The following is a 72089-nucleotide window of genomic DNA, read 5'->3' on the forward strand; positions in this document are numbered from 1 at the left end:
AAAAACTTCTTGTAGTAGCTGTATATTTTGGTAAAGCTCTTTAGCCCTGGGTCTTCTTGGAGCTCATAGGCTTTTTTTTTTGTCAATATTTTCCATGTACTAGTTCAAGATATGCCAATAAACAGGAAGATAAGACCTTCACAAAAGAGAACAGGAAGTTCACATTGCAGTGGACACTGTGCTGCCTCCCCTAGAATCTTTCAATCCTGAATTCCTTCCCAGGTTGAGGACTGCAAGATAAGAGCTCTCTATTTGCTGATTCCAACTTCTTCATAGAGCTCAATGAGGTACAGCACCCTTCACACCATTTCTTCTTTGTCAAAGACAATGTGGCATCAAATTCTGTGAAGACTAAGCCAAGAATCTTCTTCAGACTCTTAGTCCTAAATAACATGAACATGTTCCTGGCATTCAGGATCTGTTATTCCTAGGACCCCACACTCCCACCCCTGGGATTTTTTCTATACTCAGTAACATCTTCTATCAGGTCCTGATAGTCTGACATCTGGGTCCTGTCTAGGATCAGCAAGAGATTAGTGGTGGGTTATATTTATCAGTTGGGCAAAAGTTCCCTACCACAGTGAAGTGGTGAAGTCCCCTGAGCTCCAATTCCATGTGCAGCTGCCTCATGGGAAACATTGAGGATGTGGTAAAGGAGCACCCATGCTAAGACTGAGGTTGGAGTTTGGCTGAAAGCCCTTAATGTACTTTTAGCATTCTTTCTAACCTAGAATTTGGTTGAGTCCTCTCTGTGACCAACCTTGCAGGTTTATCAAGGGCAGTCAACCCACAATCAGCTGCTGTCCAACATCCTCAGCAGTTCTTTGGAGCTTTTTAAGATTTCTTCTTTTTGGTATTTTTTGGGATCCTCTGATATCTCCCCCCAAATCTCTAAATTATATAGTGATCCATTTTCTTTTAAAATTCTCCATTGCTACAAACATTAGAAGTACTCAATACAACTGCTTTTACTTTAAATGTCTATGGAAATTCGGGGTATATGGGGTGCTCAGGGAGGGGTAGTATCTCTGGTATGGAGGGCTTGTTGTGCCCTCCTAGGGCAGCTCTCCAGCCTCTGACCCCCCCACCTGACACCCAGCTCTCACTTGTGGCTCCCAGTAGCTGCTAGCATGTGGCAGCGGCCACATCCCAGGCAACGGCTTTGACAGGCCGGACAAACCTTGTGAGGGTAACCATCGGGTCATCATGGACCCCTGTTGAACCAGGGCTTTGCTCACCCAGCATGTGAAGACTGCTTCAGTGGAACAGACGGAAGAAACCAATAAGAAGGTTCAATGGCTGAGAGGGCGACGCAGGAAAGCACTGTGGAGTGCTTAGGGCGTGTTGAAGCACAAAAGACAACACGGCCATCCAATGCAGCTGAGGAAGTCTCCAGACATAACAATTTTTCGTGCCACTGGACCCAGGCTTCCAACGCTGAGAGAGTGGGACTGTCTCTGTGCATCGACTTTTCCACTCCTTCACGCACAGGTATCTGTGCACACTCATCTATCCTAAAACTGTCCTACCCTCTTCAAGACCTGTGGTGATGGGGAAGTGGCGACACAACCAGTGGAGGTGACCACTGGCAGTTGTAAACAGCTGGAGCAATTCCACCAATGCTCCCTCTGGTCAATCATAATGATCTGATGGCAGGACCGAATCACCAACCAGGAAGTCCTCGACAGAGCCAACTCCACCAGCATCGAAGTCCTGGTCCTCCAAACCCAGCTACGATGGTCTGGACACGTCATCTGCATGGGCTCACAGCAAATACCAAGACAGGTATTCTATGGTGAACTGTCAGCTGGACTCAGGAAACAAGGCCGACCAAAGAAAAGATTCAAGGATCAGCTCAAGTCAAACTTGAAGTGGGCTGGCATGACACCAAAGCAACTAGAACTCGCTGCCTCTGACAGAAGCAGCTGGCGAACCCACATTAACCATGCCGCCACCACCTTTGAAGATGAACGACGTTGATGTCTTGCCGCTGCGCGTGTACGCCGACACCAGGCCACAACTGCACCTCCCGTAACAACTGGCGTCCCCCGTGCCACAAACTCTGCACCTCAGCCTTTGGACTCCAAAGCCACATGAGGGTACACCGTAGATGAAACTGCACAAAGACAATAGTCATTCTTGGTCACTGAGAGACTACCACTACACTATGGAAATTCACCTGCTTTTCTTATATCTCTAGAGATGGCTGAAAAATTCTTATGAAGGAATTCTTATGAAGGAAAAAAAGAAAAATCCTCTACAAGTAGATTTTTAAGTCAGGTTTAGTAGTCCCTTTTAGAGCTATCAGTTCATTGCTGCAAGGTCCCATCCATATTTAGAGCAGTGGGATAAGCAAGGATTTGGAAGAGGAGTAACTTCCTCCTCCAAAGTTTCATAAATCAATAAAAGAATCAGCCACCTAGCATTTTCTCTTTCCTATCTGAGGTACAGGTTCTAGCTACAACATAATGACATACTTGGAAGATATTTATTCTAGGGGATTCATACAGTTAATTAAGCCTTTAAAAGAGTATCAGAGTTCATTGGTTGGTATGTAATTGTATGACTAAAAACACTTATTTTACATGGAGGAAAAAAATCTATATCAAAATAGATTGGGAAAATATTAACTACTTCGAAGTATGAATTATATCTGACATGTTATGTTATTTCAGTCAGTTGAAAGTCTGATGTATGAAAGTAGCTTTTGGAAGATTTTAATTCATTTTATTCAGTGTCCAGTGGGAACAGTAATTATTTGCAACACTGAAATGCTTTGCAAAACATGGAAATAATATTAGAATCTCAAGTTATTGCAATAGATTTAAACACTATTTCAATTCAAAATATATTCACTCAAACATATAGGTAGCATCTATGATTTTGTGAATTTGAGGACCTTCCATTGTGAGACCTCCCTTCACCAATGTAGATCACAAATAATCTACAAATTATACTAGGGGCTCTCAAAATGTGTTCTATAGACCTATGGAAGTCCAAAAAACACTTGCAGGGTTTTTGGAGAAATCAAAATTATTTTTATAATGAAACTTCCTATTAAAACACTTCTCCCTTTTCCAACTATGTACCTGTATAAGGTTAGATTTTCCTCATATAAGCATTTATATTCTTCAATCATAACCATGTGTTGCTTAAATGGATATGAAAACACAACTGTGTTCTTTTAAGGTAGGCAATAAAGAGATTTGCAAAAATACATTAAAAAAACAATGTCACTCTTCTGACAATTTTTTTTGGGGAAAATTCAGTTATGCTTTACAAAAATATATATTGTTTATAGAAGTGTGTTAACACATGTATTATGTCTGTTATTGTTATTTTTAAGGAATTAATATTTTAATTCAGTTTAAATTTCTAATATAACCAATATAAAAGATACTTGGAATCATCAATAATTTTTAAGGATATAAAAGTGGTTTTGAGTGATTTTTAAATATGTAAAGGGTCCTGAGACCAAAATGTTTGAAAACTGCTAAACTGGAAAATAAGACTTCAGAAATTCTTGATGAGTATGTCCAGCCAAGTCATGTACTTTTAAAATATGTGAACTTTAATGACAAATTCTTGAGGAGCAGTATTCCTTAATTTTAAGTTAATTTATTAACTGACCACTCAAGACAATGTAAACTAACCATTTGGCTCCCTCCATAATCTGAATGTATGCTATGGAGTTCAAGCAGAGCAAAAGAGACTGGATTTGACTAGGTCAATATGTATCATGTGACATTACCACTCAGTCTGTCCCCTGTATGACTGGTAAATAGCCACTGAGGAAGCCAACTTAGTTACCCAAACTCCTTCTACATTACTTCTTTACAAGAAGAGGCAAGTCCTAACAACAATGAAATGCCCTTTCCTTTCCATCACATGGCTAGGTCACCATAGTCCAAAAGGTGACTAGAGAACACTCCTAATGAGGGTAATCCATGTCTTCCAGCTCTGCCCATTATCTTATTATCCTTTTAAGATCAAACAAAAGAAAGGAGGACCCAACTCAATTTCGTATCCTGGGGGAGAAACTTTTAACTTGATTTTAGAATCAGACTTTTCCTTGAGGGGAGAATAAAAATTACTTCATAATTCAATATTAATCTTTCACAGGGCACAGGTATAAAAAAAATTAGATATGAGAAAATATCTCTATTGTTCACTCTAGTTCTAGGTCTATCACTACTGTTACTTTCTCTTTTATACTAATCATTCATGTATTGAGCAAGTCCTGCCACTATATGTTTGTTTCTTAATTTTCACTGCTACAGTTCAGTTAGATTGTAATCTCATCTAGAAATGTCTATGATTCAGTGAAGTGTTAACTATGTGATTAAAGTCCAAGGACACACTTCATTTATTTGCCATCATTGACAAATGAAGTATTTGTTCCAAATAAGTTAATTCCCAGATAATTACTGAAACTTTTAAAAAAAGTAATCATTTCTAATGGAAATCTTCATAATATTTTCTCCTTTGCTTTCTTTAACAATATATACTGACTCTGACTAGAAATTCTGTTCCTAATGATCCAGAGTCATATTTATGAATATAAACTATTTTATTTGATAATAAAATGATGACCTTAGGTCCTACAGAGGTATACAAAGATCCTGTGTAAATGAACATTTCTGTGCTTCATTTTTTTATAGTTTTCCATTTTCCTTCCTTATTGTTAGATATCTAACTTTTAGGAAATCAGTAATTATACTTCTTAGACTAGCAGTTCTCAACCTGTGGGTCACGAACCCAGCGGGGGTTGAACGACCAAAACACATCAGAAAATACATATTTCCGATGGCTTTAGCCGCTGAGAAATTGTGCTACTTTACAGCAAGATCTCGGAAAGAAAGGGGACCCTGCTGCCCACACATTGTACTAATATTAGTTACCTATCAGTAGCCCTCCCCCTATGAGGGGCCATGGATTTACCCTGTCTTCTGGAGACCAGACTCAAACAGAGACCCAGAGAGAGCACCCAGGCTTTGGCTCCAGAGGGGTTAAGAAGGAGTCCTGCAGCAGATAACTCCTAGAGTGGATAATGGAGCTGAGTAACCCCAACAAAGTGAAGCCTCAGCTCGAGCAGGAGGGAGACGACAGGAAGAAGAAGGCAGCTATCTGCGGACTCCCTCCCCAGGTAGGAGTTACCTCCCACCCCAGTGCTCAGGCTGCCTCCTGCTCGATTAATATTTCTCAACATATAATTAAATATTGATTTTGTGATTAATCACTATGTTTAAATTATGTTTGATTCGTAGCAATGAGAATACATAATGCATATCAGGTATTTACATTCCCAATCATAACCGTAGCAAAATTACAGTTTTGAAGTAGCCACCAAAATAATTTTTTGGTTTGGGGTCACCTCAACATGAGTAACTGTATTGTGGGGTCACGACATTAGAAAGTTTGAGAACCACTGTCTTAGACTTTTGTAGCCATATTAGCCCACAGTAAGGGTCTATGTCAATCTTATAAGAAGTCATATGGCTTAGTAAAAGGGTTTTGGATCAGATTTAAACACACACACATACATATATATTTATATGTATACACCCAGACATAGAGAGATAAAGACTCATAGATATGGATAGCATCATTCTAATTTTGTAGCAAGTACTCTTGCCATATTTTCCTAGAGTCAAACTAGCTACATCACCACCTCAGACTTCTAGTGATACATTAGAAAGGTTAGGATATTGCTTCTTAATTCTATCATGTTAATCCACATTCCAGTATGTTTGCTCTACTGTTAACCTTCAGTAACTAGTTATCCAATTATCCAGTTAAAGAATTATCCAATTCAGTTGTCCAATTATTGAGTTAACCAGTTATTGATTGGCCTTTACAAAGAAATATTTGCTTCCAAGACACAGTAAAAATTGTAGCAAAACCTTGCTCAATACCCTTTTCCTACCTCCTTCCCCTATTATTAAGGGCATGCCTTTACCCTCTTTCCTCTACCACCTTTTTCCCTGGGAAGAAAGAGTTCAAATTTAACATATTTTCTATATAGCATTGGTCTTGCAAAGTTCCCATTCAAATGTGACAGTTTCTGGATGAATCTTTTTCTTGATACCAATAGGCTAGACCCCAAAGACTGCTCTTTGATCCCTAAAACTTCAAAGCTGACTCAGAGGTCTTTCCTCAATCCTTCAAAATCACAAGACTGTTTCCTTGAATCTCCTTCACCTACAATGAAAGAACAAAGACTGAGGCAGAAAATTAAGGTTTGTTGTTCCTGAACCACATATTGTCCTGGTATTGGAAGACTTCTTTCCTAATAGCATCGCCTCTTCCCTCACTAGAACTCTACAAGACAGGAAGGAATCAACCTGGATGTCAGCTATGTCGTTCCAGACAAACTAAAAAGCTTCTTTTTTATCATGTGGTAAGCAGAAAGGTGCCTTGTACAGAATGTGTCTACTCCAAAATCTACATGAAGATTGCATCCGAGCCATTCTGTATATGTACATAAAGACTATACACATTTGTAATTCCCTTGTTATTTATTACTGTTCTTAATACTTAATTTGATCATATTTAGGCTCCTCCTCTAGCCTTCAAAATTTAATTAAAGCATGGGGAGGCAGGACAATAGAATTGATTTTGACTATTGAGTTTTCCACAGCACAGTTCACAGTTCATTTATTCTTTTAAAAAATGTGTGTTAGCAAAGAAAATAAAATAACAAAAAATACTCTTTTCAACATTATAATTCAATAAACCCAACTCCTTGAGATACAAATTAGAAACTGTATGTTCTGAAGTTGACCAAAGCTTTTACTGTACATCATGACTAAAAACACAGTTTCTCTCCTCTGCAAAAGTATAAGAGAAATATGATCCTTTTTCCTAGCTTCAGAAAAATATACCATGGTACCCTTGTAATGTCAGTAAAGACAGAAAAAAATGTTCATTCTCAGCTATGGTTACACATCAATTACTTAATGATATTTTAAATTTCATTATGTAGAAGAGGATCTCTTCCCTTCTTTAGGCCCATGATAGAAGAAAGTTAACAATGCATTCAATGTACATGTGGTAGGACAAAAGTAATTAGCTCTGAAAGAGACATGAACTGGGGATTTTACTAAATGCTCACAGGAAGGAAAAAAAAAGGGTCCATCCTCCCATTTTTTTCCAGCAAAGAAGAAGGAATAACTATAGCTTACTATTTACATTGCACCTTATATTTCCCAAGTATTTTACCTAAGCTATCTCATTTGCAAAGTACAAGAATCAAGTCAGGTATATGTTCTTATTATCCCTTTACAAATGAAAAAAAAATACTATGGCTCAGAGAGTGAGTTACTTAACCAAGGTTACACAGCAAATAAGTGTCTGAAACTGGATTCAATATAGGTCATCTTGATTTGAAGACCAACATATGCTTTATTATGCCCCTAGTTATCAAATTGTGTACTTTCTGATGTTATAATGAACTTGCCAAGGCCCTTGGGAGATACTCTAAATTAGAGGGCAAACAAAGTGATATTCATATCAGTTGGATACTGCATGAACTGCTAGATGTGGTATTTCATAATTTTATCATTAGATCTTACCACAATATTTTCTTTGCTTTCAGTTTTGAGTTATTACAATGTGTTTTTCTTCATTTATAATTTCATTTATGCCAGGATCTTCTCTAACTTTCTTGTTTGCCACATCATAATTTTATGAAACTGGGTTTTTGGTTTATGCTGTGATTTAAAAAAAAAAAAGGACTGCATAAAAAACAATGTGGATGAGTGTGGCAGTGTCTGATTTGAATCAAAGGTTTGAGAAATAGTGCAGTATCTAACAGGTGCCCAGATCCCATTAGTAATTGTGATTATTGAAGAAGAAAGAAAATTTTAATTTTTATTTTAACTAAATGGCACTAAATTGTTAGGACATAAATCTTACTACCTTGCTTGTACTACTTTAATAAAATTTGGCTCAGCCGATGGCATTAAAAAAATAGAAAATCATTTGTTTCATTAAAGGTACTGGGAACTAAGAAAGTTCAGAAACCTTTGCATTAGATTATTGTGCCTCTCTGAAACTATTAACTGCTATAACTTATTCATTGAGAGTGATCGCCACATTTGGTTTGGGGATTTTCTATCCTGATATGGATTTTAATTTAATTTTGACAAACTTTACATCTGGTCAATGTTGTTGGTGGTTAACTAGCAAATCCCTTTTGGGAAAAATTATCATTTTACAATATACCATGTATGACTGAAATAGAAATCAGATTGTTTGGGCATTATGATTGTGATCATTTGAATCCTCTTAAAATGTGAGAGGATTACATTAAGCTGCACAGAGGCTATTCCTCTACATGTTATATTGTTTATAATACTTCAGATCTGGATGATGGTATATCTATGAACTTATAGCAGGTGGGTAGCATATAAATCTGGCATAGACCTGGGAAGAATATTGAACTTGTCTGTTATCAGAAATAAGGATACTTATTTCAAACTTGACATTATTCAAACTTCTCAAAGGAAATCATCCTGTTCAAGCCATCATTAAATTTTGATCAGTTTCTGACATGAAAGCACATTAATCATAATGGCCTTAAATTCTTGTAAGAGATTTTCAGGCTCCTATAAAGGACTCAAAGTATCCCTGATTTACAAAATTGGTTTAGCCTACTAACTTCTCTCAGATAATAACTAATTTTTAGGGTCAGGATATGAATGTCTACTTGATGAAGAGTTTGAATTAATAAAATTAGAAATACTCAAGGTTTGTCTCATGGGAGTAGAGCAATGGATGTCAGTATACAAGTTAGGAAGGCAGTTAGAAAATGGATCAGGCATAGATGTCAGGAGTCTAATCAGAATAGTAATTACCAATGAGACAGTCAGACAGACAGCATACTCAGAATGGGTAATAGAAATAATGCACATTGTTAGAAACTATGACAGATTCTATAGCAAGAAAGGGTTAGGCAAAAGGGTGATCCCTTGTCCAATAATGGCAGTCAAACTAATGAGTGTGAATAATTTGAAAGGTCAAGGCATTAATACAGGGGAGTAGGGGCACATGGAAATGTCAAAGAGACTTGAAAACTGAGACAATTCTTGTTTTGACTCATTGAATTGTGTATATAATTTTTGTATATAGTGTCAGAGCCTATCCTGAAATTCATCCACTGAAAACAAATTATGTCAATGTTATTTTCATAAAGAATCAATTTCACTGTAGTTCAAAGGAGCCTGGACTAAAAACCAGAAGATAGTCACTTCAGTTCTTGACATTGCCAGTCATGTGGAGTGTATTCAATGGAAATTAAAAAAAAAATCCTCTAAACTTCAGTTTCATCATCCTTATAATGAAATATCTTCTCTGTATACCCTGTAAGGTCTTGCCTAACTCTAGAATTCTAAAATTCCATCTCCAGGTGAATCCTAAGCAGATATTTTTAGTTTTTAACCACTCTTTATAGAGGAAACTATTACACATTAGGGAATATATTCAGCTCTCTCATATATTGAAATCAGTGAATACTGCTTCCCTTCTATAAGTTCTTTTGACTATAGTTTAGCACTAATCTTGATGAAGTTTGAGATGAGATAAAGAAAATATGATGTTGTGATAATAAAAGTATGTCCTGCTTTTCTCTTGATGACATATTCTTGTGTATATCTCCTCTTCAACTTTATCTTTCCTCTCTCCCTTTCCCCCTACTTCTCAGAGGATAGGAAAATATTTTCCATCTCTCTTCTTACTACTCCCAGGAGAGGAAAAGAAAGGATTAATTGAATAATACCTGGGATAAAATCATGATACTGTTAAATTTTTATGGTTGGACTGAATATTTAATTAGTGGTTGCCAGGTATTTAATTTCTAAAATATCAAAATGAATTACTAAAATTACTAAAAAACTAAAATAAAATGGAATTTATGATAGTTTATTTTACAATAGAGGGAAGATATTAAGGAAGAGAGAAAAGGGGGGAGAGTGAGAGAGAGAAAGAAAGCTCTGACTTCCTCAGAGCCAGGTAGAAATTCTAAGCCCCAGGTAGGGGAAAGGAGTCTCACACCTCCAGAAAGGCAAGGAAACTAAACCAGCCTTCCACTCACCATGGTGACTGTCTAAAAGGAAAGCAATCTGAGGTCTCCTGCATGAGTTCCTCCAGGGGTCCAGTTAAACAGCCAAGTGTCTCCACTTCAAGTCTGAGTGTCTGTCTTCCAGTCTCTCCTCAAGTTTCTCTCTTCACTCCAATTCCAAGTGACTCTCTTCACTCCAACTCTGAGTGATCTGTCTCCCAGTCCAACTCTTAGTGACTGAATATCTCTCAATTGATAGATCCTTGTGTGTCTCTGTTTCCTCTATTTAAAGACCTTTTTCTCTTGTGTGTAAAAGTTAAAATTTAGGAATATGGGGAGACTGAGGCAGGTAGAAATTAGTTTCTCTCTGCAAGAAGTATTATATTTTTTAGAGGTTTATTAAAGGTTAAAGATTAAAGAATATACAAGTAAGAAACATGTGCCTAGGCCAGAGGCCTAGACAAAATAACCTCACATCACGCAAGAGACACACCTGCTCCAAAACGGAAGTCCAAAAGAGCCCCCAAAAACCTTTGCCACCAGCTTAAATCCTTCCTCAATCTCGGCCCACCTCAGAATTCCCGTGAGATTACAAAGCATTTTGGGGAAGTGGAGCAAAGGCTTGTGGGGATTGTAGTCCTGTATTCGAGTCTATTTTTTACATGTGTCACTTCCCCCCCCAATTTTTACATCTACCAGTCACAGCATATGCTCCTCTCCAGGACTGCCCATTCTTTCACACATGGGTCACAGACTTAAATGGGTGTTCACACCCATAACCACACCTTTTTGTGGTTAGTTTGCACATTTTTGTAGTTAGTTCACACCTTGTGGTTAAAATGAGTAGATCTAATTTAAATACTGAGTTAACACTTTTGGGGATTAAAATGTAAAAATAGACAGGGGATTACAATTTTATCTTCACTATCAAGGAAGAGCTAAGTAACTTCATTATTACAATCAGGAGATAGCCAATTCCAATCTTCACAATACCTAATAGAACTAGAAGAAGCTGAATTATGCAGTCTCTTAAACTCATATTGTTTGCTCAACTAGTCGATCTTTAATGAATGATTGGGAAGTCTACCCTTAGAAGCTAAACAGTATACTCTGTTGCTAGTTCATGTGGAAGAGGCTAAGGAGCTGCTTCTGGAAAGGCAAGATAACCTATGATAATAAATGGTCCCTGTTCTCCAATTCAAATCATATACATGTATTCTTATTGGTTTCAGTCCCTTTACCATATGAAGAAGAGGAACATTTAGATTGGCTGATGAGTTGAAGTTGAAGAGGCTTACAGAATGAATTAAATTCCTCCTTGACTTCATTTGAATAAGGAAGGAAGGACTGCTTTAAATCTCTAGGTGGAGGAAGAGCAACTATAAGGACTATTAAATTCATAGAATAACTATTATTTAGTAGTAGCCCTACCATTAGTTTCAGGTCACCATTTATAATTGTTACAAGTTGCCCTTTAGAGGAACAATGCAGTAGGATAGCAGTATGAAACTGGATCCAAGAAACCTGGGTTTGAATATGAACTCTCACACTAGGAATTTCACTGTTACCAACTATTTGAATATCAGTCTTTTTGTCTATAAAATGAAAATAAAATGTGTGTATCAATTACCTTGGAGTTTCTTTAAAGAAAATGTATTTAAAGTTTCAAAGAATTAATGTTTCCTATTGTATTTTCCACCTTCATGATTCTCTGAAAGAATGTGTGGATTGGTATTATAGTCATAAGTACAGAGATTGGGACTTGTAATTTCATTGTTTTAGGGAATTTCCTGATGACCAAAGTTCCTTTACCAATGAGGATCAATTTTTTTCTTTACGTGGAGCACTAAGATGTTGCATGATTTGCCCAACACCATATAGGCAATATGTGTCAGAGGCAGGACATGAATCCGGATCTTCCTGATATCTCATTGTCCATGACTGACTGAATCCTTGAATGGAAGCAATTTATATGATGTTCTTTAGTCTTTCCTTATTACTATTGAAATGTACTTGACTGTAATTAAACTAATTTTTTTTCTTTATTCTTCACTACATAATTAAAGATAATTAAAGGTACACGTTTTCTTGCCTTATTTATTTTATCTGGAAAAAAAGAGAAAATAAATTTGCAAGGCAATGTCACCTTTGCACTTTTAAACTCATGAGACAAGGGGAAGGGATGAATAGTATAATTCCATAATTAGAAAAAAAAAAAGGTAACCCATTTTACTGCTATTGTCTGAAGGCTTTGGAGGAAATTACCTGCCTTCCTTGATGGTGGTGGAGACATTTGCTACCTTTTGATCATAAACTGTGATACTTTTTAAATCTCTCTCTTTCTCTCTGGTAGGGAGATTTTTAATACTTCTTTGCTCACTCAGCACAAGTATACAGGCAATGGGAAGAGAAATTAGAGATTGCCATATGCAGATCTTTTGGAAAGGACAACATGATTTTGTTCAGTACAGTGGAAACTGTTATTCATCTAGAATCAAAGGATCTAGATTCAAATACTGTTTCGTCCAACTAACAGTATAAGCTAGAATAAACCATCTTAACTCTTTGAAATTAATTTCCTTCTCTTCAAAATGAGATATTTGGGCTAAATGGTCTCTGTGGTACCTTCTGATCCTAAATGTATGATCCAAGCATCCTAAAAGAACAAAACATACATTATATGTGAACTATTCCTGGAATTTCAATTGTATTTATCTACTACTCTTTACAGTTTGTCTACGTGGAATCTAGAAACCCCCAAACTTGTAGACTAGTGAAATTCGATGACCCCCAGTTTAGTTAACTTGAGGGTGAAAGTCTCAAGTTTGACTTTGTCACTTGAGAGTCTCTCCCAGAGTGAAAGTCCAACTTCATTAGTCTCAGACTTACAATAGACATTAGAGTAGTTTAAGTAGAGATGTCTTACCCCATCAGGTGATAAGTATCTCTTTTTGTCTCAATGGTTTCTCCCCTTAGGCCAAAATCCTCAACCCAGGTAGCCCAGCCCTTGGCTGGAACTTTCCCTTTTGGGCCCATTGTAAAGCATCAGCCTCTCACTGTTATTCTTTTCTGAGACTGCTCATTTTCTTTGTTGCTCATTTTCTTTGTTACCATTGTAAAGCTAATCAACTATCCCTCTCATCCTCTGTCTCCATGTTCCCCTAGAAAGGTATTTAAGCTTCCCACTTTAAAGGCTCTGCAGTTTTTATCCAAGTGGTGAGACTCCCAGCAGACCATGACCAGAGCAAGTCAAGAGTTGAGGGGGACTTTGTGAGTGTTTGAGGGGCACAGCTCTGAGTGGAAGGCCTATTAATGTGCACAGCCCTTTCTCCTAATTAAAAAGTGGTTTTTCTGACTATTTTAATAGTTCTGTGTTTTTTTCTAGGTTTTTAAATGAGTCAGTAGTCCTTGGAGTTTTCTAACTGTTCAAGCTACTGTCTTTTTTGTCTATTCTTTGTCTGCCTACGTTGAAACAAAATAAGATCACAGATTTTTAACTGGAAGGAATTGTAAGGGACATAAAATGAATCTCCTCATTTAATAGATGAAAAAAAATGGAATCAATTTAACAAGTGTTACTAAACGCTTTCTTTGTACTGGACACTGATACATGGATACAAAGACAAAATAAAAATCCTCTGTCCCCAAGGAGCCTATGTTATGTAGAAAAGTGCAAACTCTCCAACTATGAAAAAGAAAGTCAGGTACATGAACAAATTAAAGTACTTCTTTGTACTCAGAAAAATAAATAAAATGCAGTTGATGGTTTCACAGGAGAATTATTGAGAACAATATGTTTTGGCAAGCAAATTCCATATGCAAAAGCAGTGTCTCCATGAGTTAAGAATTCTTCTAATTAATTGTTAGAGAATGTTAAGGTCTTTCGTGGTACAAATGGCAAAACAAGCTGACGAAGGGTTATTTTAATTTTGTAAAAAAATCCCTAATTACTGTTTAATGAAATAGGGATCTGTGACTTCCCCTGCCACCTAATAAAATCATTGCTGTGCAAGGAATGAATCGCTGTCTGCACTGACCTTGGAGAGCACACTGAGTTAAAAGATGTCCCAACCATCCCATGTGTTCTAAAAATGATGTTGAAGGGAAAGGAACTTGTCTTATGGTGAAAGTGTAAGTTAGCACTTCTGTTTCCCCATATCAATGCAAGAAAAGATAGCCAATGTCCTGGTCCTGTAAAACATATCTGGCAACTCCACATGGTGTCCTGAGTGCAGTGAAATCTCATCTAGTAAACTCTTTAATTGCCAACATAAAATTCTAAAAGATTGAGAACAATTCATTTGCTTTTCTAATCTACATGTATAATCAATCCACTTTCAAGACACCCACACACAACAATACTCTCTCCCTTCTCTCCCCTCTCCCCATACATATCTGCCTTTCTTTGTAAGGATCTTGGTGCTAAAATGTAAGGAACAATGGGCTTGAATTCTCCTATCTACAGCTCAAAAAAGACCCAGAAGAAAATCTCATTCACTTATTTTTACCACATATAAGGAGCCAATTAATCATAGAAGAGGAAACTGAGGCAATGACACATGACTATTAAGTGGTATAATCTGGGAATTGTGCTAAAGTTCTCTCACTCCAAAATGAGTGTTCTTTTGTTTTGTTCAACTTAATTGCTACTTATTCTTGAAGCTTTTGCCTGGTGGAGAGTAAGCCTTAAATCAGTGCTTCATTTGCATCTCCCTGAAACTCTTAACATTTCTTTTTCCTTATGTAATCTGGAACTTTGGGTAGTATAATTTTCTAGATAGTACTTGGTATATTAGTTGTGTCAGTAGGGATACCATGTTAAGTTGCAATGATTTAATTCTGAATCTTGTTTCTTTATTCACTTTCATCTTGGATTTGTAAAAATGCCTTCCTTAATGCTTTTTTGGAAAGTAACCATGTACTGACTCTGACATCTCTTGAAATTTTAAATTTCTTTAGTTTTATGTATTATTTCCTTTTTCAATATTGTCTGTGATTTACTTTTTTTTATCTTTATTTCAAAACACTTCTCTGTTATATATGCCTTCCTTTCAAGCTGTATGTCTGTGTTGCAAACATTTCTTTATGTCTGGTGTCTTTAAGTATTCTCATCCCTTTGTGTTTCTGTTTGCACAGGCTCCTGGAAGAATTTCTCAGTACTTTGTTGCCCAATGGGTCGATTTCTATCTCTCCTTCTTCTTATCTGCTATTCTGCCCTATACATGATTTCAGGCCATTCTTGTTCTCAGTAAAAACCAACTTTTTCCCTCCCTATATGTTCAGCATCCCAATTTCATTCTCATATAAATCCTTCTGTATTCATGTCTTTCCCTCCTCACACTCTGGTCCACTGGCATTTAGTTCTGGAGAATTTTACAATTATGTCTTCAGAATTACTGACGTGTGACCACAGCACGTGGTGTCGGTAGAGCCAGGGTAGCAAACCTTATGCTCATAGACAGATTTCTGCCACTATGCTATGACTTTTGGGTGGCATGGTATGATCTCGGATATATGATACAGATTCAGAAGGAGTAAAAATTTTGTGGGCCCAAAGTGCTTTACCTGAGGGCCATAGCTACTGGTACAAGACACTCTTTCAGTCTATTCATATGAGATATTTTTACCAGTAATAGTAGAAGGTTAGCATTAATAAATATTATTTCCAAGGCTCCTAAGGAAAAAAAAATGGATCCATCTTGTAGGAAATACATTCAAAGAACAAAAGAGATCAAGAAGAAAATTGAATTATTCAATTTAAAAATTTTCAATGTGAAATATGAATAAACTAAAGTGAAGATGAGGACTTAAAATTTGATGCTTCTTATTATGGGCAACATAAGCATAAATATGGTTTGGAAAAAGTTGGTTTTAGTTTCATTAAAAATATCATTTTAGATACCAAACATATACCTTAGTGGTGCAGTGGATAGAACAATGGGTTTGGAGCAGGAAGAGCAGAGTTCAAATACAGCCTGAGATACTTAGTAGGCAGGTTTGACACTAGGCAAACCACTTCTGTTCACCTCAGTTTCCACATCTGTAAAATGGGGCTAATAATAGTATCAACCTCTTCAATTGTTGTGAGAATCAAGGGAAATAAATAAGTGTAAGTGCTCAGCACAGTGCTAGAACATAGTAAACACTATACTGAAGTTATATATTAACTATTTTTATTCATTGTATCATTTTAAAACTAAATTTAAAGGTGAAGAGGCTCCATATTACAGTGAAAACCACATTTCATTGTATGAAGCACTAATGGTGACCTTACTTTTCCTCAAGTTTGATTATCCTTTTTGGACCAAAAATTTCTACTGAATCCCAAAATTGTGCTTATAAATAAATGTGCAATTATAGCTGTGAATGACAAGTTTCACTGGTCCTCTGGATGACATCCAAAGTCCCACATGCTTCTTGAGGGTTATCCAAACATATTATTAGGTTATGAAGTTCAGCTGGAAACCTTATCAGGCTGGCCTTTCTAACGAGTTTTCCAACAAGGTCTCTAGATTTTCACACTTTCATTATAAAGCAATTATTAGATATTAGAGTAATATGTCTTACAGTTTAAAATTTTTGAGCCTGAAGAAAAGCAAAGAAATGTATCAATAGATGAGAATTAATTCTTTTCAGTGAAGCAATGTCACACCTGCAATTTTGTGTTAAATGAAAACTATTGAAATAAAAATCAAAGTATTAAAGAGTTAGATTTATAATGGAACTTAAGTGCCATGGAGTCTAACCCCTTTACTTTTCACATCAAGAAAACAGGCTGAAAGAGTGACTTACCCAGAGTTACACAGTTAGTAAGTGTTTGAGCTCAGATTTGAATTCATATCTTCCTAAATCTAAGTCCAGTCTACTATCTGACATATTTTAATATAAAATATCTGTATATCACTTACTAAGAAGAAGAATGGCCTTACAATTTTGAATTCAAGTCTTACATTAATTATGTGACTACAGAGTAGATTACTTTTTATCTTAGCCATTCCTAGGCAACTCTACAACAGGTTGGTATGCATTAGTAGAAGGAGCTTCCACAAGGAGAGTTTCATTTGCCAAGTAAATCACAAGTCCAGGCACTGCACCCTAAATCCTCACCAAGAACAAAAATAAATGATACAACATGAACTGTTATGTAACTGAAGTTTTTAAATTTCAATTTTAAAATGATTATTTTTTCCCTTGGAACAGTTTATTTTCTGAACTTCTAAAGTTACCATGCTGACAATGTACAATATAAGCCTTTACAAAATTATGATTATTAACATTATTTCCATTGGCTCTGCCCACATTCCACAGAATCTCATTATTTTAAAAGGGAAATTGAAAATCCTGTAATCCTGTTTGTAATATTCATTGTCAATTGCTTATTTAGTCTCTACCAGAAGATCTCATGTGATAAGGAACCAATTGTATTTGGAGATAACTCATTGTACATTTCATCTAATTCTGAGGAACAATTTCCACATGCAAACCCAAATCTGTTTCTCTTTGCCAGGTCCTCATTCATTTTTTACTTTTGGTCTAGTGAAATAATGGTAATAAGAACACTTACCTAAGATAAAAGCACCTGTTTCTAGTAGAATAACATTGTATCGTTCTCTTTTCTTCATATTTTTAAATTTAAAAATTGAGTTTGAAATTCTCTTTCTTCCTCTTATCCTGCCTGATTGAGAAGGCAAGCAATATAAGAATTATACATGTGAAATCATGCAAAATATATTTCCATTTTAGCCAAAAGCAAAGAAATAAAGCAAACAAGAAAAATAAGGAAAGTGAAATCAATCAACCTATCAATCAATCTATCTATCTATCTATCTATCTATCTACCTATAATTTGCACTCGGAGGTCATCAGTTCTCTCTCTGAAAGTGGGTATAATTTTTCATCATGAGTCCTTTGAAATGTTCATAGATCACTGTACTGATCAGAGTAGTTTATGTCTTTCAAAGGCAATCATCCATCCATAATTTTGTTACTGTGTATGATGTTCTCCCGATTCTGCTCATTTCCCTCTATATCAATTCTATTGGGCTTCCCGTTTTTTTTTCTTTCTTGAAATCACCCTACTTTTTCTTTCTTTTACCACAATAATATTCCATAACAATCATATACCACAACTTATTTAACTTTTCCTCCATTCCTAAATTGATGAGCAACCCTTTCAATTTACCATTCTATGCTACCACAAAAAAGAGTTGCAGTAAATAATTTTAAACATATGGGTCCTTTCCTTTGACGTCTCTCAGGTACAGACTTAGAAGTGAATTTGCTGGGCTAAAGGATATTTTTATTTTAAGATCCTTTGTTTTTAGATCCAAATTGTTCTTTTAATGACTTTTACCTGTTTGAAACTCCTTCTTGAGGTCTTGCTTTTCTACTTCCTCTCCAGCATTTCACATTCTTTTGTCATGTTAGCAGTTTTATTTGTGTGAAGTGGAACCTCAAAATTATCTTAATTTGTATATTTTAATCAGTGAATTAAAGCATTTTTTCATATGAATATAGCATATATAAACAGTATTGATTTCTTCTGAAAACTTCCAGTTTATATTCTTTGGCCATGTATCAATTGGGAGGGGTTTGTAGTTTTATAAATTTGACTGTCACCTGTATATTTGAGAAATCAGGTCTTTTTCAGAGAAACTTGCCATTAAAGTCTTTCCAAGTTTCCCACATTCCTTCTAATTATAGGTACCTTCATTTTATTTGTACAAAAACTTCATTTAATTAAAATTATACATTAAACTTTTTGTGTGTCACTCTCTCTCTCTATTTTTGGTCTTAAACTCTTTCATTATTCATAGCTCTAACAGGTAAAATTTTCCAGACTACCATAATTTCCTTATGACATTACTAAATCATTTATACATTTTTTACCCTATCTTGGTATATGGTATGAGATGTTGTTCTACACCTAGTTTCTTCCAAACTATTTTCTAATTTTCCCACCAATTTTTGTCAAATAGCTAATTTTTGCCCCAAATATTGGATATTTCAATTTATCTTACCTATATCTGTGTTGACAAAGATGTGGCACATGTGCCTTGGCATACTGAAAGTGGCTTCTCCAGGACCCCTCTTCACAGCACCTGAAGACATTTTTCACATTCCTTGCCCCTCTTCCCAGCAGCCCAATGCAAGCACTTACTCAATTTCCTGGGGTAATGAGGGAAGCTTCTAGGCAGCTTAAAGGTGCAGTTTGGGCACGAGAACTCTAAGTTTTGCCAACACTGCTCTATGTTAATATGGTCATTTAAGACTGTGTTTTGTATGCTGAATCAATTCTACTGCTCTATCACTTTTTCCTAACTGCTACCAGACTATTTTGATTATTACCACTTTGTAATATAATTATAAACTATGGTTTATGGTGCTACTGTGCTGCCTTCTCACATTTAAAAAAAAATTAATTCTCTTGATATTATTGATCTTTTGTTCTATCAGATGAATTTTATCACTATTTGTTTTTTTCTTTGTATAGAACTGAATAATAAATTAATTTACTTAGATTTGTAATGTTTATTTTATTGTCTTAGCCTACACATGAGCAACAATAACATTTCTGCATTTACTTAGAATCTTCTTTGTGTGAAAATGTTTGAGGGGGCAGGTGGGTGGCTAAGTAGACTGAGAGTCAGGCCTAGAGACAGAATGGTTCAAATCTGCTTTCAGATGCCTGCGACTTGTCTGACCCTGAGCAAGTCACTTAACCCCCATTGCATAGTCCTTACTGCTCTTCTGTCTTGGAACCAATAAACAGTATTGATTCTTTTTTTTTTTAAACCCTTACCTTCCATCTTGGAGTCAATACTGTGTATTGGCTCTAAGGTAGAAGAGTGGTAAGGGCTAGGTAATGGGGGTTAAATGACTTGCCCAGGGTCACACAGCTGGGAAGTGTCTGAGGCCAGATTTGAACCTAGGACCTCCCGTCTCTAGGCCTGGCTCTCAATCCACTGAGCTACACAGCTGCCCCGTAAAAAGTATTGATTCTAAGAGAGAAGGTATGGGTTAATTTTTTTTTTAAATGCTTGAAAACATTTTAAAAAATATATCTATTTCCTCTATTGAAGGATTATTCTGGTTTTTTGTTTGTTTGTTTGTTTTTGGGAAGACTATTTCGGATTCTAATCCTAGCTCTTTTGTCTTCTGGAGTATCATATTCTAAGCTCTTTATTCCTTTAATATAGAAGCTGCTAAGACTTGTGTGATCCTAACTTACTCCATGATATACAAATGATATCTGACTGCTTGCAATATATTCTCTTTGATATTGGAGATCTAGAACTTCAATATTTTATTTCTAAGAGTTTACTTTTGGGTTCTCTTTCAAAAAATGGTTGGTGGATAAAATTTCTATTTTAGATTCTAGTTCTGACATACCAAGTCAGTTTTCCTTTATAATGTCTTGAAACATGATGTCTATGCTCTTTAAGGTTCTATTTTATTTAGCCCAATAATTCTTAAATTAACTCTCCTTGATCTATTTTAAAAACCATTTGTTTTTCAATGATATATTTCACATTTTCTTCTATTTTTTCATCCTTTTGAGATATATATGTATATATATATATTTAATAAACCCTTACCTTCTGTCTTGGAATCAATACCGTGTATTGATTACAAGGCAGAAGAGTGGTAAGGGCTAGGCAATGGGGGTCAAGTGACTTGCCCAGGGTCACACAGCTAGGAAGTGAATGAGGCCAGGATTGAACCTAGGATCTCCCATTTCTAGGCCTGACTCTCAGTCCACTGAGACACCCAGCTGCTCCCCTTTTGATATTGTTTTGTCATTTCTTGATACCCCATTGAGTCATTAACTTTTATTTGCACAAACATAATTTTTAAAGAATTATTTTCTTCAATGAGATTTTGTACTTTCCCCATTCAGTCAGTACTGCTTTTTTAATAGATTCTTTTCTTCAGTGAATTTTATGCCACTTTTTTCCACTTGATCAGTTTAGCTTTTTAAGAAATTCTTTTTTTCCAGTAAATTTTATGCCTCTTTTACTATTTGTCCACTTCAATGTTAAAAGGGTAAATTTCTTCAGTATTTTTACCTCTTTTACCAAGCTGTTAGTTCTCTTTTTATAATTCTCTTGCAGTAATTTTCTCTCTTTAGTTTTTCTAAGACTTCTTGTTTGACTTGTGTCTAATTTGCATTTTTTTCTTTGAAGCTTTGCTTGTAACTATTTTCATGTTGTCGCCTTCTTTTGAGTTTGTGTCTATGTCACCCTAGGACTATGTTCTTGATCCTATGGCATGCTTGCCAGAGAAGGTTATAACCCTTCCTTCTCTCCACCATATCTGAGGACATTTTTTCACATCAACCAGCTCAATAGGAATGTTTTCTCTCTATCTGGGTTGAGGGAGAAGTTCACATGCACCATGATGGTGTAATGTGGGCACTCAATTTCTAAAAGGTTCACCATCACTGTCCTAGAACATTGATATGATTAGGTTTCTTTTTGTTTCTTTACTAATTTTTCCAGCCTATATCATGTTTTTGAAATTTAGCTTAAATTTGGGGTCTTCTCACTCAGGAGTCTCAACTTCTAGCTCTTTCGTGCTCCTACTATTTTTGAGGCAGATATTGGGGGGGGGGGTTGTATGTTCTCTAAGCTTTTATTGCTTCCAAGTTAGAATAATCCACAAAGAGATATGGTCACAGGATCTGTGATGTGATCTTTTACTAAAAAAAGCCACTGTTGCCCAGCACTAGCCCATCTCTTGACTTTGCAATTCCTACTATGTTCTCCACCTTTTTTTTTTTGTGACCAGTCAAAAGTACTCCTCTCTGCCACAGAACTATGACCCAGAAATATATATATATAGTGAAGTTGCCAAATAATGTCAGATTATTTGCCAGTGCCAGCAAAGGGTCCCTTGTAATCTCTTTCTGGCCATTTGTCCAACCCACTTACAATGTCTGGACTAAGGAAGCTGCTGCTGTTGCTATTACAGCCTCCAAACCTACCTCTGAGGTTGGTTGCTGGTGCTGCCTTATGCTGTCACCTGTCCCCCACCCCATGTTACAGAATTGTTCTGTTTGGTCCTGGCCTGGAGAATGTCTCACCCCAATTTTGTGTTGTCTGAACTGTTCCAGAATTCAATGTGATGCATTTTAAAAAATATTTGGAAAGTAATGTAGGAAAAGTTCATTTGTATTACTTCCTCTACCTCACCATCTTGACCCTTCATGTTCTCTTTTCCTGGCAAACATTCTCAATTCTTTCAATTCATATCTAATTCATGGACTCTATACTCAACACCAAGGTGATCTGGTGCTGGTTATCCTACTCACTGTAAATGTACTTCCTAAAATATAGAACATAAAGTGCAGTATAACACTCAAAGTGTAGCCTAACAAGCATTTGCTTTTTTGGGATATTAAACCTCTATTTGCATTAACTAAAGCTGTATTTTATTTTGTGACTGTTGCTTTCCAATGTGGATTTTTATCTAGTTGATAGTCCACTAAAATTCCTAGGTTTTTCTCACAGAAATGGTTGTCTGATGAAATTTAATCTATCCTATAATTACAAAGGTATTTTTTAACCTAAGCAGAATGAGTTACATAATTCCTCATTAAATCCAATAATTGTCTTGACTCATTCTTTTAGTTATTGTTTTGCACTACTATATTTTTGAATCCATACTTTGTCACCTAAAAGTTTAGTTATACCTCCCAGTTTCCCATGTTCTCAAACTGTGAAATTACCTTTAATTCATTAATGAGAACAATGAGCAACATAGAACTAAGGAGAGATCACTAGTGTATCTTTTTAGACAATATTCTCTGGGTTGTAAGAGATTCAATCCTTCAATTTGTTTGGAATTCACATGAATAAACCTATGGAGGTATTATTGTACAGAATATTATATCAAAAAGAGCTGAGGGTTTTAGTGGAGGGGATGCTTAATACAAGCAATGTGGTATTCAATAGCATATGGATCAGTGAAAGCGTCTGAGGCTAGATATAAACTTGTGTTCCTTAATCTAGCCCCATAGCTTTTCCACCCTACCATCTACTTGTCAAATTAAAATTTAATGTAATGTATATGTTCTGTGTATGTACACAGACACACACACACGTATATATATACTTACATTTTAGATAATATTTTTGTATTTTATAATAGTAGGATGAGTAAAATACTTAATATTTAACAATAATTCATTCATGAGATTTAGCATGATCTTTCCACTTTTTTTGGCAAATAGATCATTTTTTAGAGTTGTGTCTTTTCAAGGAGTCTTCAAAAAAACATATAAACACATATATGCAAAAATCCTTATCCCTGAGCAAAGAGAATATGAAACCCAGAGAGGATAATCATTTGGTGGACAAATAATAGAGTTCCCAATCTCAGACTGTGATATTTAAACTAAAAAAAAAGAAAAATGACTTCCTAAGTGTCCCAACAATGATGATGATAACAGATAAAAACTATTAGGCATCTTCTAGTCTCTAGGAAAGTACCATGTTATATCTGTTCACATGAAAAAAAAAATTGGCTTTTGTCTAGCTATAATTACTAATGTACAAGGAACTTCAGTTGGGAAAACTAGAATAGTCTTTAGAAAATAAAGATTCCAATGGGAAACTTCAGGAAATCATCTTGTTTTCAAATGAAAGACTTTCCTTTTCTCTGATGAAATACTAATTAATGAACTGGGAGTAGAGAGCAGAGAGGAAACAACAATTCACTTGAACTCTGATTCTTTCCTATTGCTATGATTCAGAAGCAAGATTCAGATGTCAGCTTCTAATGGTAGTGCTTTAATGTAAAAGACCTGTAATTACAAAGACCATATCAAGGAATAAGTGATGAAACCTGGAGAAGAAAATACCTAAAGAGATCACTGTATAATGATTTATTATGGCAAGCTTTTACATACTGGCATCTAAAGGCCAAAATGAAAATCTTTTGGAAGGTTTCTGATGGTTTTCACTTAATTTCTCAGTCTTTCAATGAATGTATGGAATATAATGGCTCTTCTGGGGAGGGGGTGATAAGATGAAAATATTGCAAACTTTTAAAGATAATACCATCTTCAATCTCAGCAAATTATACACTTAATTTATAAGATCTGGCTACTTCAGAACATTTCTAAAGTCTATCCTTGACAGTAATTCAGACTGACTTTTTTTCATTTCTGTTTTCCTCTTATTTGATCCTCAATTACACTGTTATGTAGAACTGATAACTAAATAAGTAAATAGCTTAGTTTCTCCAAAATTTTCAAATAAAGATTTTATTCTTATTCCAGGTATTAATGAATTATTTGGTGTTTGGGGTTTCAATGGATTTCTGTAGTTTTTAATTTAATAGGTCTGGGGCCTCAGTATTATAAAAATAATGAAGCATGGCTGAATATAAATGGTAACCTATAGTTGGGCAATGACTCCTTTGTTGTAAACCACGGCCAACAAATTTATATATATTTACCTAGCTCTGCATCTTTCAAATGAAGGAAAGATATACTAGGGCAGTGATGGCAAACCTTCTAGAAACTTTTAGAGACCACGTGCTGTCCCCCACCTCCCCCAGAGATTGGGTCTCCCCAACCTGCTTTAGGGGGTGGGGGCCACGCTCCTAGCTGGCTAGTGCCTAGGGGAAGCCACATCCTGCGACCAAGGGTACTCACTGCTGCATCTAGCCACACTAGTCAAATGAGGGGGCTGCTGCTAGGCTTTGTTCAGCTGACCAGACTATTGGGACTGGTAAGGTGGGGGAAGGCTGGGAGGGAAGGTCACTTCTAAATACAACTTGAGGTACATGTCCTTGTCCAGTCCAGTTCAGTTTCAGCCCCATGAAGCCACTGCTCAGCTCTGTTGCAGAAATGAAACCTGGGGGCCTTTTAGATTGCTTATATTTGCATAACAGTGGTGCACCATGACAACTGCAGTGCTAGGAATGGAACTGCCTATTGACCTTCAACCCAAGTCGGGGTGAGAGTTCAGGTGGAGGAGCACAGTTAGCTTTTGAGGGGTGGGTTACTGGGAAGGAAGGAAGTAGAGATCTTTTAGGCACTGGGGCTGGGCTCTGTGATAGGAGAGGAGACCCCTCCTCCAACCCCCATGAAGCCACTAGTCCCAGACAGAGGAGGAAAAGGGAATGGAATGGTCTGAGCTCTCCACTCAGGGAGGGAGTAAATGCAGAGGAGTGGGGAAGCATGGAGGAGAGAGGGAAGGGAACAGCTCCACTGCAGTCCCTCTGCCTTTCTAGTAACTAACTCTTCTTGGGATGGCACACATACCCACAGAGAGGTCTCCACATGCCATCTTTGGCACACATCCCATATGTTCACCATCATAATACCAGGGTATGAGGGGAATGACTTGAGGGGAATCATTGAGAATCATACCAGGGTATGAGGGGAATCATTGAGAAATGACAATAATATTAAAAATATAGTAACCATAACCTTTTATTTTTTAGGGAAGAAAATGAAGATCAAATCTTTATTTTTTTTAAATGAGATTTGGTTGTCATGCTATTCTATGCTCTTTTCATTATACTTTGAGAAAGTTCATTGAAGGTTTTAATATCACTTATTTGTCTGCTCTCATATAGAACAGATACATCATATCAAATTCCATTTTCCATTTAAAAGGCTGTTAATAAATGAAGATTTTAAAACATTTATTACACATTAAAGCAAGGGATTCCCCCGACCCCATTATATTCTTCTCTCCTTTGAAATAAATGTTAAATATGAAAGGAGTATGAGATGATCTTTTTGCCAACCAAAAAACAAATCACTAATAAACATAAATCATGTTTTCTCCTGAATAGGTATATAACTTTATAACTATGCTTAAGTACCTAATGGGAGAAATAATAAATATAGGACCCTTGACTACTGCCTATAATTTATCAGATTTCAATCAACCTGATATTAACTTAAAATATGAAGGAAGAAATAAATAAAAAAAAAACAGTGACCTCAACAATCACTGTAATATTAATTCACTGTATATTTCTAGGTGAAGTGTCTGTAGTCTGACATTAAGGCTGGAATATGATACACATCTGTCCTAACATCTGCTAAAAAATTCATATGCCAATTTACATTTCTTTTTGACTAAGCAACATAAATGAAAATGTTTATCTCCCTATATTAGGCTATACATATAAACATATACATGTACATATGCATATACACATGATTATTGGGCATGGAATCCTAATTGCAGGAGATTTTCAGTAAAAATGACAACAACAATAAACTTAACTCTCCTCATCAAAAACAAAACAAAACAAAACCCCCCAAAACATGAAAACCAAGAAAGCCAACAAACCATAACAGGTAGAGTTGTGGCTCTCTAAAAAAAAAAAAAAACTTGGAATACTACAATGCAAATGAGTATGGTGTGGCTCTTTGACAACATTTGCACACACAGAAGGCAAGGAAACTGATGGCATAGTGTTACAAAGCATCTGTAAGTTTTCTATTTTAGCTGAAAAGTAGGTGAAATAAAATGAGAATAGACTTCCTGTACCTGTATTCTGATTCACATCAGAACCAGCCAAACAAACATTGGTTGGAAGTTTTATTTAAACGTTGGCCAAGTAATTCTAAGACTTCATTTAAGCCATAAGTAGTTGCACTGGAATCTATTTTTCTTTTTGAAGGTTTGGGATAATTGATACTGGAAGGATAAACTAAATAAAAGTTAAGTTCATTTTCCCTTTCCTCTGTAACATAGACTTAAGGTATCGAAACTGTTAAATTTATTTGTGATTGGACTTTGACTATTTAATAGATGATTGCCAGGGATTTAATTTCTAAATCCCAAAATGAATTACTAAAGTAAATGGAATTTATGGTAGTTTATTTACAATATTTACAATAGAAGGAAGATATTAAGGAATGAGACAGAGAGAAAAAGAAAACTATGGCTTCTTCTGATGTCAGTTAGAATTTCAAAGCCCCAGTGAGGGGAAGAGAAAAGCAGGAGCACTAAGTCAGCCTTTCACTCACCACTGTGACAGTCTAAATGGAAAGAAGTCTGGGTGTCTGTCTTCCGATCGCTCCTCAAGGGTCTGTCTTCCAGTCTCTCCTCTGAGTCAGAGACTCCTCCAACTTGAAACTAGAATTAAATATCCCCTCTTCTGGCCTTTTATCCTCTTTTTAAAGAATCTTTTTCTCTTGTGTCACCTCCCCTAAATTTCACATCTACCAATCACAGCAGATGTTTTTCTCCAGGACTGCCCACTCTAGTTCTCACCTTCTTTGGTTAGATTATATCTTTTTGGGTTACTTAACATCTTTTTTGGTAAGTTCATCTTTTGTTGTTACTTAACACCTTTTTGTGGTTAAAATGGGTAAATGTACTTAAAATACTGAATTATCACCTTTTTGTAGATTAAAATCTAAAAATAGATTGTGGATTACAATTCTAGCTTCACTCTAAAGGAAGAGCTAAATACCTTCATTATTACAATCAGTAGATTACAATTTTATCTTTACAATAAAGGAATAGCTAAGTATCTTCATTGTTACAATCAGGAGACTGCTAAATCCAATCTTCCCAAAAAACATTTTAAGCCTTTTAAATATTAGGAATTATAATTTTGTTTTGTGAGGAATTGAACATGTATCTAATATATTTTAAATAATGAGAAGAGAATCATTTTATATCATTGAATGAAGAAATAATAAAGGCTGATTCATAACAAATGTCACATAGCATTAGCCAAATTTTGTCTCATATATTTCATTTTTATAAATGTTAACTCTTGATTCTCCAGGCTGACAAAAACCAAAAACATTCATTAATAATTAGAATTCGTACATTAGAGAAGCATACAATTTGGGGTTTCAATAAATCTTATAAGTCATCTAGTCCAACCACTATCTATTATGATGTCAGAATCTTTTTTAATACATTCATGAAAAATGTTCACCTAGCATATTTGAAGATTTCCACTGATTGCAATGTCCTTAGGCAGCCTATTTCATAGTTAGATATAATGATTTAGGTCAAATCTTTTACTTGAACCAATAAAAAATGTATAGGCATAATTCAATTCATACAAAAATATTGTTTTTGAAAGGTGAAATCAAATTATTGTTAAATAATTCATATATTGCCTAATGTTATATTTCTTGTCTACCTGAATTTCCATATTGATTTTGTTTCTAATGAGGTACACATATTACTAAATTTATTTAATTGAATTTATTTTCCTACATTTTCCTTTTCCTTAAAATGTTACTATCGATGATCCAAGAAACTGGCATCCAAGTAAGCATCCTGACAAATCTGTAATCTAGGTAAAGATTGACTTCATTGATTTTGTGACATAATGCTTGGCATTTGGAAGAAACTAATCTACATCAGAAGCATGTTCATAGGGTAGTGTATTTTATTGAAAATATGATGCTAAGGTTCTACACAATATATATATTTTTTCTACTAGTTTTCACTGATATTCCATACATCACTTCTGAGATACTGATTGATTATGAGGATAGGTAACATTTTGGAGTGACCTGCTAAATGAGCAAAACAATTTGGAACAGGACTTATATAATTCAATCTTCTGCTTAACTTCTGAGTTGTAAAAAAAAAAAAAGTATTCAGAGAAGACACTATAATCTTAACATTTCACTTGGAAACCTATCCATAATCCATATAAATTACAATGGGAAATTTCTGCATGTATCTAGTCCTGCGCTAAGAGGATACCTTCTAACTCTTTTCAGCTGAATGTTGTTCTCTGATTTTTCAAATAACACAGTCATTTGAACATAGTGAATTATTCAGAAAGAACAAGAGAAAATGCGCCCAATAATATCATTTTGAAATCAATGCTAGGTCTTATCACTGGATCTGACACATAATAAATACTTATTGGTTGATTCGATCAGTCATGTTCCACTTTACTTTGCATTTGTGGCTCTACCTGGTTTCAACTCCATGGAACAGATACCCTAGGAAGTCTCACTGCTCCTTTCACTTTTCAGCTTCCTTTTTGTATGTTGTCTTCCCTTGGGTTATAAACCACTTTGAGAGCAGGGCCCAAGATTATTATTTTTTTAATTTATATCACCAATGCTTAGCATCGTATCTGGTATGATAGGCTCTTAATTAATGCTCATCAAACTGATTTGAATTGAAACTGCACTACTTAGAGTTACATTGAGTTAAAATTCATTAACATTATATTAAATACATTAGTCATAGCAACTTCAACTGAAAGGGACTGTAGAAAGTCCATTAATCATTTTGTCCCTTAATATAGGAGCATAAATACAGAGCTGGAAGGGAACTCAGAGGCCATCCAATCAAATCTCCCCATTATAGAAATGAGGAAACAAAGGTTCCAGGAACTTTAGTGACAGGTTCAAAGTCACACAATTGTAAATATAAGAACTGGGATTGAAGCCTAGAACTTCTATCTCATGATCTGTTGACCTTCCTGCTAACCACTGAGCATTCCTTATATAGTTTCATGGAGCTCAATTATATTGTTTTAAAGAGCTAAGATAAAACTTACACGAAAAGGAGAAAATCTTCACGACTATATTCTTCATATAATGATAAAGACAACTATTAGAAGTTAGTTAATAAAAGTGAATGTCCCTATATAATACTCCCATGAGAGTAATGTTCCACAAGTACGATTTCTAGATATATCGGTTTGTGTGTATGTATATATATATATATATACATTAATATATTTCTAAAATATGTGTATGGGTGTATATGTAAAGACAGATGTGTATCTTTGTGTATCTATACATACCTTGGGGGGGTGTGAATGTCACCAATGTAGTTATTTGTCCTTATTTCTAGAACACACATAAAATATTTCTATATAATGCATCTGGCTTCATAGACTTAGCAAATGAAGATTCTTGCTCCTTACTTAAATCATTCTGTGAAAGCTAATGGCATTCTTATCCAATGTAGCTTAGTTTAAGAACTTCCCCTCCCCTATTAGTTATTTGGCAGGAAATGTATTAGAAGATAGATCTTAATAATCTATTTTTGACATCTTTGGTTTATTAAATATTGCTTGGAAATACCCAAATCATCTTTAGCATCACCCTTGTTATCTAGCTGGAAGATGGATTGATTGTCAATTAGGAGGGTATAGCATTGGTATGCTGTCTCATATGAACCAACTCCAAAAGGAATTTCAATAAAGAAAATTCAGTTTTTCATTAAATTTAATTTTCCATTAGTGGTTTATTATCACAGAGGAAAAAAATAATCCCCAAAAGGCAATTTAAACAACACTGGCAAAAGTTGATATTTCCCTTCTATCTTGAAAACATTGAGTTTACAGTGTTGCTCTTGACTAATTCTTACCACCTCATATGCTTAACATCATGATATATATGTCAGTACTGAGTGCATCATAGAACTAATTTATTTGAAAAGAGAATCAAAACTGGCTAAAATATAATATTTTACGATGTTATACTACTAGTAGTCCATTGCTGGGATAAAGGATGCTTTCATTAAGAGTTAGATGGGCTGGTCATGACTAAAAATAGGTATACCCATAGTTAATATAATATTGCCTTAGGGATTGATATCTATTACTTCATCCCTCTATGTTTCTTTGTGACCTAGGTGAAATTTGCTTCTGCTAATCTAGTATCATTAAATTAGAGTTACCTTGCTCAGTGTATCAAACCAGGCAATCTTTCTTTTGTCCTGATGCCTACATTTAACACTTTAAGATCAGCATTATTAAAAAGGAAATTAAGAGAGGTTAGACAATGACTTAAGTAAGTACTCAAAGATCATATTAATAATATTTTTACAGATTAAAGCAAATATTATCTTACCTTCATATTATATCTGACAAATTATTTTTAGATTGTAAGCATTGATTGAAAATAATTTTCAAAAATTTGCATTTACACACATGTATATTATATTTTTATATATCTGCATATATATGTATATTTGTTTATGTACCTATGTATAAATGTATGAAGGCATGTCTAAATAAATATATATATATATACATATATATATATCCTATATACATACAGGTAATATGTGGGTCAATATACAGTTTGCCTGAGACTTTATTCATTAGTAGAGATTGAGTACTTGGTGCTCCATTTCTGTGGGGTGGTAGAGCTGACAAAAGCTTGAGAGATGAGAGGTCTTAGTCTGTTTTCAAGAAAGAAAACACATAATTTCACTTTTTCTTCTGGGAAAGGTACTTACAGAGATAGAGACTCTTGGAAGAAGTAGGTGCTTAAAGGAGTGACACCTTACACATATTCCTATCCTTAGTTTACTAAACTGAGACTTCAGGTAATTTCCTCTTGGATGAGATGAGATGCAGGCCTTTTCTTTAGAGCAGAGACAGACATCTTACTCCTGGTAGAAGAGTTTATTTACTTTACACATTGTCTTTGTTTTCTCTGATTTCTATTTTCTCTCAGCTTGGCCAATGGGTTTATTTGGTATTTGCTATGTATTTTCTTTGCAAAACTGGCATTTTTTGGGAAGTGAATCAACCTTTGGATCTACAGCTTAGAACACTCCTTCCCCTTGAAAGGATAATGATTTGAAACTTAGCTTGAACCTAAAAATTATTTCCCTAAAGTTACAATATTTAAGAACACAGAAACCATTCTAGCCAGATATCCTACTTCTCTGAGAACAGGATGGTGAAACCTTAGCACTAATCTTCTATTTTGCTTCCTATTAAGATTCAATCTTCCTTGAAGAAGGATAGCTAGAAGAAATTGTAGACATATCCATTCATGCCTCTTAATGAACTATGAAAAGATTCATGTGGACACATAAATCATATGGGTAACACACGAAAGTCACATTTTTTATATATCAATATTCTATATGTAGATATTTACCTCATATAGCTGTATATATAGACATATGTGGACATTGAATATAGATGTAGAACTGAAATAGACATTAGATAGGACCTATTCTAGATATCTTATTTTACAGATGATCAAAATAAGGCCAAGGAAATTAAATTACTTACCCAAGGTTATTACTAGAGTTAGTAAGTAGTAGAGCAGGCTTTCAAGCTCAAGTCATTTAACTCCAAATTCAATGGTCTTTTCTTTCTTTATACATGTATATTCACAACATATGTGGGTATTTATGTTTGTGTGTATGGTGTGTTTATATGTAAAGTAAAATAAAACTTTAAATTTATAGAAAAGGAAACTGAGCCCAAATATGTGATGTGACTTGGTACATTCACAGGATTAATTAATGACAGTACTGGAACTACATCCCAGCCTTTCTGGACTTCAATTCTCATGCTATAAAGTGCTACAACTAATATTACTACTACTATTATTACTTTGAAAATTAATCTGATTTTTACATACTGCATCATACTGTGAAGACTCCTAGGACAGAAGGAAAGAGTGTCACCTCAATTATCATGTTCTTCCTGCAAGCCTCCCCCCACATTATGTCTTTGTGTATTCTGAGTAGCATATCTTACTCAATGAATATGAAGGTGACAATATGCATATGTAAAGGATAAGAATATTATTTTACCTTTCTTTTCCATTTTCTCTCAAAATGATAACAGTGTTTGTTGGAAATGTCAGGCTCAACATTTCAGTTGTATTTTTGCCCTGGTCTATTTGGTATTTGGCCCATTTAGAATCATGACGTTCAGCTAACCTTTAAATATAACATTTACTTTTGGAACTTGTCCTGGCTATGTCTCTCCCCTCAACTTTGGAAGGTTCACTTGTTGCCTGATATGAATAATCTAATTTCCTAATGAGAAGCATTAATTTTCCCAACTTAAATGTATCTTATTGATGTTTTTTGTGTGTATCCTCTTTTTTTACTCACTTATTTTATTATATTAATTTTTTTACATTCCCGAAGAAAGTTAAAATTGACCTATTTTCCTAATTTAGAAATTGCTGAACAAAAAACCTTTATGTTTATAAGAATATGTATGTAGATTATATATTATATATATACATATATATATATATGATATCTAATGTTTTCTTTTTGGAGTTCAAAATCACTGAACATTATAAACATTTTATCCTTTGGAATGGTATGGATATTTCTGCATTATATAAATAATGTATGATTAAAAAAACTAAATCAAATTCTTTATCTATCTCATTGCAAATATTCTCCAGCTTCAGTCTCACTCTTAAATATTTGTTTTAAGAGGCCCATGGTGCAATTATTCATACTGTAATAGGGAGACCAGTAGAAAATATATACTAATAGCAGAATAATAGTAACTGAAAAACTTCAGTAACAGAGGAAATACTGGAGCTATGATTTTAACTTTTAGTGCTAGGTTTTGAAAAATCTCTGCTTTTAAGAATTTGTCATTAGAAGTCAATAGTATTTCTCACTACTTTCAAATTCCTTCCTCTACCTTACAAACATTTTTGTTCTCATGTGTTTTAAACTACTGGATTTGGTGTTATCTATATCTCTTTTTCAAGGATCTTAGCTGAGATCTACATTTTATGTTTTCAATTATGTACAAAATAATGAGGTGTCCCATTGCAAAAATAACTATTAGATTCTTGAAGGATATCCCCTATTCTAATTAGGAAAGAAAAAGCAAGGAATAGAGGAAAACAAATAGAAAGATGAAAAGAAAAGTCCTAAATTTGAATGCCAGTTCTTCTACTTATACTCCAGGTGATTTAGGCGGATCAAATCAACAAACATTTAAGACCTGGCTCTGTGTCATGATGCCATAAGGAGAAGTCACTTCATTTTATGGGGACTCAGGTTTCTGAAAGATAAGGGGATATGATAATTTTTGTAGTATCTATCAACTTTAGGACTTATCATTATTATTAGATTTTAGCCCCTGCTACATTATAATAAGCAATATTGTTGAATTGTTTATTTAAATTTCAATATCATCCCAGTTTTACTTGGTTTGCACCAGAACCCCAAATAAATCATTGTGGAGAAAGTTCAATGAATAGTTAAGTAGGACTTTTTTTTTCCAGTGCTCTAATTTTCATCCTTTAAAATTTATCTTTGATCAGTCACAAAAGGAGCATTATCATGGTTGATTAACTCCACTTTTAATTTGCCTCTTCATGATAGCAATTTGAAATGTTGATTTCTTTCTTCCTAGCTGTGTCTACATTTATGCTTAAATACTCTTTGGCATCTATGGGTTTTTGGCCGCTTTAGACTTTCAACAAGTGACACTTCTATGCCTTGTGAAAGGAAGCACTGCTTATGGGACTCCTTTGGCAGTATTCAGAATTCTTATCCTGATTGTCATAGATAATTATGTCCTTGAACATTTTTTTTAAACTGTGTTTCCATTTTATTTTCCCCCCAAAATATCCCATCATACATTTCTTATAATTCATACAGACCACAATAGGAACAAAAATGTTTGTTGTTGTGTTGAGAAAAAGACTCAGTGGGAATCGATTTTCATTTGACTGTTTGCAAATAATTTTGGATAATTGAAAAAATAGAAAAATATTCATAATTCTAAAATATTTTAAATCTATGAATACAAACTGAATGAATAACATGAATAGATAATTTAATTGTTTGACTCTCAAATAGAATTTTAAATCTTATTTCAATTTATTTCTTTTCAATTGAAATCTTTATAACACTTTGAGTCATTTAAATTCATATTTAGAAATATCTACAAATTTGAAATTGGGGTATTAATATTTTATGACAAATGTCTGTCTTTCCTCAGTCCATTTCAGGCAGGATATATGATTTCATCCTTATGAGGTACATCCTGTGAGGAAACTCCCTCCACCAATGCATATTGACAACTTTAAATCACAGTTTTCGAAAACTGTCTGTAGCTCATTGAAAGATTGGGTGGGTACCTTGCTCATGTTCATACAGCTAGTATTCATGAGAAGGATGATTTGAACCTTGACCTTCAAAGATGCCTTATATCTCCAACTGACTCATGAAAATTATACATGCAATATATGCAATTTTCATATAATCACTTACTATTGTTAATTTTTTTTTGTGGTTGGACTTGAATATATTTAATTGGTGGTCTCCAGGGATTTAATTACTAAATCCCAAAATGAATTACTAAAGTAAAATGTAATTTACTGGTAGTTTATTTACAATAGAGGGAAGATATTAAAGAATGACAGAGAGGAGAAAACTCCGGCTTCCTTTGAGCCAGGTAGAAATTCTAAGGCCCTAATCAGGAAAAGGAGTTTCAAGATGATGGGCCTTTCTTGGAGGCTCACACCTCCACAAAGTCAGGGAAACTAAGTCTCTCCTCCAAGTGACTCTTCTTCACTCCAAGCTCAAGAGACTGATCTTCATTTTTCATCCAATTCTGAGTCAGAGGATCTATATTTCTGGTCTTTGTGGTCCTCTATTTAAAGATCTTTTCCTCTTGTGTTACCTCCCCTCGATTTCATATCTACCAATAACAGCAGATGCTCCTCTCCAAGACTGCCCACTCTTTAGTTCACAGCTTGTTTTTTTTTTGTTATATTATACCTTTTTTGGTTATATTACACCTTTTATAGTTAGTTCACACCTTTAGTAGTTAGTTTGCATCTTTAGTAGTTAGTTAAAATGGATAAATCTACTTTAAATACTGAGTTAACATTTTGGGGGATTAAATCAAAAAATAGACAGGGGATTATAATTTAATCTTCACAATAAATGAAGAGCTAAATACCTTCATTGTTACAATCAGGTAAGAGCTAAATCCAATCTTCACACTATTAAATATGTCACATGCACAGTTAGATTACATTGCCTTTTTCAAATTAAGGAGTATATAGGAATATAGTATTAAGGAAAATATAGTAATTCAAATTTTATTTCATGTTTATTAGACTCATCTGAATAAACAGTTTTGATTTATATATTTTTGTATTGAGAGAGAGAAAATATTTATGTGAATTTTCAAAAAGAAACCTTTTACTTAGTTACTTGTATGCCAAATACCTATAATTCTTTCCCTATCAATTAGGTCAGCACTTTTAGCTGGTGTTAGAGGGAGGGAATTTAGTTCATTATCTAGTTGCCATTTGCACTTGGGAGGTAAATGGTCCATATGGCTTGAATTGGGCCAAATAACCATACGGGTTCTTTATTTCTCATTTCCACTCTCTTTTTGAGTCATTTTGTTGGATGACTTTAACAAGGGCAAATTGCTGATCAGTTGGTTGTACCTTTATCAATATGATTCACTAGAATAAGCCAAAAGACAAAAAAAAAGTGTTAGAAATCAATACAGAATCACAAGCAGAAATTCTAACAGTTCCTTGGAAATAAGTTAGATATATAGTCATACTTTTTTTTTTCATTATAAAATAATAACAATCCTACCTAGGTTAAAAATGTGTGCATTTGTGTGTCTACAGAAGATGTCTGTCTATGGCATAATGTTCTAAGAACTGTCTCATGTAAGAGGATTTAGACTTTTATTTCTTGGTCCCACAATGTAGAATCAGGAACAGTGGTCAAAAGTTGTAAAGGGGAAAAATTTGGTTTAATGCAGGATAAACATCCTTATAATTTATTACATATGACAAACGCACAGTATTAAATGTTTTCTAAGGACTCCTTTACTGCTAAAATTTTGAATTCTGTAATTCAGTTAAGATGAAGGAAACAAGAAAAGATAAAAGAATTATATTTAAGTTTAACAAAAGCATTTTTGAACATGATTCAAAAACTGGCTGAGCAAGAAAAAATGTGGGTCAAGTCAAAAGAGATAGATAATAGATGAGTAAACAGACTAGGACAAGTTTGGCTGAAACTAAGCCATGGAAACTTTCTGGCATTTGACTCTTTTTAGGGACAACAAGTCATTGGTTCAGCTTGCTGACTGGTGGTTTATTCATGGACTTCAATGTAAGTGAAATCAGAGAACAAGATATTGCTGCAGAATTGCAGGTTGTCTCAGACAGTATCAGATACCTATTCATAGTTTCTAAGACCCACTGGCTTCGTTGAACAAAATAAATCAGTAATCAGGGAGATTGTGAGACTTCCTTTCTGCCTTTCTACATGAAACACCATGTTAAAGGCTTAGTTAAGCTCTATTGACATAGTTAACAGAATAACAGAAGGATAACATTTTAAGAATAACTTTTATTCATTTAGACATATTAGCATTTATTTCACCTCCTCTATCAATAATAGTTTAAAACCCAAAAGTCCTTTAACATTTTTACTGTATTTGTCATCATTATTAATGTGTGATAATACACACATTAATACACAATAATCAATGCAAAGGTTTCTTAACTTTCTTAGTTCCCAGTACCTTTAATGAAATCTAGTTGGTGATATCTGTTAGAAAATGGTTTTTAATGTTGTAACAGCTCTCTAGAAGAAGAGGTGGAACCTATTTCCTGAAAGCAGGATGTCACTGACTTCAGGGATTTTGAATTAGATGTAGGACTGTAGTAACCAGAGCAAAGAGAAAAAAACGAAACAAAAGTGAGCAGTTGGGAATTTTCTCCCATTGACTTAAAATCCCCAAACTTAAAAGTTATATTTATTCTTCCTTCTTTTCTTCTCTTCTTCTTTCTCCCCACTTTCTTTCAGTTTCAGTTTTTCTTTCTCCTGTGTTCTTTTCTGCCTTTCTCCCATTTTTCTTCTATATGGACATTTATTTATGTGAATGTTTTACTATTGCAATTATTTTTCATTCATTAAGCTTCATTCATTTAGAAAGAAATATTCATTCTCCATTATCTTAGTAAGTGGTAGTTTTATAAATGAATCTATAACTATCCCAAGTAGAACTTTAAAACTAACATTGGGAACTCTTTTAGATTTCCCCTAGGGGAAAAATGAACTTTTTGAAATCATGGCTCTGTTAAAAGTTTGACCCCATGAAATCTAACCTCTGTCACTTAACACTAGAGGAGGATTTGATTCCTTAAAGAGGACCTCAAGAGGCACAAGAGAATTCTGTTTTTCCTCCAATTTCATTGGGTATGAAATTGTAGATAGCAAGACACTCTCTTACTTTTAAGAAATAACTCCTGTTACACTAACATTTTCTTGATAGTATAACCTAGTGCATAGGAAAATAAAGGATACTTGAAAGGAGTGAGTGGAGTAACTTTTTTAAACATGTTTCTTTAAAAATGTAGTTGAAGAGGAGTGATGAAGCAATGGCAGAATTTGGTGACAGATGGAAAAGGTTTGTTAAATGTCAGTAGGAGATAACTCATAAAAAGTCTAAATCACTAATATTTCACTTCTTTTTGACATGCAAATTATTTAATAGGCATGTGATTCCACAATATACATATTCTTTTTATTTCTGCTATTTCACTGCCTATAGCAGGTAGCATGTCCTGTCCTAAGACTTGAATTCTAAACAGTCATGAGATATTTCATATGAAATTAGAAGGGGATTTAGTGCCCAAAGGCAGGTGAAACATATTGCTATCCCAAATTTGTGTGGCATCTCATCCTATTGATAATATATGAGTTTAAGCTTCAGTTTGTTGCCAATCAGAAGCTTTATGTAACCTTTCCATCAAATAGGAAGAAGATGGGCTAGAAAGAGCTGGCTGTTTTATAGATTGACTTTACTTCTTGTGCCATGGAGAGGTCAAAGAAAAGGCAGCCTCAAGATATGAGCAGATGCCATAAATTACATCAATATTTCCTGCTGGTCACTTGGCCATACCACTCAGCTAAGCCATAAGGCAGGGGTCACAAAAAAGCTTTTTTTCCCCCTTTTCCTCTGTTAATGGAGTATAGCAACATACTGTCTGGTTATTTGATTTTTAAAAATAACCAGTATTTTCAAAACATGGATAGAATATTTTTTTGAAATCACTAATTCATCTACCCTTTTAGGTTCTGACTATAAAATATGTTCTGGACCATCTACATTCCTATGAACTGCTGCCTTTCCTCCCTTCGATATATCGTTTGTAATTGTTTATTTTATAGTTACACATATCAAATCTAAAATTCTTCAGAAGCTTTTTTTTAATCAGAAGTAAAAGTGTTTCCTAACAAGGTGAGTTAAATTGTCACATTCATCTATTTCATTCTATTCTTTCATTGCATATGTATTAAAAAAAACTATTTTATGCATATTTCAAAACATAGTGGTCTCAAATATCAATAAAGTCAAATGTCATCTTTCTAAACATGGATGTCAAGATCCAACTTCAAATATTGTATTAAATATATACCCTAATTTTATTTACTGTGAATGTCAATATAATCTTATTACCCCATTCCATCTTTGGCTTTTAATGAAGTACCTGTGAGTTATGATGTGGAAAAATGTCAGGATCAGAAAATCTTGATCTTTCTGTTCCCCTCAGCCATGACATTTCCATTTTATAAGCTATATCTCACAAGGTCACAAATGTGTGACCCATTTTGCTGTAGTCATTACCCACTATTCACAAAAAGAAGTGTGAAAGGAAGAAGCTAAATCACTTGAAAAGACCTTCTGGACATGGTTTGGTGATCACGGGTTGTTTTGCTTAGTAGGATGTTGTAGAAAATGCTTTACTTTTCTTTGGGTGATGTAGTTTTGGAATGTTATTTGGCCCCACTGTGAGATACTGGTGGCTTCACTTTGCTAGATTTGTCTTTCCCAATTTTATGGGGTTGGGGGGTAATTTAAGAAATCAAACCAAGAAAAACTTTAAGCAACATTACCCTTATGGCACCATGAACAGATGGTAATAGCAGCTGTGGTTTCTAGTTGGAAAAGTGTAGTTCCAAGAAAATGGTATCAAGGCCTGCCATTTTTACCCTCTCTATCCAAATTAAGTCTATTTTGCCAATAAAGAGCAACAACTGAAAAATGCCCCAAATATCTCTGAAATGACTTAAACACATCAACTATTTCGCCTGTAGCTCTGGAGATGGAGCATCTGAAGATTCATAATAGAACTACATCCAGTTCTGACCTTGATCAGATTTTCCATGGAAAACTTCATTAAATGACAAAAACTCTGTATTATCATATACTTATATAGTAACATAGATCCAGAGTTAGAAGAAGCCCTAGCGGTTATCTAACGCCATCCATTGATTTCAAAGGCAAAGTAATAAGGGCATGGTGTATGTAACTGACTTTTCTAAGGTGACAGAGGCAGTAAAAAACAGAGGTTATATTTAAAATTCCAACTTGAAAACTGATTCTTTATCCAACTATATCATGTGAGATTTATCTTATAGACAATAACCATAATCCCTTCCAGTTATCCAACTCATATTGATATAGCAAGGATAAATTGTCATTTATAAAACCCCTTCAGTTCTATAAAGGATACTTGGTGACTTTATGTTGTACTGTTTCCAAGGAACTGTTTAAGACAATCAGTCCTTAGGAAGCTTTTTGTCTTTCCTTTTCATACACATTAAGATTTAGCACCAGTAAAAATTCAGGACCGAACTCCATGGCATTATTTTATAACAGTGGGATAGGACCATGTTCAAGTTTCTGGCTTAGTCATAGATTAAAGAGGAAATATTACTACAAGAGGATCACGTTTGACCTTTGGAGAAGGATCTGTGTTGAGTTGTAAATGTGTTACCTAGTAAAGAAATGCAAACTGTAAGAGACATATACTTACATATACACAATTCTTTGGCAGTGGCACAGCTATGCCTGTGAAGTAGAAATGAAGTCTTTTTAAAAATGAATTGTCTCTTTAGGACTCTAAGTTTTACACTACTTCCATTCATATATGTACTTGATTGGTTTCTGCATCATTATGCCACAGGGAACTCTATAGAACTTAGATCTCTCCAGTTGCATATCTATTCTGTACTTAACAAGACATGTCAGAAACAATCATTCTTAGTGTTTGCTATCAGGCAGTCAGTTCTTAAAAATCTAAGAACTGTTGCCTTTATAAATTCCTTTTATGAGTACTAGTAATTTCCCCCATTGGCTCTTTTTACATTGGATAAGTCTGAGCTGAAATGATATGACAAAATCTAATATTATTAATTTTAAGAGTTTTCAGCTATGTCTGATTACTAGATTAAAAATTTAAATGATGTCATTTTATTCAGCATTTACAAATTTACGGTAATTTCAAATTAAAAACCATCTTAGAATAGTTTAGCTTAGTAAAATTACCAGGTTAAGTAAACCTGCACATGTGTACATGTACACACACATATACATGCATTACACACCTATGCAGAAACATGTACATACTTACATATGCACATGTGTATATGTATTAATTTATTTGACTATATTCATAGAGAGATAAATGGGGACAGAGACAAGCAATAATTTTACCAATTATTTTGATGTAACAATTAAAATGTTTAAATTCCTTTTGAATTTAGCAGAGTAACATTCATAAGTAATTTTAGATTTTTTAAATTTTATCTAATATCTTTTAAATCCATACTCAAATTGGAATGGCTACTGGTCATCTAACATTTGCTTGGTGATCTCCAATGAGGAATTACTGAGGTAACTCATTTTACTTTTGGATAGCTTTAACTTTTAAAGTTTTTGTCTGCAATACTCCAAAATGTTCTTTATTATTACTTTAACCCTTTGCTCTTCCATTTACCTCCTATTTCATCATATCAACAAACATTTTATTCACTGTGTCCTCTGTGTTTCACAGTGTACTAAACAGGGGAATAAAATAAAGGCAATAAAAAGATCCTACACTCAAAGAGCTCACAACATAATGAGGGAATAAAAAGCATGCAAAAAAAAGATATATGAATAAGATTTACACAGGATGAACTGGAGAAAATCTCAGAGGAAAGAGCTTTGTTGTAGAATGTTGGACTTCTGATAAGACTTGAAGCAACTCAGAGAAGCCAGGTGGAGGACATGAGGAAGGAGAGTTGCAGACATGTGACATATCAAGGGAAATTATCTGTGACCAAAATGGAAACAGCTCATTCCTGGTTTTTCATAACAGGTCTTCAAAGTACTTGAAGACAACTATCATGTTGTCTCTGAATTTTCTTTTTTCTAGGAGAAACTGTTATAGCTCTTTCAATCAAAAATGATATGATACAGACTTGAATCTTTCTCCATTCTGGTTGGCTTCTCCTGGAATGGCTCCAGCATATGCATGCCCTTCATCATGTTGCCTAGAACTGAACATAATAGTTCATATGTATATGAATAAAGCAGGAATAAAATCTTATTTCTTTCCTCTTCTAATGTAACTTAACATGACATTATTTTCCACTCTGGAGATCAATTTGGAACCATGCCCAAAAGGTCATAAAACTATACATACCCTTTGATCCAGCAGTATCACTACTAGGTGTGTGTTGGATAGAAATCAAAACCAGGGTTAAAAGACTTAATTACATAAACATATTTATAGCAATTCTTTCTATGGTGGCAAAGAACTGGAAGCAGAAGCAATGTCTATGCCTGAACAAGTTGTGGTATATATTGTATTGGAATGCTATTGTGTCATAGGAAATAATAAAAAAAAAACCTGGGAAGACTTCAATGAAGTGTTACAAAGTGAACTGTATAGAACCTGTAGAACATTGTACACAGTAACAGCAATAATGTAACGATGATCAGTTGTGAATGACTTAACTAGTATCATTAATGAAAGGATTCAGGACAAATCCAAGGAACTCACTGAAAAAGATTATCCCCTGCCAGAGAAGGAAATGACTGAATCTGAGTGCAGCTCAAAGCAAGTCATTCTTCACTTGAATTTCTCAATCAATGCATTGTTCTCCAGTAAGTGATACGTATCTTCTTTCATATGGTGACACACATGATAATGTGTATTGTAGGATGACACATGTGCCACTAATATCATCTTACTTACTGCCTTGTTGGGGGGGGTGGGAGAGCGGGAGAGAACATAGATCAAAAAATGTCAGAAAACAATCATGGAAAATTGTACCAACGTGTAATCTGAAAAAAAAGAAAGATGACTGTTTTAGCTGCCAAATCACATTGTTGATTCACGTTGAGTTTGTGACCCACTAAAATTGGCCATTTTTCTTAATTATGTAGTTGCATGAATATAGAAAATTAATTGGAGAATTGCTTGTATTACTTTTAGTGCCTAGTTTATACACCTGATGACAACTGCTTGTTTAGATTGATGCCTCCCTATTTGGATTTGCTTAGAAGATTTCCCCAATGCAAAGGAGAAAGAAGAGAAGATAAAAAGAAATCAATAATTACTGAAGAGGTCATTATCATTATAAGGGAAAGGAGACTGCATGGGGAAGAGCAGTTGTGCTTGGTTGGGCTAATTATGTTTGGTTGTTTTCTTCTTTATAGCACCTCTTTGAGATGCATATTTGACTTGCTAGCTAAGATATTGAACATGTCTCTTTTTTTGTGCTACTGATTCTATTTGAAAGCATAAAGCAGGAAATCAAACCATTCTGAATTCACTGATCATGGTTTTAGGCCAAATCCCTAAGCTATTTCATCTTTTTATGAAACTTTTGACCCTTCAGAAGAGTCTTCGGAGAAGTTAATAGAGAACAGATGTTCCACAGGCAGCAGCTGCTAAAATTATACAAATGGGATAAATTAGCAAATGAGGGGAACAGAAACCCTCTAAACAAACAACTTGGAGTTTGGGGGTAAAAAAAACCACCCAGATTGAAAGAAAAGTTTTATCCTTAAATGTGTGTATGTAATAAGAGTGCTTTAAAAAAAATGACTGGTTATATAACTATCAAATGGGATCTACCATTCATTAATTTTCTATTTACATAAAAGATTATAGCAAGGTATAATCTCAGTAGAAAATTAACTAAGGTAGTGTGATGTATTGTAAAGCTGCACTGGATGTGTTGTCATAAGACCTGGGTTTGAATTCTGTCTCTACTACTTGCTACCTGTTAAATCTTAGCCAAGACAATTAATTTCTCTGACTCTAGGTTAATATGACTAGAAAAATAAGAATTGATTAGAACAAATTAGCTCCATAAAACTTTTGTTTAGCCTTGGCAGGAATCTTTCCTTCAAATTTTAACTGAGTTTTCCAATGAATAATCCCTTACATTACAATGGAGTCATGGAGACCATAATAAGTCAGTCAACAAGCTGTTCATCAAGAAGAATTTATTAACTGCCTTCTATATACCAGGTACTGTACTATGTGTTGGCAATACACAATGAAGCAAAAGACAGTCCCTACCCACAAATTTATTTTTTGTTAACTAGCGAGTCTTCTTAAGTAGACAGCTATAAGCTTTTGAGAATTTAAACTCCTTAAGTTCATTTTCATTGTCTATGACAGGGCTAGACACATAATAGGTACTTGATAAATTCTTATTGAATGAATAAAAGAGCCAGATTTGTTAGAAGTAAAAATGAAAAGTCTGTATTTTGCACGACACTAAAAAAAAAAAAATTGAAGCTACAGAAATTGAGCAATGCAGTCAAACTTAGTTCAGAATACACTTTGGTGCTTACTTTGCTCTGGTCTTCTCATATCAGATTCAGCACTCTGGTCAAAGAATATGCCCATATCTTTTTTACCCTGATTCTTCAACCAAACTCCAGAGTGGAAATATTAAAAACAACAGCAACAACAAGATGATTTTACTTCCATATTTTTAAATGGATTCTCAAGTCCTTAAAATCTGGCTATCCATAGCAATAGTCAACTAAGATTTCTTTCTTTGGGGCTATTGTCTCTTAGTAAACTATGTCTCCTAACTCTCCACTTTTTTCTATAGCTCTAATTTTTTTGAACTCCATGAACAGGCTCATACTGGATAAACTTATGGATTGAAATTTCATTATCAAGCTGTCAACTCAGTTTTGGATATTCAATATTTTCCCCAAACCCTCAGCTTTCTGTGCTTTCTGATTGGAGGGCTAGAGGGTGGAGAACTAAACTAGTCCCAAAGTTTTCCTTTATAAAGGGTTGAGATCTGGACTCCCCAGTTAACTCTTCATTTTCCATCTATATCACTATTTAATTTGTTCTCAGTGGAACATGATGTCCTTGTGCCAGGTATTCCTTGGAGCCCTGCATCCTTCCCAGCTTCCTTTGGTGTAGTGTCTTCCAATATAAGATTATAAAGGAGAGGCAGACTTCCTTTCTTTTTCTTTTTTGTTGTTCTCAATGCTTAGTTCAGTGCCTGACAAATACTAAGAGCTTAACAAATTATTTTTAAATTAAATTGAATTGAATTACATCCAAAGATGGTTTTTAATAGTCTTAATACTTCTTGACTTCTCTGCAACTTTGAGATTGTCTGTTTTCTCTTCTTAGATACTATTTTTTTTCCTTCAGAATTCCTGAATCTGTTCTCTCCTCTTCCTTCTTGTTTTCTAACATTTTTCTTTCTTTTTTGCTGAATCCTGAACCTTGTCTTGCCATAACTATGCATTTTTCCCAGAGCTCTCTACCTTTCTGTCTTTCCCCCTTTCTCCCTCCCATTCTTTTTTTTCCCTCTTCCTCTACTATGTTGCCTTTCCTACTCACTTTCTTGTTTCTTCTCCCCCTTTCCCAACTTCTGTTGGTTTGATGATCCTTTCTTTATAGATTACATCTGGAGCTATAAAGGCATCATTAATCTTTCTCCCGGCTCTAGTTCTCTGCTAAATAACTATTAGGAAATCCTGTATTTCTTAATGCATAACAGTATTCTATTATAACTAATTCACTCATTTCCCAATTGTTAGATACTTCTCTTGGTTTCCAGTTCTTTGCCACTATTAAGAGAGATGGTAAAAATATATTTGTTCAAATAGGACCTTTTTCCTATTTCTGATTTCTTTTGGATATAGATTCAGTACTGATATTTCTAGGTCAAAGAGTATACATAGTTTTATGGCCCATTGGATTTGGTTTCAGATTTCTTAGCAGAACAGTTGTAATCAGTTCACAGTTCCACCAAGAATATTTTAGTGTCCCTATTTTCCCAAATCCCTTTCAACATTTATTGTTTTCCTTTTTTTTGTCATACTAAGCAAGCAGATAGGTATGAGGTAGTATATCAGAGTTTATTTTATTTGCAATTCTCTAATATAGTGATTTGAAGCATTTTTAATATAACTTTAGTTTTTTCTTCATTTGAGAACTCTGTTCATGTCCTTTGACCACTTGTCATTGAAAATGCTGTATATTCTTGAAAATTTGATTCAGTTCTCTATATTTTTGAGAAATTAGGCCTTTTTCAGATAGATATGCTATAAATTTCCTTGGCAATTTGTTTGCCTTCTGACCTTGGTCACATTGGTTTTATTTGTGCAAACTTTTTAAATTTGATGTAATCAAAATTATTCATTTCATTTTTGTTATGTTCTCTATTTCTTGTTTGCTCATTAATTCTTCCCTTATCCATGAGTCTGACAGATAATTTTTTTTGTTTCCCTAATTTGTCTATGTATTATTATTTCTAGGTAAAATACCCTTTTGGACTTTAGCTTGGTTTATGGTGCTATATCATTATCCACTTTTCCTAGTGGTTTTGTCAAATGGTAAGTTCTTCCCCAATAGCTTGGATGTTTGGTTTTATTGAACACTGGGATACTTTGATCACTAAGTAATGCATATTGATTTCTTAAACTATTCAATCTATTTACTACTCTATTTCTTTGACTGTGACAAATTGTTTTGATTGCCTCTTTACAGTATAGTTTTAAATCTGGTACAGCTAGGGTCTCCTTCATGTTTTTCCACTAATTCCCTTGATTTTTTTTTTACATTTTTGTCTTACATATAAAATTTTTTACTTTTTTCCCCCTTGGGAATGATTTTTGGGTGGTTTGATCAGTATAGAATTGTATAGATGAATTAATTTAGGTAGGATTGTCATTTTTATTATATTGATTTGGTCTATCCTTAAGCAATTAATGTTTGTTTTTTGCTTTTTTGTTTTTTCATTTTTTAAAGTCTGACTATTTTTTGTAAAAAATGTTGTGTAATTGTGTTATATAATTACTGGGTTTGTTTTGGTAACTATACTGTTAGGTATTTTATTTTGTCGACAGTTATTTGAAATGGAATTTCCTTTTCTATCTTGTGCAAATGAATTTTGTTGGTGGTAAATAGAAATGCTGATGATTTATAAGGGTTAATCTTATATCCTGAAATTTTGCTAAAATTGTTGATTATTTCTATCAGTTTTTTTATTGATTCTCTTAGATTTTCTAGGTATATCATCTGCAAGGATTGGTAGTTTTGTTTCTTCATTGCCTATTCTAAATACTTCACTTTACTTTTCTATTCTTAATGCTATTGTTAAGGGTAAATTTTAGGGTTGAGACTGAATATATTTTTTAGTTGATTACCAGGGATTTAAATTCTAAATCCCAATGAAATACTCAAGTCAGAAAGGAATTTTATGGTGGTTATTTTACAATAGAAGGAAGAAATTAAGAATGAGGGAGAGAGAGGGAAAAGGGAAGATCTGCTCCTGCCTGGTCAGAGGCCTCAGCCAAGGGGCTTTCCCAGAAGATTAAATCTAGTTCCTCTTCTAGCCATGAGGCCTCCTCCAAGTTGAGGGAACTCCTCTGAGGCTGGTTCCTTCAGAAAGCCAAGGAAAGGAGAATCAGCCTTAACACTTACCATGTAATTGTCTCAGGGAAGCAGCCTGATCTCTCACACTGGAGCTCCTCCAAGTCAAGTTCCACCACGAAGGTCCCCTCACAGGGAGTAATGCAAAAGATAAAGACCATTCTTTATGTCACTTCCTGTGTCTTACACTTACCAATGGTGTCTTAAACTTGGCTTTGAACAGTCCAGGAGATCAGTCAGTTGTTTCTGATTTGTCACTTTCTAGCACATGCAGGCCATAGACCTTCCTCCTCCACACTTAATCCTTAGTGTATACATTGCTGGTTGCTAAAATTCTAAAGACTAAGCAGGGTGGAGTAAATCTAAAGTTTACACTATCACTAGTATTTCTATCACATTATTGAATAGAAGTCATGATAATGGGTTGTTTCCTGATCTTATTGGGAAGGGTTCTTGCTTTACTCCATTACAGATAATTCTTGCTGATAGTTTTAAGTAGATCCCCTCAGTAATATTAAGGAAAGATCCTTTTATCCCACTGTTGTCTAATGTTTTTATGATGAGTTTGTTGTATTTCACCAAAGGCTTTTTCTGTATCTCTTGAGATTAATCATATGGTTTATATTGTTTTGGTTATCAGTATGGTCAATTATGTTGATTATTTTCCCTAATGTTGAACAATTCCTATATTTCTGGTATAAAATTCACATGGTTATATTGTATGACTCTAGTGATATAATACTTTAATCACCTTGCTAATATTTTATTTAAAAACTTTTTATCAATATTCATTATGATTATTGGTCTATAGTCTTGTTTTCCTTTTTTAGTTCTTTCTTATTTATCTATATTTGTGTTATAAAAAGAATTTGGAAAAATTCCTTCTCCTATTTTTTCAGAAAGTATACATAGTATAAGACTGATTTGTTCTTTGAAATTTTTATAGAATTAATTTGTGAATCCATCTATCCCTGGGGCCTTTTTCTTAGAGTTTTTGATGGTGTGTTCAATTACTTTCTCTGTGATACAGTTGATTAAACATTCTATTTCCTCCTTTGTTAATCTAGTTTCTTTTTTTGTAAATATTCATCTCTTTCAGTTAGATTGTTAGATTTATTTGAATATAGTTAGTTTTATGTCCTTTTTAGTAAAAAATCAAATTAACCTATGGTTTATGTCTTACTTATTAATCGAAAGATCTTATTTTCAATTTTATTTATCTCTCTTTTAATTTTTACGTTTTCTAATTTGACATTTAATTGGGAGTTTTTAATTTGCACTTTTTAAAGCTTTTTGTTGTTGTTGCATGTTCAAAATGTATTGATATTCTATTTATTTTATTGATATAAGCCTTTAGAGATACAAAATTTCCCCTTCAATACAGCTTTGGCTGCATTCCACTAATTTTTTTTTTTTTCAGGCAAGGGGAAGTCTTTATTACTAGCACACTAGGGGAAGCTCAACAAGTGAGTTCCGGGGAAGCACAGTCAGAATGGAGTTTATATGGGTTAAAGCCGTCACATTCAATGGAAGGCAACAATATTTCCTGGAACATTCTGATGTTGGCTAGTTTAGCATAACAGGTGGATGATGTTGGACAGACATAAAAGGTGGGTGATTGCTGGCATACCTAGGGGCCCTGTAGCTCCAGGGGCTTTGCACGGAACATTCTGTTGCGGGACATTCTGTTGTCCCATACAGAGTGAGGGTCAGTTGATTATTTACTCCATAACAGTAGCATTAAAATTTAATTAATTTTAATTTTTTATTGATCTTGTTATTTTTGTGAGTAATCTTATAAAACCCAAACTTCAAAACATAAGCCCAAATAAGCAATTGAAAATCATATGCTTTCATCTGCAGCATTAAAGTTTTAAAAGCAGTTTTAAAGAATTCCCTATGAGGAAACTCCATTTACCAGGACAGGTTGGCACCTCATCAAATCTGATAGAGTTGTCTGGACCCCTGGGAGATTGGTGACTCATCTAGAGTCACACAGCTAGTATCTATTAGATTCAGGACTCACCACCTTCCCAGTCTTATACATTACTCTCCTTCCCACTCTATGCTTTAGCCAAATTGGCTTTCTTGCTGTTCCTCACATATGGCATTCTATCTCTTCTTTCTGTGTATTTACAGAGGCAGGTCTCCATGCCTGGAACACACACCCTCTTCACTTAGTCCTGAGTTTCCTTTAAAGTTCAGGTCAAATGCTAGCCCTCCAGGAGACCTTTCTGGATTCCTCAGCAGCTTGTATGACTGCCATTATCTTGTATGTATTTTCAACTCTGTATATGTAATTTCCCCCTAGTAGAATAGAAGCTCCATGAGGGTAAGAACTTGGTCCCAGCAAATAGGAACTTATTTAAGTGGTTATTGATTGACTCATTGATCTCTCACTTTCAAACCCTAGTTTCAATAGTGGGTTTCACTGGCTTCATAGATAGTCTCTGAATATAAATGCTAGTGGATAACTCTTTTTCCTTGGAGGCAGGACAGGAGAAGAGGGAATTGACTCTACCTGAAGTAAGCATCCCAGCACGAAATGAACCAGAATGTTTAGATGCCAAGAGGATGGATCCTATCACTGGTTTCTTTCTCTGCATGCCCTCTGATACTGATGGGGTCATTCTCTCCAGTGATAAAGGTCAGAGCTCCATTTATCTGAACACTTGTAAGAAAAGGTTACTTTGGGTAGTAAAGTTATGCCCAAAGGTAGGAAGAAGAAGAGAGTATGGTATAGTACTGTGTTGGTAACCTATGGCACATGTGCCAGAGGGGAATGCTCCCTTCTCCGTCTCCACATGTGCCTGAGGACATTTCTCATATCACCTGCCCCTCTGCCCAACAGCCCAGTGGGAGTGCTTCTTCTCTCCCCTGTCTGGGGTAAGGCAGGGGGCTCACATGCCGTGTGAAGGTTGTGGTTTGGCTGCTCAGTCTCTAAAAGGTTCACCACCACTGGTAGTAGAAAGTGAGAAGGGAAGATAATGGAGAAGGGGGAACTCATTGATTTTGAATCCCTAACTATGTGATCTTCAGCAAATTGTTGGGCTTCAGTTTCCTTAATACTAAACATGAAAGAAAGAAAGCTTCCTTTCTAAAATTCTTCCAGCTCTACCTGAAAGAATCTCCAACTTCCTTTAAAGACTCAGGTCAACCTTCATCAAGGGTCCATCTTGATCCCATCCCCTGGGGGCTGCCCCTAGAATTGTTGTCATTGAATCATTTTGGTTGTGTCCAACTATTCGTGACCCCTTTGGGGTTTTCTTAGCAAGGATACTGAAGTGGTTTGCCATTTCCTTCTCCAGATCATTTGACAGATAAGGAAACTGAGGCAAACAGGGTTGAGGGACTTGCCCAGAGTCAAACAGCTAGTAAATATCTGAGGCTGGACTTGAACTCAGGAAGATGAGTCTCCCAACTCCAAACCCTGAACTCTTCACTTTACCACCTGCTGTCTTGACCGGAGAATTACTTTGTATATATTGTATATCTTTGTTCATATAGTTTCTGTGTTTAAAAGAGAATGTATGTTCCTTGAGGACAGAGATTGTGATCCTGTTTTTGCATTCATGCTCCATGTGCCTCAGTCGTTCCATGATACATGAAGATGCTTATTTAATTTTCTTACTAAATGAATGAAAGTCCGTTGAAGCTTCTGGAGTTGGCAAGATCAGATAAACAGAGGCCAAAGAAGCATTAGCCTGATTGTTGTTTTTTTTTTCTTTTGGAAGATATTTGGATTGGGGTTGGCAGTTTATTTTTTTTTTAATTTTATAGTATTTTATTTGATCATTTCCATGCATTTTTCATTAAAGACAAAGATCATTTTCTTTTCCTCCCTCCCACCCCCCGTGGCCGACGTGTGATTCCACTGGTATCATATGTGTTCTTGACTTGAACCCATTGCCATGTTGTTAGTATTTGCATCAGAGTGTTCGCTCCGAGTCTTTCCTCTGTCATGTCCCCTCAGCCATTGTAGTCAGGAAGTTGCTTTTCCTTGGTGTTTCTATTCCCTCAGTTTGTCCTCTGCTTTTGGATAGTGTTTTTTTCTCCTTGATCCCTGCAGATTGTGCAGGGACATTACACCACCACTAATGGAGAAGTCCATTACCTTCGATGATACCACAGTGTGTTTGTCTCTGTGTACAATGTTCTCCTGGTTCTGCTCCTCTCGCTCTGCATCACTTCCTGGAGGTTGTTCCAGTTCACATGGAAATCCTCCACTTTATTATTCCTTTGAGCACAATAGTATTCCATCACCAACATATACCACAATTTGTTCAGCCATTCCCCAATTGATGGGCATCCCCTCATTTTCCAATTTTTGGCCACCACAAAGAGCGCAGCTATGAATATTTTTGTACAAGTCTTTTTGTCCATTATCTCTTTGGGGTACAAACCCAGCAGTGCTATGGCTGGATCAAAGGGTAGACATTCTTTTATCGCCCTTTGTGCATAGTTCCAAATTGCCCTCCAGAATGGCTGGATCAGTTCACAACTCCACCAGCAATGAATTAATGTCCCTACTTTGCCACATCCCCTCCAGCATTCATTACTTTCCATAACTGTCATGTTAGCCAATCTGCTAGGTGTGAGGTGATACCTCAGAGTTGTTTTGATTTGCATCTCTCTGATTATAAGAGATGTGGAGCACTTCTTCATGTGCTTATTAATAGTTTTGATTTCTTTATCTGAAAACTGTCTATCCATGTCCCTTGCCCATTTATCAATTGGGGAATGGCTTGATTTTTTGTACAATTGATTTAGCTCTTTATAAATTTGAGTAATTAAACCTTTGTCAGAGGTTTTTATGAAGATTTTTTCCCAACTTGTTGTTTTCCTTCTGATTTTAGTTACATTGCTTTTGTTTGTACAAAAGCCTTTTAATTTGATGTAGTCGAAATTATTTATTTTACATTTTGTGATTCTCTCTATGTCTTGCTTGGTTTTAAAGTCTTTCCCTTCCCAGAGGTCTGACATGTATACTATTCTGTGTTTACCCAATTTACTTATGGTTTCCTTCTTTATGTTTAAGTCTTTCACCCATTTTGAATTTATCTTGGTGTAGGGTGTGAGGTGTTGATCAATTCCTAATCTCTCCCACACTGTCTTCCAATTTTCCCAGCAGTTCTTATCAAATAGTGAATTTTTGTCCCAAGACCTGGGATCTTTGGGTTTATCGTATACTATCTGGCTGAGGTCGCTTTCCCCCAGTCTATTCCACTGATCCTCCTTTCTGTCTCTTAGCCAGTACCAAATTGTTTTGATGACTGCTGCTTTGTAATATAGTTTGAGGTCTGGGACTGCTAGGCCCCCCTCATTAGTGTTTTTTTTTCATTATTTCCCTGGATATCCTTGATCTTTTGTTATTCCAAATGAACTTTGTTATGCTTTTTTCCAAATCAGTAAAGAAATTTTTTGGGAGTTCCATGGGTATGGCACTAAATAGATAAATAAGTTTGGGCAGGATAGTCATTTTTATTATATTGGCTCGTCCTATCCATGAGCAGTTAATGTTTTTCCAATTGCTCAAGTCTAGTTTTAGTTGTGTGGCGAGTGTTTTGTAGTTGTGTTCATATAGTTCCTGTGTTTGTCTTGGGAGGTAGATTCCTAGGTATTTTATTTTGTCTAAGGTGATTTTGAATGGGATTTCTCTTTCTAGTTTTTGCTGCTGAGCTGTGTTGGAGATATATAGAAAAGCTGATGACTTATGTGGGTTTATTTTGTATCCTGCAACTTTGCTAAAGTTGTTGATTATTTCAATTAGCTTTTTGGTTGAATCTCTAGGATTCTTTAAGTAGACCATCATGTCATCTGCAAAAAGTGATAACTTGGTCTCCTCCTTGCCTATTTTGATGCCTTCAATTTCTTTTTCTTCTCTAATTGCTACTGCTAGTGTTTCTAGTACGATGTCAAATAATAGAGGTGATAATGGGCATCCTTGTTTCACTCCTGATCTTATTGGGAATGCATCTAGTTTATCCCCATTGCAAATGATATTAGCTGATGGTTTTAGATATATACTGTTTATTATTTTTAGGAATGACCCTTCTATTCCTATGCTTTCTAGTGTTTTTAATAGGAATGGGTGTTGTATTTTATCAAAGGCTTTTTCTGTATCTATTGAGATAATCATGTGGTTCTTGTTGGTTTGCTTGTTAATGTGGTCAATTATGTGGATGGTTTTCCTAATATTGAACCAGCCCTGCATCCCTGGTATAAATCCTACTTGATCATGGTGGATGACCCTTCTGATCACTTGCTGAAGTCTTTTTGCTAGTATCCTATTTAAGATTTTTGCATCTATATTCATTAGGGAGATTGGTCTATAGTTTTCTTTCTCTGTTTTTGACCTGCCTGGTTTTGGAATCAGTACCATGTTTGTGTCATAAAAGGAGTTTGGTAGAACTCCCTCTTTGCTTATTATGTCAAATAGTTTGTATAGTATTGGGATTAACTGTTCTCTGAATGTTTGATAGAATTCACTGGTGAATCCATCAGGCCCTGGGGATTTTTTCTTAGGAAGTTCTTTGATGGCTTGGTGGATTTCATTTTCTGATATGGGATTATTTAAGAATTCTATTTCCTCTTCTGTTAGTCTAGGCAGTTTGTATTTTTGTATATATTCATCCATATCACTTAAATTGGTATATTTATTGCCATATAATTGGGCAAAGTAATTTCTAATGATTGCCTTAATTTCCTCTTCCTCAGAGGTGATGTCCCCCTTTTCATCTTTGATGCTGTTAATTTGCTTTTCTTCCTTCCTTTTTTTAATTAGATTGACCAGTACTTTGTCTATTTTGTTTGTTTTTTCAAAGTACCAGCTTCTTGTCTTATTTATTAAATCAATAGTTCTATCACTTTCAATTTTATTAATTTCTCCCTTAATTTTTAGGATTTCTAGTTTGGTTTTCTGCTGGGGGTTTTTAATTTGGTCACTTTCGAGTTTTTTTATTTGCATTTCCAATTGATTGATCTCTCCTCTCCCTAGTTTGTTAATATATGCACTCAGGGATATGAATTTACCTCTGATTACTGCTTTGGCTGCATCCCAAAAGGTTTGAAAGGATGTCTCGCCATTGTCATTTTCCTCGATGAAATTATTAATTGTTTCTATGATTTCTTCTCTAACTAAACGATTTTGGAGTATCATATTGTTTAGTTTCCAATTAGTTTTTGATTTGGTTTTCCATGTACCATTACTGATCGTTATTTTTATTGCCTTGTGGTCTGAAAAGGCTGCATTTATTATTTCTGCTTTTCTGCATTTGTGTGCCATGTTTCTGTGACCTAATGTATGGTCAATCTTTGTGAATGTGCCATGTGGTGCTGAGAAGAAGGTGTATTCCTTTTTATCCCTATTTATTTTTCTCCATATGTCTATTAATTCTAATTTTTCTAAGATTTCATTCACTTCTTTTACCTCTTTCTTATTTATTTTTTGATTTGATTTATCTAAATTTGATAATGGTTGGTTTAAGTCTCCCACTAATATGGTTTTACTGTCTATTTCTTCCTTCAATTCTCCTAGTTTCTCCATTAGAAATTTGGGTGCTATATTATTTGGTGCATATATGTTGATTAGTGATATTTCCTCATTATCTAAAGTCCCTTTTAACAAAATATAATAACCTTCCCTATCCCTTTTGATCAGGTCTATTTTTGCTTTGGCTTTATCAGATATCATGATTGCCACTTCTGCCTTCTTTCTGTCACTTGAGGCCCAGAAGGTCTTACTCCATCCTTTAATTCTGACCTTGTGGGTGTCTACCCGCCTCATGTGTGTTTCTTGGAGACAACATATGGTAGGGTTTTGGATTCTAATCCATTCTTCTATTTGTTTACGTTTTATGGGTGAGTTCATCCCATTCACGTTCAATGTTATGACTGTCACTTGTGGACTCCCTGGCATTTTGATATCCTTCCCTAATTCTAACCTTTCTTCTTCAGCTCTACCTTTTAGTCCAGTGATTTACTTTAAATCAGTCCCCCTTGTATTTCCCTTTCTACCCCCCTCCCTTCTAATTCCCTCCCTTATTTTCCCCTGTAGTCTTTTTAAAAATTCCCCCCCCACCCTCTCCCTCCCTTGTACTGCTTCCCTCCCCACCAGTCTGTTTTTTACCCTTCTACTCCTCTATAGGGCGCAAATCTATTCTCTTCCCCAATGGATTGGATTGTTCTTCCCTCTTTGGGTCAGTTTCAAAGTACGTAAGAGTTGAATATTTCCTATCTCCGACCTCTTTACCCTTCCAGTGTATCGATGTTCTCCCCCCTCCCGCCATGAGCTTCTTTGTGACATATAAATTTACCCCCATTTGTTTCTTTTCCCATTTCTTTTAGTCATAACCTCTTTTCTTTTTTAGCTTTAGTCATGTATATATATATATATACATACACATGTATATGTATTTATGCATGCATATCTCTATATACCTATTTATGTCTTGTCCTTTCATCCTATACAGTTTGTCCCTTCCCTCTGAGTGTAGTTCTTCTAGCTGCTTAGGTGATAGCAACAGTTTTTAAGAGTTGCCAATGACCTCTTTTCTTATAGGGATACATATCATTTTAACTTATTGAGTCTCTTAAAAAAAACCTTTGTTGTTGTTGTTGTTTTTCCCCTCTTTTTTAATTACCTTTTGATGATTCTCTTGAATTCTGTGGTTGGACTTCAAATTTTCTGTTCAGGTCTGGTCTTTTATTTATGAATGCTTGGAATTCCTCTGTTGTATTAAATGACCATACTTTCCCCTGTAAGAATATAGTCAGTTTTGATGGGTATTTTATTCTTGGCTGTAGGCCTAGTTCCCTTGTTTTCCGGAATATCATATTCCATGCCTTTCGGTCCTTCAGTGTGGATGCAGAAAGATCCTGTGTTATCCTCACCATGTTTCCATGGTATCTGAATGGTTTCTTTTTGGCAGCTTGTAAGACCTGTTCTTTTATCTGATTGTTTTTGAATTTGGCTATAACATTTCTTGGTGTTGTCAGTTGGGGATTAAAAACAGGGGGTGATCTGTGGATTCTTTCAATCTCCACTTTCCCCTCTTGTTCTAGGATTTCGGGACAGTTTTCCTGGATAATTTCCTCTAGTATTATGTCCAGGCTTTTTCTTTTGTCGTGGTCTTCTGGTAGTCCAATTATTCTTAAATTGTCTCTTCTTGAACAATTTTCTAAATCGTCTGTTTTGTGAATGAGATGCTTCACATTTTCCTCAATTTTTTCATTCTTTTTGTTTTGTCTTATAGTGTCCTGCTGCCTTGTGAGGTCACTTGATTCTAGTTGTTTTACTCGGGTTCTTAAAGATTGGATTTCATCTTTGGCTTTTTGGTCGTCTTTTTCCTTCTGGTCTGAGTTTCTTTGAAGATTGTCTTTCATCCTCTTTATCTCGTCTTTCATCTCCTTTGCTTCATCTTTCATCTCCTTTGCCTCATTTTCCAGCTGGATGATTTTGGCTTTCAGGACACTATTTTCTTGTTTTAGTTCAAGTGACTCTGTTTCCAGATGACTTATCTTAATTTTTAAGTTCTTTTCCCAATTGTCTTCAGCCTCTCTTAGCTGTGTTTTGAGTTCTTCCACAGCCTGTATCCAATTCGCTGGGATTTCTGGTTTATCGTTTGCTGATCTCTCCCCCTCTGTTCCATTTGGTGAGTAGTAGCTATCTATTGTAGTTTCTTTCTTCTGTTTCTGTTGTTTGTTCAAATTCACCCCTTCTTTCCTCCCTGTATTTGTCTGTGCTCTTGTTCCTCTCATTTTTTTTGTTTTTTAGGGACTTCTATCAGTATCCCCTCTTGGAGCTTTAACAGAGGATCTCTTGGTGTAATCTCTGAGGGAGGGTTGTTGGGGGTTTGAGCTTTCCTGTCCTCTGGAGGCTTTTGATTGGCTTAAAGTTCAGCAGTCAGTGAGGATGGATGGGGAGCCTGGGCTTCCCTGTGTTCTGGAGACTTTTGATGGGATTGAGTTCAGCTTATTTGGGATGGGTTTATTCTGAGTTTTAAACTTCCTGGACGGCTGGAGCAGATATGGAGTATCTCTAAAGCTCTAGCCAGGCTGCCAGGTCTATGCTCCTTCTAGGCTGCCATCTTGACTTCGCCTCTAGGTTTCTGTTTTTTCAGAAGACCCAGCTCTCTAAGGGGGGAGGGGTTGTGGCTTGCCTGGACTCTGAGGGCTCCTGATGAGATTAGGTTCAGGTGGTGTGGGCCGAAAGATCCCTGAGCCAAAAAAGGGAAGGAAAAAAAAAAAGCAGCCACCTCCTCTTCCACAGCCTGTGTTGAGTGCCCAGAGACTGGCCGAGTTACTTTCAAGGAAAGCTCTTTGGAGCAACCCCTTTGCCAGCCCTGAGTTTTCTGTCCTTTCAGTAGCTCTGAGGGCTCCTGATGGGATTAGGTTCAGCTGGTTCTTTCAGAAGACCCTGCTCTCTAAGGGGGGAGGGGTCGTGGCTTGCCTGGACTCTAATGGCTCCTGATGGGATTAGGTTCAGGTAGTGTGGGCCAAATGATCCCGAAGCCAAAAAAAAAAGAAGAAAGAGAAAAGCAGCAACCTCCTCTTCCACAGTCTGTGTTGAATGCCCTGAAACTGGCCCGGGTTACTTTCAAGGCAAGCTCCCCGGAGCACCCCCCTTGCCAGCCCTGAGTTCTCTGTCCTTTCAGTAGCTCTGAGGGCTCCCGATGGGATTAGGTTCAACTGGTTCTTTCAGAAGACCCTGCTCTCTAAGGGGGGAGGGGTAGTGGCTTGCCTGGACTCTGATGGCTCCTGATGGGATTAGGTTCAGGTAGTGTGGGCCGAATGATCCAGGAGCCAAAAAGAAGAAAGAGAAAAGCAGCAACCTCCTCTTCCTCAGTCTGTGTTGAGTGCCCAGAAACTGGCCTGGGTTACTTTCAAGGTAGGCTCTTCGGAGCCACCCCTTTGCCAGCCCTGAGCCCTCTGTCCTTTCAGTAGCTCTGAGGGCTCCCGATGGGATTGGGCTCAGCTGGTGCCCCGAAGCTGGGACCTCCCCCGAGACCCAGAGGGAAGAACCTAGCCAGGAGGCCACAGGCTTCCCCCTTCTCTCTATGCTTCCCTGCCGTCTGTGTTGGGCGCTCCGGAGACTGGCTTGGGTTGCTTTCAAGGTGAGTCCTCAGAGCCCTGAGGTTCCCGCTGCTGCCTTGGGCTCAGCACTCTGGGTTGGGGGGGATGGGTCCTGGGACCTTCTTTCTGTCTACCCCTCAGATCTGAGTGATCTAGGGTTCTGGCTTTTGGGGTGCGGTACCTTTTGATCCAGGTCCAGGAGGAGGTTTCCCCAGGTCTATCCTGTTGTTCAGCTTGAATTTCGGTGGCCTAGGAGCACTTTGTGATCGGTAGGGAAGGGTTTCGGAGGTCTGAACTTTCGCTGCTTCTACACCGCCATTTTGACCGGAAGTCCCCCATTCCACTAATTTTGACATGTTGTCTTCTCATCATTTTCTTTAATGAAATTATGGATCATTTCTATGATTTGGTCTTTGACCCATTCATTCTTTAGGATAAGATTATTTAGTTTCCAATGAATTTTTTTGTCTTTCTGCTGCCCTCTATTAAATGTAATTTTTATTCATTGTGTTAGAAAAGGAAGGATGCATTTACATTTTCCACTTTCTAACATTTGCTTGGAGGTTTTTAAACCCTATCAGATTGTTAACTTTTTTTGTGTGTGTGAAGGTGCCATGTACTGTTGAAAAAAAGTTAATTTTAAAAAATTTCCATTCAATTTTCTGCATTACTGCATAATATCTAACTTCTCTAAATTTTTATTTACCTACTTAACTTCTTTTTAATTTACTTATTGGCCCCCAATATCTTCTTTATAAAACTGCCCAAATAATTTCCCAAAGCATATTTCTGGTCATGTGAATCAAAAGCTGAAAAACTTTCAATGTTTCTGTGTTATTTCTAGAATAAAATTCAAAATCAAACTCCTTAATCTGGTATTTAAATGCTTTTATGGTCTGCTTTCAGTCTCCCTTTCCAAATTTAATTTATATTACTTTCATAAAATTTTCAAATTTCTGGCCCTTGCGGCATTCCACACCCAATTTGATATTCTATCTCCTGCTGGTATGCTTAGATAAAGGTTGTCCTCTGTGATCTACTATATTATCTCTATTTTTTAGAACCTTAATTTCCTTCAATACCGAATTCAGGAGCTCACCTCATATAGAAAGTATTGCCCTTGAATTATTACTGAACTTTCCTTCCTCAAATATATCATTTTTATCACTTTAAATATTATATCTCAAGGGCAGGAACTATTAAAAATGATTTTGTTTCTCTATTGCCTACTTAGCTCAGTATCTTATACACAGTAAGCATTTAATGAATTCTTTTGAATTGAATAAAAACTTAGATAAAAGTAACAGCCTCCCTCCTTCCCCCAACCCAACAAAATGAATTAATGGGGATTGTCCAATTTTTTCAGTTGAATTGGAATTGTATTATTTTATTTTTTGCTTGTTTATATCCTTTTTTTTTATTGCCTTGTCATGGAGAGCATGAGAGGGCAACTGCATAGTATATCTTGGAGGGATACTTATAGAGCCCTCTTTGCATCAAGGGGTGGATTTTAAATGGAGCTTAGAATTGCCTCAGGGTGACAAGAGGGTGGCAGCATTGCTTTTAAAAAAACATAAAAGGGCATGGTGGAAGCTCTTGTTTAATGTTGTTGATGCAAGTATAAGATGCTATTTTCTTATGTACTATATGTAACCTGGGATGGAGCTGCCTTTCTGTAGTCCTCTTGTTAGACTTCATGTATTTTTTCAATGAAAGAATACAAACTGCCCCCCTACCCCCAAAGAAAAGCTTCAGTAGGAGCTCAGGTCCTCAGGGATATAGATGGTGATCCAGCATAAGTGTAGCTCAAATTTGTCATGGAGAGAAATTGTTCAGGTGATACTGATCTAAGTATTGGGTTAAAAATAAGGTAACATTATGTACAATTACTTAGAAGGAATAGTATATTTATATTCTATAATAAAATAATCACTGTTTTATTGGTTAATATCCTCTTTTTAAAGTTATTTTCTATTCAAATTTATTTGTGAATTTAATGTGAATAGCTTTATTAGAGTTTTAATCAAGTAAAACACACCAATTCAAGTAAATCTTCCTACACAATTTCCTTCCTTTCTCACAATTTCTCCCCTTTTTTTCTCTGTTCTTAAATAATATGGTTGACAAATTTCTGGTGAGGAAAAGAAAAACTACCTTACAAGAAAAGATGCATTTATTTTAGATTTACATTTTCCCTTTACCTTTGTGCTACTCAACTGCCAATTTAAATCTAAAATAAATTCATGTAAATCCAAAACATATTTCAGAAACTCTTCTAAAAAGCATGGTGTTCTTGTTTACAATGCTGAAATGGGGATTTGCCAGGAGATTCCTATAGCACAGCTGAGGTGTATCTTTTAAGAGATGTAGCAACCATAAAAATTCACTCTGGGATTTGTTCCTTGTTAGGTGAAAAATGTTATCTGACAATGTCTGTACACACTTCATAGAATGAAAAAAATCTAGCAGCTCCTGGGATAGAAAACAGAAATAATCCTTTGTATTCATATGGTACCTTTCTCTAAGGAGCTCAGAGCATTTTTCAGATACCTCATTATTCCTTGCACCAAACCTCAGAGGTAACCAAATACTACCATAATTCCTGTGCCTACTTTAATATTTGAAAAAGTCACACAAGTCCTCCACTGTCATAGATCACTTCTCTCCTAAAAATCCTTAGTTGATATCACTTACAAGTTTCCATGGGTAGTACAGAGTGGCTTATCAGATAACTTCTCCAGTCTTGGGTCTATTGCTAAATGACACATAAAAAATCTAGCTCCAGATCTGCACTAAAAGGTATTCCAGTCTGGTGTGATATAAAAGCACTTGACATTCAATGGCATGCCTTTCTAGAACTCAAAATTACCTCCATATCATGGTGAGATAATAGAATCAGGAATGCTTGTGTTGTGAATAATATTACTGGATAAGAAAAACATGAGTAAAAGAGGCTGTATTTATTGGAATGTTCTGTCCAAGTTAGCAATTTATAGTTTTTTTTTTTTTTATGGACTTGTGATTCTATTACCCAGTCAATAAATACCTGCCAGTCACTGTTCTAAGTACTAAAAATACAAATAAAAACAAAGACAGTCCTGGGCCACTAGGAGCTTAGAACCTAACAGGCAAAGATAATACACAAAGGGAATCTGAAAAGGGAGAGGAGAAGGGAAGTGACATCTTATATGCAATTAGGCACTGTGTTAAGGACCTTGTAAACATTATCTTGTTAATTCCTCCCCAAAACTTTACATGGTAGGTGCTTCTATTATCCTATTACTTAGGAAATGGAGGCAAAAAAAGATGAATGATTTGCCTAGAGTTCAGGGCTATTAAGTTTCTGAGACCAGGTTTGAGGACTTTCTGATTCCAGGCTCAGCATTTCATCTACTACACTCCCCTGCTGCTGAGACCAGTATGGAGGAAGTAGGTATTTGAGGTTTGGGGCATGATGGAAAACCCCATCCTAAAGAAGTACAGAAGCAGTGCAGAGAATAGACTGTGTGAACCTTTTCCTTTACTAAATACCATGAACCCAATGGTCATATCTTCTAATCAAAGCCAATCAAAGGGACAGAATCCTGAACAAATGTGCTTGCAGAGGCAAATTCAGTCTTGAAAATAATGAGTTTTCTTAATGATGACTTTCCTAGGGAAGGAAGACATTTGGAGATGTCATAAGTGTAGGGAATTCATTCTGTTGGAAATTTTGACCAATGCAAATGAGCAACATGCCTTCAAAGTTGAGAGATTTGTCTGGGATATTTGAGTAAGTGAATTTGCCTATAGCATATAGAATGTCATCCAAAGGTAGGATTTTAACCCAGATTTTTCTTGCTGCAAAGTGAGCCTTTTAACCATCTGACCATTCTAGCTTGTAGGTTAATGATAGAACTAAAAATGACATTCAAATTATACACATGTAAATCTTGTACATATTCTCTATCCATTTGCCCACTTGCTTCCAACTTTTTCTATGTGATGATAAATTGGTCAAATGCTTAAAGGGAATGAAAACAAGTTATACATGATAAAAAATCATTTATAATACTCATTGGAAAAACATAAAAAGCAATCTTTTAAACTTTAGGTTTTATGGCAGATCTCTGGCCACTAATTTTCCATTTTTATTCTTGTCACCCAAGTCCCAGAAACTGAATTAAGAACTTTGGTCCAAAGAAACTACAAAGCTGTGGTATCTCCATGGTTTATCTCTTAATGTAAAAAAAAAAAATAGGATCTGTGATTTCCCTAGCATAGCGAATTCTTGGATGAGAAGATTACCTCTACTAATGGAGTTCAGATGCAAGACCTTTTCTGTAGTTATTTCACCATATTAGTGGTAGCTAGTACAACAATTAGAATTATTATTTGCTCCCATACCAATCCTTTTAGAAGTTTGAGAAGCTTAACTTATCCTAAGAATCTGAAGAGTTCAGAGCCATCAATAAGCCCCGGCTTATTATTTAATAAATAAGAAAATAAGACACACGAGCAAGTGACATCCATTAACACAGAAAAGTCTTATTTTCTTAGGGATATTTAGCAATAGGAGGAAGTTATATATGAATGTAGGCAATGCATCACTTTCTTATGTTCTCACATATGGAGTGCCCAAGTGAAAGAATCCTGTTGTTTGTCCGCAAATAAAAAACACCACAGTTTTGGAAGTATTGAAACTTAACTTATTCAAAGAGAAATAGAGTCACACATGTTGTGTCCAAATTAAACAAGTCTTGCTCCAGTTTTGGTTCTTTCTACCCTTTGGTGCTTCTTAATTTTTCCTTAGATTCTTGGCTGGAAAACATTAGGTTTAAGACCTAAGAAAGGGAACTGTTAGTCAAGGCCATACTACCATTAATTCCTACTTATAAATGTTATTTAAAATGAACATTTGGTCTAAGTAGTATTGTGAAAGACTTGTTAATTAGAGACAAAGTTGTGATTCATTTTAATTGCAGAAATAAAAGAAAATCTGAACAAGTTATTTCCTTTGTCAGGATATAGAAAAGAAATTAAACCCTTTTCTATGCTCATATAGAAGAGAAAGGATTCATTCTCACACTTCAGTAATTTGATCTTTAAAGAAATATAATAATAAATGAACTGCACATTTCTCTTTAATAGATATACAGAATTGAGTAAAAGGAAGAGAAGGGTCCAATTTGCCTTTTGGGAACTGCAAAGTCATTTTAATAAGCCATAGTTTCTTCCTATGTAAAGACAATTTTTTAAGAACAATAACTTTCTTTTATAAATCATGACATGTCTTTCAAATACTGAGAATGAAAATCACCCCCAAAGCAATGGAGTTATATTTGGTAGGTCCCAAAACCCCATACCATGTGGCAAAAAATACATTGGAAGGTTATTAAGGATGCTATCAAATAAATATACAACTGAAAAAGAATATGGACTGATCTCATGATGAGAGCAAGTTAAGTCCATCTGCTTCAATGGTATCCTCACAATGTCAAGAAAATTTGAGGAAAAACCTCAACATTCCTGGTAGACCTCTTGTAGCAAACTTAGAAGAGGATATTGTTAGGAGTTCAGAGGAATGGAAAGGAATGGGCAGATTCCTATCTGCTTCATTGGAGGTAACACATATATTATGGCGATCACAGATCTATTTAAGTATTTTAATATACTACTTTTTTAAGGATTTACATAAAAATGGTCACTTTTTACCTTTTAATTGCAGATAAAGAACAAGAGAGGGGGAGTTAATTTACCTTCCAGATTTAATTAATGCAAACAAAGTGTTTTGAAGATGAAAAGGGCTGTATAATTGATGTTACTGGGTTCTATTTTCCTCTGTTTTTGATGCAAAGCACAAAATATATTCATCCTATGTAGCATTCCGTTTGCTTTATAGTAAGACTGATAACCTTTTCACCTAAATTCTGAACTGCCTATGGAATTTTCCAAGTTGTTTATGTCCTGCTGGGCCCTACTTACTGCAACCCATATGCCAAAGCATAAAACTAACTTTACAAATCAATCCAAATAAATTCTAAGTCTATTCGGCCATTGTTTTGAATTTCACTGGGAATAAATACATTTGTTATTTTTCTTTTGACTCCCATCTCCAGCTTCTTTCCTTCTCTTGCTAAAATGTACAAAAAGAAAACAATCAATGTTTCATAAGTTAAACTATGTATTAACTGATATATAAATTCTCCATCCACTCAAATGAATGTGTCCTGTAGTTCAAACCTGAGACATGGACAAAAGAGGAATAGAAATACTAGTAGATACTAGCCTACTATGATATTTTTAAGTACTGTGAGTTAATTCTTCAAAAATTAATGGGAAAATAAGATTCAAGGAACTGACCAACTCCATACTCAGAAGTGCCATGATAATAGAACCAAATCACAAACCAATTTCCCAGAGTCTCTCTCCTGTACTTAGTATCCACCAGTATAATGACCATAACTTGGAAGGAATGTATCATTGTCATAAAATAAAGTTTTTGCTTGACCACATTTCTGATTGAATTTTAAAAGGGAATGTTTCCCAACATATAGGTCCAGCTCTATTTAGGCCAGCACATCCAGATGTTTTTATCAATTGCTTCTCACTGTTAAGCAATAGCGATATGAAGGCAAAACCATTCTCAACTTAAAGGTAATTACATTCTAATGGAGATGACTGCATGTAAGTAATGAAGTATATACAAGATAATATGGAGTCGGAAGTTGGAGAAACAGAATATAGTCAGTACCATTGGACTGCTGTGTTTAAGGAGGCAGTTAAGAAGAGTTAAGAAAGGACATTTCATTTGATGCTACAGGAAACAGGATGTCAATGGAGTTTACTGAAAAAAGGGTGACTTATACAGTATCACATTTTCCCCCATGAATGGGCAATGAGTATTGTCCAATGGAGTCTAGGAACAAAGGATTAGATATGAATATAACTTATGTATTATTATTTAATGTTTGTTTTTAGAGAAAGCCCCAGAGCTAAGCACCCTGGGAGCTAATTTATGAAAAAAATTAACTACCTACTGTGCCAGACAATGAGAAGTTTAAAAATCCCAGTCCTTAAGGACTGTATATTCTAGTTATCTATCTTCTATACAGCCTACTATGACAATGTAATTTCTTTGGGCACAAAATAAAACCAGATGAGATAAATAATATGTTCATAGTTACAGAATGTATTTATCTAAAAGACGCTTTCACAGTTCATTTTTTTTTTCAGTTTTTAAGGCATTTTAGTTTTTTTTTTTTGTTTTAAACCAAAACCAAAGATTTGTATTTTTTAAGTTGAGCTCCAAAATTTATTGTTAAGTAAGTAAGGCACCACTTCAATTTCTGAAAATTATGTTTGAATACCATAATCAGATATTTTGTAAAAGCTAAGGGAATGAATAAATGGTCTCTCTACCTGTACAAAATGCAAAGAAATGTCATTTCTTTAATATAATGATTGGTACAGATGTTGAGAAACAAAATAGGAAATTAAACCATTCCTCTAAGATGCATCATGTTTACATGGGATTTGTAGGCAGAAGTAGAAGTCGGAGTTCAATTGCATTTCAGTATATTGTTGTTTATATTCTAGTCTGGAGATAAATGACTTTCTATCACTAAGGAGCAATGAAAATCAACAACAAAGATGTCTAATATTTTCACTCTTCACATACACAAAATTATGAAGAAAAATAAAGAAAAACGCCTTTTTATTTTCTTTTGTAACTACTTTGCTCCCAAGCCAAAAGAGGAAAAAAATAACTTGTAGTTGTGGGAGGCAGAGAATAAATTTGAAATCTCAGGTAAACAATACCCAACATGTTTAAGTGGGACAGTACTTGGTAGACCATGACAGATGAAATAGGTAAAAACATTGCAAACTACTTGAAGTCCCAGGAAAACATGGGCAGTCCTTAAGAGCTATTACTGTTATTACCTTGGCAGTTACTCAGTAAATTAGTTCCTTCAATCAAGCCACAGGAAATCAATGTGTACCAAGTGACCTATAGACATATTCTGGATGGAGAAGTCTATAGACTCTGAGAACTGGAATAGATCTTTGACTCAACTAGTCTATCCTCTTCATTTAATAAATGAAGGAGCTGAGGCCCAGAAGAAGGAATTATTTCCCCAAGGCTACCTGACCTTGTGAGTGGTAAATCTGGGATGAGAACTAATATCTTAACTCCTAGTTCAATGCTCTTTTTGCTTTTCAACTCCTAATAAATAATTACCCTCCATATAGGGAACTCTAAGAGGAGTCTGGGGAATATCCAGGTAGAAAACATGGAATGACACTAAATAGTATTTTTTCCCCAATTTGGGATATGGAGAACATGCATTCTTGAACATTTAACTAAGCATAAATCTGGTAGTAAGTAGATGGGATAACAATTTCTCAATACATTCTTCAAAGTGAATATGAAAGCAATTTCCAGTTTTCTTCTCTATCTCAAAAAGTACATGATATAATGAAAAGAGGACCTGATTTGAAGTCAAATGAGCTAGCATTTAGTCTTATTTATGCTAGCTGATATAGAGTAATTGAGACAAGTCCCTTTGCCACTATGGAAATCACACAAGTCCATAATTTAACATAGTATCTGCTAAACAGAGAGAATTTAATAATGTTTATTGAGTGACTGACTGCCTCAAATCTCTCATCTATAAATTGAAAGAAATGGACTAGATCATGGACTCAGCTTTTTGTGTCATTGTGTGGGGGTTTATGCATGGATGGGTTTTTGTTTATGTGTTTGTATGTGTCTGAGTAATGACCCCCTTTGGTAGTCAAATGCAGCCTGAGCCCATTCTCTGGACAATATTTTTAAGTGTATAATATAAACACAAGCTCATAGTCCCCACCTTAAAAAATACCTAGACTAAATGTTCTTCCATTTTCCTTCCATCTTTAAATCTTAGCTTCCTTGCCTCCAGGTACAAAGGTCTCTGTTTTTTTTTAAAGCATTTTATTTCTTGCTGAGTAGAAAATGTTAAGTAAAACTATTTGCCAAATTGAGAATTGATGAATTCTAATGGGAACTTTTACCTTAAGATGGTTCTAATCATAAATCAGTCAGAAGGCTATTTTGTCTTCATTGCCTTTTAACTGTTCTCTAACTAGTTCTGTCCCCTTGACATGGACATTTCCCATGGTTCTTCTGGAATAAGAATGATATTGCCCTACCAGCAGCTCAATTTTAGTTCTATTCTTTTTCCATTCAAAATTAATACTGTGAAGATTAAATTTAACTCTCCCCTGATTGTGAAAATGAAATCACTTAACTCTCCCCTGATTATGAAGATTAAATTGTAATCCCTGCCCATTTTAAAATTTAATCACGAAAAGTGTAAATACCCTACTTAAAGTTGTGGGGAGATCTGCCTCTTTTATATCTAATCACAGAGGTATAAACATCCCATTCACACCTGAGTGGGGAAGGTCTGTGACTCATGTGTGCAATAATGGGTGACAAATCAGAATTGACTGACTGCCTCCTGAGCAGTCCTAGGCAAGGCTTTATACTATGATTTGTCCACGTAAAAAGTGGAGGAAACACAGGAAGTGATGCACAAGAAAGTGTCTTTAAAAGGGAGTGACAACTTCCTGAGTTCAGTTCTACATGGAGTTCTATTGACAGTTCTTTCTTTCTTTGGAGTGGAGGCTGGTGGAGAATCTGCTGACTGGACTCATGACATGGTGAGGGAAAGGATGACTCCTTTCATATTGGATTTTCTGTAGAGACTAGCCTCAGGAGAGACTTCCCCAGGTCCTTGCCTTTGCCAAGGCCTAAGAACTAACTCTCCCTGACCTGTTTGAGCCAGGGGCCTGGAGTAAATTACTTAGTACTTAAGCTAGAGATTTTGCCCTGTCCTCTCTCTGATTTTCTTACTTCACTCTTTCTATATTTTGTAAATAAATCTCTTTGGCCTTAATATAAATTCCTGACAACCCTATTTTTAAGTATAATCCAGTCCAAATCTTTTTAGATAAGTAAACCCCTTTTCCCCCTTACAATGCCCACTATTGACTTACTAATTTCATGTAGTCCTCAAGGTGGCTGGGATATGACACTGAATATCTGAGTTAACATTTCATATTGGCTATAGTCTACATTTTGGCTCTACTCATTCTTTTCAAACCAAAATTGCCTTTAGGGAAGGATTCATTCATATTTCTTTGAATTTTTTAATATTTTACAACTATTTTCACTGTACTTTAATTCAGCAGCAATTTGGCTCATTCCTATCCTATTTAATGTGTGTAATTTTTCACTGATAAGGATCACAATTTCTCTAAACTTCTTAATGGTCAATCTTCATTAATTGCAGTTACTTCAAAAATTCATTAACTTCTCTCCAAACATTTTTGGCTAGTGTCTGTCTCCAAGACTATTTCAAAAGCCTCTTACTTGGTATATGCTGATGGTCTCTTTCTTCTATAATCCATTCTTAACATTGTTTCCAAAATAATTTTCTTAAGGCACAGGTCTGATGTCACAGATCAAAAAGGTTAGATTATGAAATAGTATTCCATTTCATGCTCCAGCTCTTTATCTTTACTCATTATATGTCTCCCTGTGTTAAATGCATTTCTTATAGAAATGATCTTGTGGGATTCTGTCTTTTAATCTATTCTGATATTCACTTCTATTTAGGGATGAGTTCATTTCATTCAAAATAATAGTTATAATTACTGTGTATTTCCTCCATATTATTTTTTCCCAGTTTGTTTTTCCTGTCTCTTCTTTCAGCCTTTCCCTATTGACAAACATTATTTGTTTCTGAGTACCAATGCCTGTGTTCACCTTCCCTTTTGTTCGTATCCACATTTTCTTTTTCCCTATCTCCTTTTTATTTCCCTATAGGGTAAGATGGGTTTCTGTAGCTAACTGCATGTGAATATTATCCCTACTTTGAGCCAATTCTTTTGGGAGTAAAGTTCAAGCATTGTCTACCTTCCATATCTTCTCCTTCACTCTATTGATTATTACACCTACACATATGAGATAATTTACCTCTAGTTTTGTCACCTTTTCTCTTTTCCCAGTGTAGTCTTCTTTCTTTCCTCTCAATCTTTGTTTTGCTTTTTTATAATATCCCATAATATTCAACTTACTCCCTGCTCTCTGTCTCTGTATGATCCTATTCCCTGCCCTATTAGTGATAAAGTTCTTCAGTACCTTTCATACCTTAACTATATTATAATTTAGATTTCTTAGATACTTCAAATATCATAGATATTTTATACATCTTATGACCTTATGTAATAATGTAATCAGTTTAACCTTAAGTATATTAGGTATATCTTATGTTATAGATATCTTAAGTGTCCTAGGTAGCATTTTCCCCATGTAGGAATATGATCTGTTTAACACCTTTAGTCTCTGGAGTATTTTTTTAACCTCTTTATGCTTCTCTTAAGTGTCATATTTGATCATTGGATTTACCTTTCAGTTATAATTGCTTTGTCATGAATACCTGGAAATCGTATATTTCATTACGTAGATATTTCTTCCCCCAGAGCATTATTCTCAGTTTTTCTAGGTAGATGATTCTTGCTTAAAGTCCCAGATCCTCTGCCTTGACGAATATCATATTGCATGCCTTTTGTTCTTTTATTATAGAAACTTCTAGGTCCTGTGTGATTCTGACTATGGCAAAATGATATTTGGATTTTTTTTTTCTGGCTGCTAGCAGTATTTTCTCTTTGACCTGGGAGTTCTAGAATTTGATTATACTCATCATAGGATTTTTAAATTTGGGATTTCTTTCAGTAAGTGATGGGTAGATTCTTTTACTTTCTATTTCCCCCCTTTTTCAAGAACATCATGGCAGTTCTTCTTGATAATCACTTGCACTTTGGTGTTCAAGCTCTTTTTGAGATCATATCTTTCAACAGTCTGGTGACTTTTAGATTATTTCTCATGAACCTATTTTCCAGGTCAGTTGTATTTTCCAGTGAGAGATGTCAAGTTTTCTTCTATTTTTTTCCCCTATTGTTAAATTTGTTGTATTGTTTCCTACTGTCTTACGGAATCATCAGCTTTCATTTACCCAATTCTAATTTTTAAGTAGCCATTTTCTTCTTCCTTTTAAAGAGAGTGACTTTCCTATTTCAGGTTTTCCTTTTTGGGGAATCTGTTTTCTTATTTCTCTAAGCTATTGACTTTTTCTATTGTTTTCTAATTTTCCTTTAAAATACTTATTGTTGTTGTTGCTGTTGTTTTAATCCTGCTTTAGAGTTCATTCTGGAGCCTGAAATCCTTTCACATTTGCCTTTGAAGGTTCACACATTTCATTTTTGGCATTGTTGTCATCTTCTGAGCTTTCAATATGGTTTTCCATTTAAAAAAAATACCTTTCAGAGGACTTCCGGGTAATCATGGCTGCAATCTAGACACCACACACTTCCTCTCCCCGGCACCGAATGAAATAGACTACATCAAAGGAGCATAAAAATCACCTTTGGAGGAACAGAAGGACTCCCCAGTACTCCCCAGTACACCACAGAGGCAAAGGTACGTGGAGTTTGAACATTTCCACACTATAATAAGAAGGAGGAAAAGCTTGCACAAAAACATGAACTGAGCCTCCCTTCCCCCTCCCCCAAACCTTCCCCACCAAACCAGAGTGAGCTACTGGAGCACTCACTGGGACAGCGAGGGAGTGGGGAACATCTCTGTCTGGGAGGGGGCACTCCAGGGTCCTTGAGATCTGGGGACTGCCAGGAATAAACTTCTCATGGTGGTTTCATGGGAGAATCCTGTGCTGAGCACAGGGGGCCCAGGGAGTGTTGTGCTCAGCATCTGGGCGGAGCTAAACACCAGGGGCGGACCACGTGCTGATTATCTGGGCAGAGCTGAATACCTGGGCAGTTTGGCTGTGATCAGGAGCCCAGCACCCTAAGAAATCTTGGAGGCTGGGAAGAACTAGTCTGAGGCCACCTAAATTCACAGAAAACCCTCCCATATCACCCAGATCCCAGACCAAAAAGGAAAGGGGAATAAAATCACCAAAGGGATGGCTCACGTGGCCCAAAATCAAGTCTCCAGGAAGAAATGGAAAAAGGTGACTATTGAAAACTTTTATGGTGGAAGTGCCCAAGGAAAAGAAGAGAATGAGGATGAAATCCAAAAAAAAACTAAGAACATGCCTCCCAAAATGGAAACTATCAACAAGCTCTGGAAGATCTTAAACTGGAACTTACCCAAAAGATGGAAACCTGGAAAGAAAAATGGGAGAAAGAGATCAGCAGTCTGATAGATAAGACTGCTCAATTGGAAAAAGAGTTTGAAGGATCCAATAGAAGGGCAGACAAAGCTGAAAAGCAAAACCAGTCCCTAAAAACCAGAATTAAGCAACTGGAAGACAGTGAGCATGCAAAACAGCAATAATTAATAAAGCAAAGCCAAAGAATTAATGAATTAGAAGAAAACACAAAATATCTCACTGAAAAGGTCACAGACCTGGAAAACAGAGGAAGAAGAGACAACGTGAGAATTATTGGTGT

This window comes from Monodelphis domestica, chromosome 6 (genome assembly GCF_027887165.1).
Source record: "Monodelphis domestica isolate mMonDom1 chromosome 6, mMonDom1.pri, whole genome shotgun sequence".
Taxonomy (NCBI): Eukaryota; Metazoa; Chordata; class Mammalia; order Didelphimorphia; family Didelphidae; genus Monodelphis; species Monodelphis domestica.